The sequence below is a fragment of the Vipera berus genome, assembly GCF_964194415.1.
Source record: "Vipera berus genome assembly, chromosome: 8".
Lineage (NCBI taxonomy): Eukaryota > Metazoa > Chordata > Lepidosauria > Squamata > Viperidae > Vipera > Vipera berus.
In genome coordinates, this window is record NC_138211.1 from 15,155,170 (window position 1) to 15,216,117 (window position 60,948).

At 38.9% G+C, this 60,948-nt stretch overlaps 1 protein-coding gene across 1 annotated transcript; it reads left to right on the plus strand.

The window, feature by feature from the left end:
- Positions 1-27,948: 27,948 nt before the first annotated feature.
- Positions 27,949-60,618, plus strand: ADRA1A (adrenoceptor alpha 1A). The gene is made up of 2 exons (XM_081333469.1): positions 27,949-29,138; positions 58,027-60,618. The coding sequence occupies exons 1-2, from the start codon at positions 28,250-28,252 to the stop codon at positions 58,542-58,544; spliced, it is 1,407 nt and encodes a 468-aa protein (XP_081189595.1). The 5' UTR covers positions 27,949-28,249; the 3' UTR covers positions 58,545-60,618.
- The last annotated feature ends 330 nt before the right edge of the window (positions 60,619-60,948 follow it).

Sequence of the window (60,948 nt, forward strand, 5' to 3'; positions counted from 1 at the left end):
TCCCGTGATGTTTGTAGCAATCCTGATAACAGTTTCCATCCTAGGTTTTCTTTAAGAAGGAATTTGTAGGCGAGTTAACAGTTCTGTCAACAACCTTCACTAGAAATAAATCAGCCGCTTTGCTTTTAGATAAAATGAATGATTTCCTGACTCTTTCTAAACACCCTTTTGGTCTTTTCCAAAGTAAAACAATCTAGAGTTACAGAAGAAGCTAAAAATTGATGAACAGCCTTTCTCTCTTCATGAAATGCACCATTTTTCATCAAGCATAAATAGTATGTTACTTTTACCAAGGTATCAAGGAATATTTCAAATTAAACTACTTAATATGTACAGAGGTTACTGCTCTGTGTGCCTCAAAATTTAATCAGTGTTTGGTGTACCTAAAGCCAATTTTCCTAGTTTGAAAAAAGATTCTGATCTTTCAATATTAATTTTTTTGGGGGAAACAGCTTTCAACATGTACAAAAGTAAGTGGAATTCACAAAGTGATCCTTGCTATTAAAACTTCATGAGTTTTTTTTCTTGTTTTATACTTCTCCCACTTGTCTTCATTGGGAAAAATTGCGGGTGGGGGGTGGGTGAGATGCACACATTATATAGCCAATCAAAACCTGTCTTGTGTTTGGCCAAAATAACATAAAAAGATCTCCCATTTCAATTATAGTCCTAATTTTTTTAGTAACTCCAGTTTTGCAGGCAAAAGCTACACTCAAGGAGGAAGGTAGAAAATGCTGGGTAATGATACACACTGAAATCTTTCCATTATATGGAAATTAAAATACAGGATCGAAAGCAAGGGGGGCATTGAACTTGGGATATTTGGCCCTCCCACTCCATACTATCTAGCAAACTGGGATGGCAAGCTAATTCATCAAAATGCAATTTTTCACTGGGAGTTTTTCCCCAAACAAAATCTGTGCAGAACTTTCCAGATGGATTTCATAGAGGTAAATATTTTTTTTAAACCTTCACCTAGGAAAAAGGGAAGCGGTGGCTCAGTGGGTTAGGACACTGAGCTTGTCGATCAGAAGGTCGGCAGTTTGGCGGGTCGAATCCCGAGTGCCGCGTAACAGAGTGAGCGCCTGTTACTCATCCCAGCTTCTGCCAACCTAGCAGTTTGAAAGCACGTAAAAATGCTAGTAGAAAAATAGGGACCACTACGGTGGGAAGGTAACAGCGTTCCGTGCACCTTTGGCGTCTAGTTATGCCAGCCACATGACCACGGAGATGACCTGGACAAGCGCTGGCTCTTCAGCTTTGAAACGGAGAGTCGGAAACGACTAGCACGCATGTGTGGGGGAACCTTTACCTTTACCTTTTTAGGAAAAACAATAACAACCTGGACTCCAATTTACTAGAGCTAAGGAGAAATTTCCTGACAGTTAAAACAATTAATCAGTGGAATGACTTGCCTCCAGAAGTTGTGGGTGCTCCAACACTGGAGGTTTTTTAGACATCCATTTGACTGAAATGTTATAGGGTTTCCTGCTTAAGCAGGGGGTTGGACTAGAAGACCTCCAAGGTCCCTTTCAACTCTTTTATTCCATTATTCTGTTATTATCAGAAGGTCATTATAGTAATCCTTGCAACCAACCACCAAAAGGTTCTTGTTTTTGTGGCTCTGAAATTGCATTTTCATAAGCAAGGCTGAACTTGAAAGTTTGATAAAGTAAAGCAGCTTATAATAATTCTTGCTGGGATTACAATGGTAGTGATTGGTTTAATTTCTCTGAAACAATGGTATACGTGAGCGCTGTATCTGGAAAAAGACAACTGTTTTGGGTCCTCTATACCAGACATGTCAAACACAAGGCCCGGGGGCCAGATCCGGCCCGCGAAGTGGTTTCATGCGGCCCGCGAAGCCATCCTGGAAACAGTGAGGGAACGGCCCCCACTGCCTTGGCCCTGGCCCAAAGACCCTCCTCCTGCCAGAGACCCTCAGATCTGTCCCACTCCTGCCCAGGCCCCCATAGGCACCCTTGATGCGAACAATGTAGAGCTGGCCATGCCCACCCAGTAGGCCATACGCACTTTAGCCATGCCCACCCAGTAGGCCACGCCCACCCTAGCATACCCACTCGGCCCCTTGAGGGCAACGGCAATGCTGATGTGGCCCTCAATGAAATTGAGTTTGACACCCCTGCTCTATACCAATTCCAATCTCTTTCTTCTTCAATCTGTGTTTGATTTTTCCTTTCTCAATGATGTTCATACTTGCAGTCTTGTCTGGAAACAACAGAAGGGAAAGCACTGGTCCCTGGGAGATGTAGTTTGATACGGAAGAAACAGTGAAAGGGATTTGGCCTGAACCTAGAATAATTTAATGACTGATATATCTATTTCTGTCGCCATTACATTAGAAAGACAGACTTGTTTGTACTGAACATAGGGTTCAGTTGCATGACATAGCAAACATTTGGCTAATTATCTTGAGTGTTTAATTCTAGAGGCTCCAAGGAGACTGAAGGCTTTCAGTTTTCCTTCCAACTTCCACAAATCTATGTTTTCATGAAGAATGTGTTATACTTTTAACATCCTGGTTCAGTGAGTGATCACAGCTGATCTTTCAGTCACAGAATATCATAGCAACAGAACTGGTCTCAGAGGATACTCTTTTGAGTCCTTGAATCCTTTGAGTTCTTTCAAATCTTGGAAGGTCCAAAGCAACACCTTCTACCTGCAAGTTCTTACAGACCCCTACAAGCGGCTGAATTATGCGGGATAAAATGCAATGTCAACCAAGTTAGGGATGTTATTCCAGATAAAAAGAAGGTACAAACAAAATTAGCCAGCCGTAAGAACATCACTAGATTAGGTCAGAATGTCATCTAAGCCAACATTCAGCATCACCCAGTGGCCAATCAGATGTATTTGAGTCTCTCTTAAACGTGAGAGTGATATATACCTTCCATCATCACTTCCTAGCAGCAAGTACGTACAGTACATGTACTATCCATATTGAGAACACAGTGTGCAGTCACTGAAAATCCAAGTCTTTATGAGTTTTTTAGCCCCTCTTTTAATCATCTAGATTGGTGATCATTAGCAATTTCAACAGTAGCAAATTCCATTGTATTAATTATGTAAAATGAATACTCCTATTTTTCATTTTTTTTCCCTATCTGTTGTTTCTCTGAATGAGCCTGACTTCTAACATTGAGAAAAATATTAGACTAAACTTATCTCTGTATATATTTTGTACTCCATGCAGAATTCTTTATTTTTTTTATCATGTCTCTCTTATCTCACCCTGCTAAAAGCTGTTAAAGGTCCACAAGTGTGTCAGTTTTCTTTCTTCAGGAAGTACTCTAAACCCATCACATCCCGCATCTTGTTTAGCACGTAAAAGGCTGTGCACTGGAGAAATGTATACACTGATTAGCAACAGCTCTTGAGGATTTCAGTAATCCTTGAAGACCATCTGGTGATGATGAACATTGAAATCAAGCCTTTTGTCTTGAAAAGAATAACAGAGTTGGAAGGGACCTTGAAGGTCTTCTAGGTCAATCCTCTGCTCAGGCAAGAAACCCTATACCATTTCAGACAAATGGCTGTCCATCCAATCACTTCTTAAAAACCTCCAGTATTGGAGCACCCACAACTTCTGGAGGCAAGTCATTCTACTGATTAATTGTTCTGTCAGGAAATTCCTCCTTAGTTTAGGTTGCTTCTCTCCATGATTAGTTTCCATCCATTGCTTCTTGTTCTGCTTTTAGGTGCTTTGGAAAATAGGTTGACTCCCTCTTCTTTGTGGCAGCCCGTAGATGTTGGAACATTGCTATGATGTCATCCCTGGTCCTTCTCTTCATTAAACTAGACATACCCAATTCCTGCAACTGTTCTTCATAGGCTTTAACCTCCAGATCCAAATCATCTTTGTTGCTCTTTCTAGAATCTCAACCTCTTTTTTATATCACAGCAACCAAAACTGGATGCAGGAGGTATGGTCTTACCAAGGCATTATAAAGTGGTACTAACACTTCACGTGATCTTGATTCTATCCATCTGTTAATGCAGCCTAGGACTGCAAATGTATATGACTCCAAAGTCCATATATTCCTGGTGAAATTCATTTCACAATTTCCTGTCCTATTCCAATTTATTATCAGGGGATTTTAAAAGTTATTACTATACTAAAAATCTGTCTCAAGAATGCATGGGGATGCATGCAGTTTTATAGCTAATAACTGTGATTCCAAGGATTTTCTGGGAAACTTCCACAATACTGTACAATCAAGTCTGAAAAAAATAAAGAGTTCTTAGAAGAAGAAAACAAAATTCTGGAGGTTTTTTAGGATACATAGTTGAAGAAAGTTAAGATTGATTGCCCAACATTATCTCCCTCCATTCCTTAAATGCCACTTGTAAAACCTTATCATCCCACTGAGCACTAAAATCACATTTACCCATATGCATTTTTTCTTTTTATGCTCCAAGGTTATATAATTTTTATTTTTTTTAAAAAAAGAAAGCTTAACTTTTTTTTACTTTATTTGATGTATTGTCTGAGGTAGCACAATCCTTATTCTAATGCATAACTGATGATTGTTTAAATTTGACCAACCTCATGCAGAAGACATTTGATCATCTCAGGGCTTGCTCAAAAGAAATACAGATGACAGAAGAATACAGGAAGTTATATCAAAGTTGCTTTTTTCACAAGGCAACTGGACTTTCATGTTTTTCTTTGAAGATGTTTCACTTCTCATCCAAGAAGCTTCTTCAACTCTGATTAGATGGTGGGGATTGGAAAGATTTATATTCCTTGCAAACGGCTGGTCATTTGCATTCTTTTAGAGAGTTGTTGAAGCCACCTGAGGGTTTATCTGTGTCATCAGGGTCACCTGAGTGGTGCAAATGGGTGTGGAGCCTTCTTGGAACTGCTGAAAGGACTGTGTAGACTGGAGATAGATGATGTCGTATCCCTCCCCCTCTGTTGAGAAAGGACTGTTCAATTTTGACATAGATGGCCTCTTTGACTTCTCTTTCAAACCAGCTCTGTCCAAAATGTGGACTTTGCTGTCTTTGAAAGAGTGGCCTTTGTCTTTTAAATGCACATGTGTTTATGAAGTGGTTGTTTGGCTTTCCCAATATACAGATCTGCACATGGCTCACTGCATTTAGGTGAATGCTACACCTAAGCAATTTCCTCAAATGACCTTTTTCCCCCCAGAAGTAAATGACGAAAACTAGCAAAAAAAACCCATATTGCAGATCTCGTTGGATGCTGCAAAAGGACATAAACAGGAATCAGTTGACAAGTACCAAAAGTGCAATTACATGAAATGGGATGCAGACAGTGTAGCTCTGAAAATGGGTCATGTATAATTCTGGAGAGGTCCATCATACTGTAGCTTCCTGCCCAGGGTTCCAACCACTCAAGCTATTGTACAAACATGTCCTACTATTTGCTGATCCTTATTTCCTTTCTTGTTGTAAACTGTTACATAAAACCATTCTTTAGCCTTCTAAGTAGAGAGTTAAGAATGATTAATGCATGTGTGCCAGTGGGGAATGGGGAAACTGTGAACATTCACCTCTTTTCCTTTCAACAATTTCTTCTCCCATGTATCTTTATTCACAAGTAAGACTCATTAGATACAATGGGATTTTCTCTGAGGTAATGTGGCAAATTTAATGCAGTGTTGTCATTGTTTTTTTTTTAAAAAAAATGGCTGCTCTGGTAAAGGAAGCAGGTGGCAGAGGTTAGGGGTTGTTGTTTTTTTCCTTTCTCATCTGGATTAAGGTCATTTTCCTTGTCTAATCCAAAAGTGCAGTTGCCTATGTGATTGGAGAACGTATTTCTACTTCGTATGCCTCTTGGGGGAAATTCTCTGAAATGCCTCATACTGTAACACTGAAGCTCTTAATAAGTCAAAATATGTTGCTATTGTGAATTTAATGAGCATTCCTTCTCCGTGCTGGCGTTTTTTAGAGGAGAACGTGAATGCTACTCAACCTGTTTCTGTTATTTTGTTTTTCATGAAACAATAATGTGCAATTATTAAAGGAGAGAAGGGGTGCCCCAGGATGATCAGAAAAAGAAATCAACTAAACATATAAACAGAGGGGGGGAATAAAAAGAGACAGAGCAACAAGTCACTACAAAGCTCAAATCTTCATGAGGATGTTGCCATACTTGGCTGTAACAACTGGGAAAAATTCATGTGCCATAGCCAAAATCCGTGGTCGTGAGATAAACAGAAGTGGTGTTTCTCTAAATTAAAGTACTGGTATGTGTTTGCATGTTGGAGAAAAACAAGGAAGACTATAAGCCACACCTTTTGCCTAATGACACTTAGGGGGTAAAAAAGCCTTAAAAAATCTTGATCAATTTCAGAAAAAAAGATTTGCTTTTAATGAAAAGGATGAAAAGGAACTCTGAAATTATCTTGGGTGGAGTATGGTAGACTTCATTTATTCAGTTATGAGATAACCAAAGATTTGCAATACTTTTTCAATAGAATAAAAGAGAAGAGAAGGGGAGGAGAGGAGAGGGGAGGGGAGGGGAGGGGAGGGAAGGGAATTATATTCCATCCTTATTTCTATTAAGTAATTGGCTACTTATTCATCAGTCTTTTCTTCTTTCAACAAAAAATCTATATAAAGTTTCCACTCTTTTTAAAACATGTTTTTTCCCCCCAATTTCAAGAAAATCCTAACATGGGTATCATGACTGAACTTCTCTTACAGGATTTTTTAGATTGTAAAAAAATGACAAAATGATGGTCAGATGCACAGCAGAGAAGTCCACCCCCTTTTTACCAATAAAGTAACCCCAAAAACATCACCAAGAAATTGAAAAGAAAATCTCAAGCCGCCTAAAACAAAAGGAAAAGAAAGTTTCCATTTGTGAAATTAGCAAGAAAACATGTGCATCCATTTTCCTATCTATCTACCCAAATATGTGCAAACAAATTTGCAACATTTCCTAATATGTCCATTTTATATTCAGTATTCAAGCTAAACACTCCCCTTCCAAGTGCGAAATCTATAACGGCATTTTTTTAAAAAAAAATCAAATTGCCACAGAATTTTTTCTATAGTAAAATATTATTCCAAGACTTGCCAGTGACATCACTTTATAAACACCTATGTCTGCAAACCAGGAAATCTCAGTGTTTTAAGCTAGACCCAGAGAAATGAATAAAAAGGGAATATCAGTCATCACTTTTGCCAGACAACTACGCAAACATGTAGTTATAATGAGTCACACTAAAAAAGGACTTTGCCTTTTAAATCTGAAATTTCCAATGCTTAAAAAAGGTGATGGTGATGGGGAGGAGAATCCATTGAACTCCAATTAATCCATCTTAATAAGTGTGTTTGAGATTGAGCTGAGGATTTGATTCATGTCCATTTGAGAGCATCAAGGGCGCATCTTGCATATAGTAGAAAATATAGAAAATATAGAAGAAGGAGTTCACAATTTGAAATTTGGGGTCACGATTAAAGCTGAAATAATTCTTTCTCTAACTCTTAGTTAGGTGATAGAATTCACAATCAGCAGAGGTGGTTATAGTTACCACTATATCCACTGGGAAAAAAGGATTTTGAAAATTGTGGAGAACCAGCCAATCAGTGATTATTTGTTTTTATGGTGGTATATTATCTTGAAACAATGGGCAGTAAATTAGGAAGAAGGGAATGGGAAACCGCTTCTGAAAAAGCCTTGCCAAGGAAACTGCAGGGATTTGTCTCACCAGAAGTCAAAAGCTGACTTGAAGGCACACAAAATTAAAAATTTTGTATTATAAACACCATCTGCTAGGGAGCTATAGTGAAAAGCAGCATGTCCATGTCTATGGCCTTCTTGATTGACCATCTGATTGACCATGGTGTGAAACAAAATGGTGGACTTGGCAGGCCATTAATTAAATCTAGGTCTCTTTTGTTCTTATATTTATAATTATCAGTATCATGATGATATACACTTCTGTTTTAATACACATGCTTTTAAAAAAAACAGCAGTAAGTAGGTGTTATATTGCTTTCAATCCAAATTGAATTGGCTTGTTTTTTTCTCCAAGGTGGAGGAGGAGGAGGAGGAGGAGGAAAATCAAAGGATTAGGTAAGAATTTATTTATTTATTTAAACTGCACTAATTTGTATGGATCCCTGAGAAATAACCAACCTAGCTTAGATTTATAATCTAAGATGGTTAAATTTCTCTTCATCATGGTTTCCCCCCCCCCTTTAATTTTCTTCTCATGCTGGATATTTTTTAGTTAAATGTCTGAACTTTCAAATCTGTGTTATTTCTATTGAATAATAAGCCACTTCCAGGTGAAGGAATAAATAACAGATAATTGTATTGACAAGATTGATATAAAGGGCAATCCCTTTGTTGAAAGAAAGAAAAAAAAGAGTGAACCGTAATTCCACAGAGTAATTGAGCATCAGCTATGCCAGAATGCACCTTCATTGATTGGCTGGCTGATTTAAATTTTTACAGTGAAGAAATAAAAAAAATAGTTTTGCTGTTTCTGTCCCGTTGTCATTAAATCAAAAGGATATTTTGCAAAAGCACTTTTTGTGGAAAAAAGCCAATGATTCATCCAGCCTCTTTCTATTGAACGAAACGTCCCATTTAAGCGTATACACCAGGCCTCTGCTTGGCTAAAATGCCATAATATCCCTTAACCATCCATATTTTCCACAAAGCTATTATTGGATTAGAATGATGGATAGAAAAGATGATATTAAGCCAATTCAGTTATGCACTTACAGATGGGATCTTCAATTTTTTTTCCAGTTTGGAACTGGATGAGTTTTTTTTTCTACAGTGCATGGAGGAGGACTGCAGTAATTTATATGGATCCCTGAGAAACAACCAAATCATCTGACTATTGGATATTGATGGTTATTTATCATTGATCATATTAGTTATTGATAATGTTTCAGGAAGTCTTACTACAATGCCCAGGTGAGTTAATAAATGAACCAAAAATTCTAACATTTCAGCTGTAGAGAAAATAAACTAAGTATGGTCAACCAATGATCAGAGCTTATCCTCTTATTAGGCACAATCATGTAGATGTTTTGAATGGCAGATTGAGAGGACAAGACATCGGCGGATATCTATGCCTAAGGTCCTTTAAGACACTAGAACCTTCCTGTCAACTATAATAATTCAACTATCACAATTAAGCCCAAAGTTTCTATTGCTTCATCCTGTTCCTCTAATTTTCAGAAAGGATCCAACACAGATAGAGACTAAGACTTGGTCTAATGGCCAAAGCAATCTTGGAAGCAGTTATAAAGGGAGAAAGGGAAGAGAAAGGAACCATTGTCATCATCTGGAAATATTGTAAAATACCAGGACTTGACTTAACAATTAAAATACAAGATGGTGTAATTAACTCGCACATTTGTTCGTTTCATTTTGAAGCAATATGAACGACAACAATAGAATGTCAAAAAGTTGGAAAAATAGAATTAATTGATCTCATAACTTTTGGTTTGCAAAAAGAAAACCCACCAAAAACACAGGTTTACATAAAAACCCATGGGCAATTCTTAGACTTTGAGATAAAGTCGAAGTGATCCTAAATCAGGATTAGCTGAGCATTCTTGTGTACAATAAGGAAAAATTTGCAAGTTTAATCCCTATACCAGGTATAGGTAACCTTGGCTCTTTTATGACTTGTGGACTTCAATACCCAGAATTCCTGAACCAGCCAATGCTGACTGAGAAATTCTGGGAGTCGAAGTCCACAAGTCATAAAAGAGCCAAGGTTGCCTACCCCTGCCCTATACCATTATGGACCCAATCCATTTCTGGTCCCTATTAAATGCTGCCTTTAAAAAGTCCTAAATCAATGAATCAATGTAACTTGAGGACTATCCATACCAGCTGTCCAGGTCTGAATGCAGTCCATGGGCCATGGGCTGATGCCTGCCTTAGGGCTAAATCTATAAATATATTTCCCCTGCATTCCTGCTGAATTACTAGTCATCAAATGAACAGGTCACAAAAATAAGGGCATTCTTAATTACAGCATGACATCTATTGAATGCCCTCCTTAAGGAGGCTTGATTGACACAAGGTTATCTCTTTTCTGCCAAGGCAGGAGATTACCCTCTTCTCAAGCATTTCAAGGACTGGGCCACAGATCTTATAGAATTTGCCACTTTAGGAAGATTTAAGCAACATATATAGTCAGTAAGTAATAGAAAAATGATGTCTCAGGACCAAATCTAATAAATTGTCTAGGCTCATAAAACTTTTCTTGTTCCTCTTTTAAAATGTTATATGGAATAATATTGCTGACGCAGAGATTGGGAAAGAAGTTAAAAGGAACTTGGTCCTTACTAGTTCAAATGCAGCAAGAACATTTCTTTACATGAAAAATGAGCTGAGGAATTCTGGGAGTGGAAGTCCACAAGTCTTAAAGTTGTCAAGGTTGGAGACCCCTGGTTTAGAAGGAACAATTTAGAGAACAAAATGGGTAGTCCAAAATGACTACTCAGACCCAGCTGAGAGTTGAACAATTTTTAAAAAAATGACAAGATGATACCTTTATGCTATTCATCAACACTGGATGGCAGAGTTATGAAGTTTCAAGTAAAAAAAGAATAAACGTTGCTGCTATGGCAACATTAAAAGATAAGAATTAACCTCAAACTGAAAGCACTGATTTTTGCAAAAAAAAAACAACAACAAAAAAACCAAACCTAAATCATCTATGGCTTTCATGAAAAAAAAGATCTCTTGAACACCCTTAGTGTAATTATGCAACTAAATACATTATTCAGGATCAAGATGGCACTGAGGCACCTGCCAACTGAACTTAGAATAGGACAAAAATGGTTCGTTCTAGCTGGGGGGGGGGTTTAAATCATTCTTTTAATGCTGCTGAAAGGAAGTAGCAAATTGTTACTAGGCTTGCATCCAGCAAATTCAACATTCAACATCTCTGCTTAAAGGTATAGAGAGGGGAAAGAAAGAACAGCATGGACCGTATTTCTATTTGAATTGGCAAGGTCAAGAATACTTGAGAGTGGAGATTCGTAGAACAGTTGGGAGATTTGCTACATGGGCCTACTCTGCCCTGCCCTGCCCTGCCCTGCTCTCTATATTCCTGTTTTCCCTTCTTCTGATCAGTCCGTTAAAGATAACCATGAAAACCAATTGATCTCAATCTAAATAGTGTGTTAATGTTCTAGCCCTCTAGTTCAGACATGTCAAACTCGCAACGTCATTTGACATCGCGCAGCATATCAGGACGGTTTTGCCATTGCTGGCAATGGGATGGGCGCAGCTTCTGTGTGACGCCTCTGGCCCATGGGCTGGCAGTTTGACACCCCTGCTGTAGTTTATCTAGCAATCTTGATAAATTATGGTTTTCTGTTTTTCACATCTCCCGAACTTTGCTTATAGAATGCGTCATTCATAGAATATTAAGGAATATAGAGGGAAAAATGGCACTAAGAGATGACACTGAACCGATCAAATGCAAGACCCAGAGAACTAGATGAGGCATGGTGATATGGCTCACATACACCAGAGAGAGAGAAAAAAATCTTGTTCATATAAAACCAACTTCTTTTTCAAAAGAGGTTGTGGACATTTTCTTTCCCTTTAACACTTTAAAAGATGGCCTTCCCAGTTAATAAAAATTATGTGAGAAGTTCTGAGGACACATGGATGGCTTACAAATGAAAAACCATGTTATGTGGACCTCTAAACCATCCTTAGTAGCTCACAACTTAGCTAACTTAAAAGCGGTGGAGATACTTGCTTCATAGTTGTTCCAAAGGGGCTTTTTCAAAAGGCTACTGGACTTCGTTTTTTCCTTGAAGACATTTTGCTTTTCATCCAAGAAGCTTCTTCAGTTCTGACTGAATGGTGGAGGATGGGAGGATTTATATTGCTTGCAGTCATCTGGTCATTAGCACTCTTTCTGAGAGTCATTGAGGCCACTTGGAGGTTTGACTGTGCCCTCAGACTGCCCTGAATAGTGCAAATAGGTGTGTGACCTTCTTGGAACTGCTTAAAGGACTATGTGGTAATCAGGGAGATAGATGGTGTCATATATCCCTCCTGTGGCCTCAACGATTCCCCCAAGCAGCCTCAATGACTCTCAGAAAGAGTGCTAATGACCAGATGACTCCAAAGAATATAAATCCATCCATTTTCCATCATTCAGTCAGAACTGAAAAAGCTTCCTGGATGAGAAGCTAAATGTCTTCAAGAAAAAACAAAATCCAGTTGTCTTTTGAAAAAGCAGCTTTAGGACAACCATGGCCTGGATGACTAAGAATCTCCACTGACATTTGCTTCATAGCTTTCAGACTCTGAAAACATAAGCTAGAAATGTAATGATTGTTTTGTTATCAAACAGCATTGCTGATTTCAGATGTTAAATAGGACTCTGAACTGTGTAGATCATGAAAACATTAAACAATCAAAATAACACAGGATAAATATATATGGTTGCAGAATAAAACTGTTTTGAATATCTAAGCTCACTGTCCAAAACCACTTTTTTCAATGCAAATTTATTATCTTAATTATAATAATCATGTCAGGAAATAGGCCAAATCTATCTTTCACGATCAGCATGGAACTAATTTTTTTAAAAAAAACATTCACCCAGGGCCCATTATTATATTTATTGTCTTAACTAGACCATTTGTTTCTGGTATGCTCGTAAAATATCTCCCTGATTCATCTCTATTTAGGGAAGGTGCTGGGGGTACATTTAAAATCTTGGTTCATGATGTACTATGGTTAATTAATTCTCCTTGCAGACTTTATGAGCTAAATATCAATGTCCTGGAAAAGGCAAACACTATTTAAGACAGACTTTTGTCATAATCACGCATACATTATTCAGTAGTGAGCAATATTACCTATAAACAGTGGACGTGTAAAAGGAGCATTTTTATTTAGATGTAAATCTCACTTTGTTCAAGAGAATTATCAGCACAACTAACATATGTCTTCAAATATTCTCTTTTGTATTCAAGGTAGCATCTAACTTGGAATAGGAACCACCATCATGCTATCCAAATCAGAGCTGTTTTCATTGGACAATCCTAAATTTCTACAGATTTGACAAACATGTATTTTTTTAAAAAAGAAAAAAAACTCATATTCATTCATTCATTCAACATTCTCATACAGTTATGAGGATTCACAGATGTCTCCCATATTCCTGTCCCTTCAAAATACAGTCCCTCAATTTCTTAATTTCTATGCCTTAATTTCCTTGTCTAGGTAGAAGACAGTAACTGGCTGAAGTTCACTGGTTCTGAAAAGTCAAGCAGAGCAGAATCTGGTTAATAGATGACAAACCACGAGATAATCCAAGGGACGTAAGACAAAGTTAAAATAAGTATCCTGGAAAAATTTAAAAGCAAACCACTTACATATTCTTGCCAAGAAAACTACATGAAGGTCTCCCTGAAGGCATTTGGAGTCAAGCAGACTTCACTTACTATTAATTACCTTAATCAATATACAGTTAGGTTTGTCAATTAAGTGTTGACAATGTCATTTATCTCTGTGGAAGGACTAAGTAATTTCCCGAGGGAACTTGGCAGATCCTTTCAGCCAGATATATTCATACATACCTTAAAAAAAACCACCTTCATCATCTGTTTCAGGACAAATTTGCAAACCATCAACCTTGGCCAACTGTGGCCATTTTTTCACCAAGAGGCAAGAGGAAAGAGCAATAATACAGCTCAGCACAAGTGGTCTTTCACAATTCTTCATCAAATGCATGGGCAGAAGAAATTTCTCACTGGGCAGTAGAAATTGTCCAAACTTTGACCAAGTGTAAGAATCTTCACACTGACAGAGGCATTATAGCAAAAAAAAAGTTCCTTGGAAAGAGTTTGGAAAGAGCTTTCTTTGAAGTCTTCTCTCTTTAGATTTAATGAAAAAGGGGGAAGCCTAGATAGGTTGCAGATGCCCATGGAAAGGATTTGTATGGGCATTCACACAGCTCATAAAATAAGTTACAAATCTTGCATGAGATTTTCTCCCAAATTATCTTCTCCTTTGAAAGAATTTCTAAACCCAATTTAACTTGCCCCTTTTACAAACAGCTCTGAGAAAATTCAGTTTTGAAGGGAGACATTTTTAAAATGAAATTCAAACAAAAGAATTGAATTATTCAATTATTCAATTCATAAGCAAAATGCAGTAATAGGTTAAACTTCTGAGCATTAGAAAGGTTAACACATCCCCTTTTGGTATTATACAGGTTGCTAATGGTAACTTTTTAACAGCAGTGGAAATTGTCATAATGGAGCTCTGACAGGTGTCAATCTCAATGCACTCCAGAGGCTGTGAAATAGCAGTTCTGTGAGCAATTGCAAATTATTTTCTCAAGAGCTTCCTATCAGCTCAGATAGAAAATGTTAGTAAGGCCATAAATCTCCAATATCTCCCCTCAATCTATAACCTGGTACATCAGTACTTGTTGCATTTATTTCGAAAGAAAGAAAAACATTGGCTGGACTTTTGATCCTTCTGGGAAATTATTGTGCAAAACATTTGCTGAAACTAAGATAAAAACCTTTTCTCAACTTCTCTTTATTTCTCTGGATTCTTTTATGGCATTTTCAGCATTCAGGAAAGAATCTGCTCCTGTCTTTCAACCATCTTTCATGGAAAATGGAGAACACAAAAACCTTGCATTTGTTTATTTCATTGAAATCAGTCCTGAGAAATTGACAGCAATGGATACATTCAGCTAAGTATAGTGGAAGGAATGTTTTAAGATTCTCCCCTCTCCCTTATCTGACCTTCCTTGAATTGGCCCAAGAATTCAGGCCAAACTTCTCAGAATTCTGCTATCCCCAAGGACTGTTTCTCTGCTGGAAAACAACTTCAGGGAAAAGTTAAGTACACTCTTTTTGGGTTTTTTTTACAGGAGACATACATGTTCATAGTCTTCCAGGTGAAGGAGCCTGGCAACTCCTTGAAAAGTTCCTCACTTATGACCAGCCTGTCCACCTCTGGTTGCCTAGGATACAGTCCAGAAGAAATATAAGGAGATAGTAAATTAGATGTGGACTAAGTTAAGTGAAATTTGTTACCACTAAGTTAAATGAAATTAATTACCACTAAAATTACTGAGATTTAAATATTGGCAGAGTGATTTCCGTGGAATAAGCTTAATTCACTTAGCTTGGATTCAATCCAACATCCGGCCCTCCTTTTTCTTGTCACGAAGTTCAATTCTTGAAAAAATTAAAAGTAAGCTACTGTACATTATAAACGGTCCAGGCTGCGAAGACTACATTCATTACATAATAACTCATTAATATTGCCTTTGCTTTCCCCCCCACCCCGACTCCCACTACTGTCTTACTGATGAATTTAATTTTTAACATAATATATTGCAGTTTTTAAATTTCCTACAATTATTTCTAAAAGTGAATTCAGAGAAAGAAAGAAATTTAGTACGTTAGAAGGCTGATCGGTGGAACATTCAACAAAAGGGAACAAAATCTCTTTCCCCCCCCACTCTCTCTTTCTTTTCCACATCTGTCTGATCACACTTAAATTGTGAGGTGGTTTTGCAGATGGAAAGCTATGTATAGAGAGGTTGTTAACCACAATTCCTTCCAACCTTCCTTTAGCCATTCCTCATACAGTTTGCCATATATCATCACTATAAATTTACCTTCATCTTATATGTGGTTGAACATGGATGGTCAAAAAGGAGAGCTTCAAGGTCACAAAGTATGAGCTGGTCAAGCGAGGTTTCCACAATTCAAACTTAGAATGTTTTTAGAAGGCAAGGATGTCATAGTTTTGTAAAACAAAACATCATAAATGCAACCTCATCTATGTACCTCTTTCCCTGAGGCATATAGGAAATGGCACCGATACAGTTGGAAAATGGAAAATGAGTCATTTTCTGAGTCACATATTCGTGCAGTGCATCCAATTCAAATAACTATGCAGATTTATCTACCACCTTCTCCAGAGACAGTTTGGCCAGTTTGCAAAGCAGACAACAAAAACAAAGCAAGTCCCACAGAAAATGTCAGTACACAAAGACTCCCCATTTCCATAAAGTCATTGGAACAATATGATCTTCACTTTGAAAGGGTGCAAGAATGTGCCATCACTAAAAGGGAATGCCATCAGACCTCCTCTGGTGTTGATATCGACAAGGAGGGATCAAACATACCAATCACAGTAATGTGGCTGAAGCTTTACCCTTTGTGCATGCACACAATCTTGATAGATGGGGCTTCAAGTCATGTTGCTGCAACTATTGTCTTAATAATTTTTTTTTTGACATTACTGTGAGAATGGGCATCAGATAACATCTTGGATCTGCGTGGGAATTGAGCCACATGGGGCTTTGTAAGCCAAAATCAGCATTTTGAATGGAGCCAGATCAGATAGGTTCCTGGGGCAGCAATGAGAGCACCAGGATTAGCTGCCACACAAAAATATAAGCCCTTGGATCTATAGTGGAACCATATGGATTCATAATGATGACAAAGTCAGCAACCTTCCAGCTATATCAAGTGGCATATAAGTACTTTTAGCACAGGAAGGGAGCAAATGGATTATGAGATTAGGATTCTGAACTGACTATCAACAGTCTTTTGTTTGAGACCTATTGCTGCCATGAGGCAGGGCGAGTTCCTGTCACAAGCTCTAGCTCCTGCTAACCTAGCAGTTGGAAAGCAGGCAACCGTGAGTACATTAATGGGTACCACTTCAGTGGGCAACTTCACAGGGACATGAAAGAAGCCCCCAGCTGGATGTCCACCGGGCAACAGTGATGTCACCAGCAAATCCTTTCATCATGGAAGCACTTTGGTGCTTCCGACACAGAAAAAGAAAAGCAGAAGAAGATCCATCTAGAGGTTCTTTCTTAGAAACCCACATCGGTGTCTGCTGGGTTGATCTGGAATCAAAGAAATTGCAATTCATTCCCAAATTCAGCCAGATTACCCTGCCAAAAATGTGCACTAAAGATTTTTTTCAGGTTTTTTTTTCAGGAACAAACAAATTGGTTGGTTGGGTGCATGCAATCCATTTCATGCACTTGCTGAATTTTCTGAGTTTGCACAAAGCACTAAATTACAATTATTCAAGTCAGGGACCAAGATTCAATCCACCTCCATGACAAAGATTACAAAGCATGGGGGATTTTTTTTCTAAAAAAAAGGCAAAAAAATACAGAATAAAGGAGGACTACGATGGCAGAAAGAAAAGAATGCAGAGAAAATAGAAGAAGCTTAGAAAAGCTAGAATAACATTAAAGGTAAAGGTAAAGGTTCCCCCGCACATGCGTGCTAGTCGTTTCCGACTCTAGGGGCCGGTGCTCATCTCCGTTTCAAAGCCGAAGAGCCAGCGCTTGTCCGAGGACGTCTCCGTGGTCATGTGGCCGGCATGACTAGACGCCAAAGGCGCACGGAACGCTGTTACCTTCCCACCGGAGTGGTCCCTATTTTTCTACTTGCATTTTTACGTGCTTTCGAACTGCTAGGTTGGCAGAAGCTGGGACGAGTAACAGGCGCTCACTCTGTTACGCGGCACTCGGGATTCGACCCGCCAAACTGCCGACCTTCAGATCGACAAGCTCAGCGTCCTAACCCACTGAGCCACCGCGTCCCTTAGAATAACATTACTTAACTATTAAATAAATACAATCCAAAATTACTGAATGCTGAGATACCAAGATATTGCAGTTCTGCTTTAATGTTGGCTAAACCGTTAAGATGGTTGCGGAACAACCCTTAAAAATGAATGGATATTTTTTCCATGTGAACCTATGCATGAAAGTCTTTTCAATTTTTGTTACTATTTCAAGTATGAGAAGTTGTACTACACAGTGAATTATATGCACCTTAGACAAATTTGACACGGTCTATTTGTCTATTCTTAGACCATGAACATAAATGGCAGCGTCAACATTCCTCAACAGTCAGAGGTGATCAAGTGAGATGACCAGGAGAAGGGGAAACAATCTAATTAGCCATTAAATCATCAACTGATCTAATTAAACATGCTTTACTATTAAATTATGAGTAGTATCCCTGCTTCCCCCCCCTTTTTTTTTAAGAAAACCCAGGTCACCCAGAAGAAACTGACACTCAACTCTGGTGATGGTTGGATTCTTTCCTATTCTTCCGTTCTGAGTTTATATGACCTTACCCTGCTTCATTCAATAACAGAGGAGGAGGAGGAGGAAGGAGGAGGAGGAGGGGGAAGAGGAAGGGGAAGGGGAAGGGGAAGGGAAGAAAGGAGGATTAACAGTTTATTATTATTATTATTTTATTATTTTAATTCCATTTATATCCCGCCCTTCTCCGAAGACTCAGGGCGGCTTACAAGCTTAGCAGTAGCCTTCATTCTATGTATATGCCTGCTTATTAGGGCTTTCACACACACCCCAAGCGGCATTATTACAAAGTCAGCTTAATTGCCCCCAACAATCTGGGTCCTCATTTTACCTACCTCGGAAGGATGGAAGGCTGAGTCAACCTTGAGCCTGGTGGGATGCGAACCTGCACTAATTGCAGGCAGCTGGTGTTACTTAAAAGGAGGCATTAGCCCACTGCTCCACCAAGGTTCCACCACTGCTCCACCAAGATAGTTTAGCTATCTATGTTTTAGCTTCTCTTTTATTAATGACCCATGTCCCCTGAAATTTGTGAAGGCATTTTTGACAGCGCAGGGCGTTCCATTTCATCAGTTACCATATAATCAACTTATTAAACTGTTTCACTTCAGCCTTTATGACTTAGGCCTTTCTTTTGCTAAATTCAGGGGTCTTCCAAGGGGTCTGATGTAATTATCAAAGTGAGGGAAGTCAGTGCAAAATAACTGCTTCACACCAACCCATGGTGCTTTTTTCAGGAGGCAACTGGACTGTCTTGTGTTTCTTTTGAAGACGTTTCACTTCTCATTCTGGAAGGTATTCCTAACATTTATAAACACCAACAGACCATTTAAATATCACTCTAGCTGACCTCTTTTTTTATTTATTTAAAGCCAAGTTTGCTGTATATTGGGAGGAAGGGGAAGAGAAAGAGTAAAGTGCTGGAAGGGAGACAAGATATCAAAAGGCAATTGATTGCAAAAAGTCTCCAAAACTTGTCTGTTTATAAGAGTTTTTATTAAATTTTATAGCGTGAGGAAGAGAATATGTTTTTAATAGACAAAACAAAATATCTTAAAGACAAATCTCTGAGTCCTTCGGGAATAGGGCGGTATAGAAATTTAATTAAATAAATAAATAAATACCCCTCTCCTTCATGATGGTATTGTATTATGCTGTAAAAAAAAACCTGCATTCTAAAATTGTTGTTTCTACTTCATATTCTGCTTTTTCTGCTTCTTCTTTTTCTCCTTTTTCTCCTTTTCCCTGCTCCTGCTATTATACTTATTACCCTTGTCATTTAATTTTTTGAGAATGGAAAGGAAGGAAGAAAAAAAACAAAACCTCGAAATGAATCAACAGAATTTACTCGCATCCTAAAAATTAAATTACTTAGATAACAATTTTCAGTATTTCATTAGTTGCTTTGACATAACTGAATATCTTACTTTTTAAAAACAAATAAAATGCTGGTTGTTAAAAATTCAGGTGGCATGTAAATATCAGTGACAATGATCAGGAACAGAATAACTCATAAAGCAGAATAACAGATCATTGAAAGCTAGAATGTTTAAGAGAAAGAGAAATATTTTCTTAGACTGGCTTTTTCCATAAAGGTGAATTCTATGTGTGTTATTCTCAAAAGCATTATTAAATCCAGGGCTTTCTTTCTCATAGAACGCTCAGAACGGAGTTCCGGCACCTTTTTTGGATGGAACCTTGTAGGGTAGGCAAGGTGGGTTGTATGACATGTGTGAGTTCCGGCACCTTTTTCTTTTACAAAAAAAGCACTGATTAAATCCCTTTTGTATATCTTAGCACAGGGATCCCCCTGTTCTTTGGCCTCAGGGCCACACTAAACTTAACCCAACAGATTAAGAGCTACACTCCAAAAGTGAGCGTGTGGTGTTTATGATCTCAATGTTGTGGTGAATTCAGGCTTTTTAAGACATGAAATGTTGATTTAAGTTTCTATCCCTCAACCTCCTTCAAAGTCTCATATTTTGGCTATACAGATAGTCCTAGAATTCAGGGGTAGGCAACCTTGGCTCTTTCATGACTCGTGGACTTCAACTCCCAGAATTCCTGAGCCAGCCATGCTGATGGGAAAGGGGAAAAGGTTTCCAAGCTGAGCCATGCTGGCTCAGGAATTCTGGGAGCTAAAGTCCATGAGTCATAAAAGAACCAAGGTTGCCTACCCCTGTCCTAGACTTACAAATTTGTTTAGTGACCATTCAAAGTTATAACAGCACTGGAAAAAGTGACTTATGACCAGGATGTTGCAGCATCCCCATGATCATGTGATTTACATTTGGATGCTTGACAACTGATTCATATTTATGACGGTAGCAATGTCCCGGGGGTCATGTGACCATTTTTTTTTACCTTCTGACAAGCAATGGGGAAGCCAGATTCATTTAACAACTGTGTTACTAATTTAACTGCTGCAGTGGTTCACTTAACAAATGTGGCAAAAAAGGTCGTAAAATGGGACAAAAATCACTTAATAAATTTCTCGCTTGGCAACATAAATTTTGGGCTCAATTGTGGCCATAAATCAAGGACCACCTATATTATGCCTAGAGATTAGGAGGACTTCAGTTAGGGGCCAATGGTACTTTTTCCTGTTTTCCCCCCATCTTATCTATGGTTTCAGCTGTACAATGAAAAATAAGCTCCCTTGAACGCAGAAGGAATTCCTTTTGAGTGCAAATGAATGCAGCTTAATGGTAAATTTTATAAGCATCAGAAATAAATGGGATTAACTTAGATCTATATATTTTTCTTTTTAAAAAAAAACAAAACCTCCTTTAAGTCTATAATGATTGCTTTAGCTTTAATCCTCCTGAAGCATTCTGCCCCTCTTATAATCGCAGTCGTTAAAATGGGAGAAATACTTGTATTGAATGATCAGACTGTTTTTTCTTTTCTTATTTATTTTTGAAGCCACAACAGGAAATATTGCGTGGGCATAATTGACAGAATCAGATGGAAGATATGGGGAGCACTCCCACTTTTGGGGAACACCAGCTGCTATCATGCTGCTTTTAAAGGAAAAAAAGAAAATGATTCCGAACAAGATTTCTTTAAATGTCAAAATGTTTAAAAACTGTCATTTTATATAAATAAATATTTATATTATGTATTCTTTCCTGGACTTCTTTGATACACGTACTGAATGTATTTTGCCGACCGTGATCAGTTATGGAATTTTAGACTTAAATGGGTCCTGGGAAATATAGTATCTACCTTATGGAACTATCTCCTCCTACTCATACAGGTGGCCGAGGGACCTATTTTTTTTTCCTACCAGGCACGGGGGTCCAAATGTTAATGGACCTTTGCTCTGTGTATGAATAATAAGATGTTTATATAGGCTTCACCTTGGGGTTTGGGAAAACAGTTGACAGTTCATTTAATTGATTGAATAACTAGTGTGTGTGTGTGTGTGTGTGCGCGCATGCATGTGTGTATGTAGTTATTCAGTACATAAGCATATACACATACACATATGAGGGGTCCTTGGTGCTCTCTGAGCTGGCTTGTTTTCTTGTAGACATTTCATTACCCAAACTAGGTAACATCATCAGTGCTAGTCATTGAGCTACAAATATTCTCCTTCATTGGTACATATACATAAATATACACACATACACAGAGAGAGAGAGAGAGATACTTCTTATTGCCAATCTCCCTTTGAGAGGAACGCTGGGTGATGTACAATTTGATCTATAAAATTAAGCATTAAAAACAGAATAAGATTATATACATATACATGGTTAGCCGTTCTTCATACAGGCAGGGGGGGATGGTCTCATGGGGCCAAACAGCCCCATGTCTGTATGGGCCTGTGTCCCCCACGCAAGGCTATACAGCCAGGTTTTGAGCCCTTTGAGGAAGGCCAAGATATTGGGGGATTTCCTCAGCTCTGTTCCTCGATTCAGGGTGTTGAGCATGCCTTCCTTGCCTGAACAATGTAATGGGGGAAAGCACCATTTGCCATCCAGAGTTATATAGGTGGCCATATAAAGGTAGTAAATCATAAACCACCACATAGAGGAGGAAAGAGTTTTTTCCTTGAGGTTTTTATTCCAACACACCGAGAAAAAGAGAATTTTGCAGAACAAGTGATTTGGGGAGGAAACTTTACACTTTCTCTATTCAATCTATTCTGCAGGTTTCCAATTTTGCAGAATAAGAGCACTTAGATACCACACTTTGCAATGTAACCCTATCCATGTTAGATTTTTTTTTTCTAGCGCCGATTTCAAATGTTTTGTGATCTTCCATGCCAACGGCTTTATCTTTTTAAATAATCGCACAACAGCTAATCCAAAAAATGTAACAATCACTTTAAAGGAAGCCATAAAAGTCTGCCTTTTTGCAAAAGAGAGGCCTAGCCAAAATAACTAAAGATATGGCTACAGAGAGTCAGAGAGAGGGGTGCATATTTGTAAGACAGTGCACTTTGATGAAGGTTAGATAAAGCTCTGCCTAATAATGTTATTAATGTTGTCCTACACATCCAAAAGGAGCCGAAATAACCATGGTGCTTTGCTCTGCTTCTCTCTGGAGAAGGTGCTGCTCCCTCATCAAATGCATTGGCATGCACCATGGAGGGGACAGGGTGCCAACTCCTGCAACCCCATTCTTTGACAAGCTATTCCAGAAAAGATGCCTCTACCTTGTCGGGTATGCCCTCCTGTAAACCGATGGAGACCTCATTCTGGACCCAAGGCTTGGGCAGAAGATAGGAGATGGAAGGAAGTTCCAAGCAACCTTGGTTCTTTGCCAAAACAAAGCTTGTGGTGTCCTTGGTGCTCTCTGAGCTTGGTTGCTTTGCTTGCAAACATTTCAGTACTGGAGTAGTTAAGATTACCAGTGCTCTGATGAGTTTACGTGGTCAGATCACAAATCATCTGCAAGAAAACAAGCATTCTCAGAGACCACCGAGGAATTCCTAGTTCAACCCCGAGCTACATGTATTTTCTTCTATAACAAAGCATGTTGTTGCCTCTTTCAACAAAAACAATTGGTTTGCCTCTTGGTATGAAATGTCGCTGTCAAGCTCAATGGCAATTGACTTTCTACAAATACACACCTACCCATGCGCTCAATGTACATTCTTTTCTTCACAATCTTGTTACTCCGTTCTCACCCACACACACACCTTTAACAAACTGCATTTAGGTGTAATTCAGAATGTGCAAACATCCAGCATAAATAGGATAGATAGGTGGTGTGTAAATGCAAAGTAGCTTCTCACCACTTGCGGTAGTAATCCTTTGCCACTTGGTTCCCTTTTTCCCCCTTCTTTAAAGCAGACTGAGTATTTGCTCGCAGCTGACAAGCAGACTCACACAGAGGGAGGGAGGGAGAGAGAGAGACAGGGAAAGAAAAGAAAGAGGAGTCAACAGAAAAAAATGTTGACAACTGTCAGAAGTGCCCTTTCTTGTGCTGAAATACGGTAACCAGCAAGAGATTACGGTAAATCACCACAGGGACCGTAGTGCTGCCTGCATCGGCTCCCTACAGCACAGTAAAGTTACTGCTTCTCCCTGACAGTCGAGCAGGGGAGCATTATTCACCCAGGAAGAGGGTGGTATCATAAAACCAGCACTCAGCCACCCTTAGCCATTGGGACAGGGAATTCATGTAATTGTGAGTCATCAAAATATACTAGGAGGGGGGAGAGGAAAGGAGGATGTTGATTTATTTTTGATTTATTTCATTGTTATGTGCAAGCAAAGTGTCCCACTGTGCTATTCGGATAACTGCCTTTGATTCATCCCCTTTAAACCAGCCTGCAACAGGAGGGTTTCAGGAGCTTGAAGGAGGTAAGTGGAGAAAGACCTTGGATATCTATGCAAAATACGTCCTTAGCTGAAGATGATATAGCCTGCCTCTTTTCCTTCCTTCCTTCCTTCCTTCCTTCCTTCCTTCCTTCCTTCCTTCCTTCCTTCCTTCCTTCTTTCCTTCTTTCATTCCTTCCTTATTTCTTTCCTTCCTTCCTTATTTATTTCCTTCCTTTTTTCTTTTCCTTCCTTCTTTTCCTTCCTTCCTTCCTTCCTTCCTTCCTTCTCCTTCTTTCCTTCAAATAATGTTGACAAGATTGACAATGTTTCTTTCTCTGTTTGGGGTTTGCCTCCATCCTACATTCTGTGGAATTCTCGTATTTAATTGCCCGAGTCCACAACCATCAACAGAGAAGAAGTTATGAAGGAAAAATTGACTAGAAATGTGTTGCGATATATTTATTGGCATGTTTGCTTACTAATATTCGTTGGCTCCTACAATTTTATACTGGGTCACATTCCCCCCAAGCCATGTTTTTGGTGATGGTGGGGCCACATTTATTGATTCAATTACCAATTGGCTATGAAATGTTCTCCCACATAATGGTGTGTCTGGCTTTTCACCTATTTTCTCCATTGCAATCGAAGCATCGTCAGCTTTTTTAAAGAAGGAATACCTTTGGTTGGTTGTTGTTTTTTTAAAGGAAAGAAAAAGGGCTGGATGAAGTTTTCTCTTTTAAAAAAATACACATTTAAAATAGAATTATCTTTTATTAATTATTAGTTCAATTATCTTCTAGGGGGAATCCAGCAAAGTTTCTATTTGCAGGAAGTGTGTGTCCGATTAAAGACAAGGAGGATGCTTTTTTTTATATACTGCATGGAGTTTAGCTCATGAGATGGGTGGATTGTTGTCCTTAGTTGACCAAGCTTCTACCCCAAAATATGGATAACAGTTGTAATCAGTGGGTCCAGAAGGCCACAAAATGCAAGGCGCCCAACAGTTCTGTTCTCTATACTATTTGTATGCAAAACCCATTTGTATCCAAAGAGATAAGTGCAATGACCCTTCAGTCAGAAACAACTGGCAATAACACAATGTTCTGAGCTTTGCTGTTAATTTGACCCATGCTGTAGGAAAGAAACCCTGAAGCCCTAAAGAAACAAAATCTAAGTCTAAAATATCACTTGTAAAGCAGCACTCCTCTGACTTGTGTGTATGTGTATGTATATTCAGAATCTACTTATGAAAGACATGTTTAGAGTCATGCCTTACTTCATTTTTTTTTCTACCATTATTAATCTTATAGGAAAGAGTTCCTATTGTATGATGTTATTGTCTTTGCTATTCTTAATTAGGAACAGCCCTTTGGTGTAATCGTAGCTCAGGAACACAAAACATGTTTAAAGTCCTAGGTGCAGTCCTAGGTGCTGGAAGGACACTTTGCAATTATTCTGGCTGCCAATGCCATGCTAATAATCCATTGGTCTGGAATAGTCCTATGCCTTTTGTTTTGTTTTGTTAGAACAAGCTTATTCAGCCTCCTTTGCATTGCCAATCATTTTTGCTCTCTTCCTAATAAATTTGGGTTGACAACTTCTTGTCGATGGGCTATCAGTGGACCCTAAACTTTTTATAGCCTCTGGAATTTCCCCAGATTACTGCACTGAAATTTGGCAGCAAACAAACCAACTACCTTGGTATGATTTCCAACTGTGTTCTTTTTTTTCTGGGAAATAAAAAGAAATCCACAAGAGGCTTAACACACCTATTGAGAATTAACCCCTCAAAATCACAGCCCATAAACCCGAGTTTCAAAATGTTGGTCCTGGTGTCTCTGATGGCATCAGCTTCAAATTCTAGAAGCACCCAACCAGCCAAAGAATAATTTAATAATCTATAATGTAACACGTTTAATTTAATAATTCTACCATCAGCCATAACGTGGTTGCCCACCTCTAAAATAAAAGGTAGAGAAAAGATTTAGTGACTTCCAGAGCTGTTAATCTATAATTCCCAACACATCTAACTATTCTGACTAGCATTAATAGAAGTTGAAATCCAACAAAATTGGAATCCGAAAAGAAGATTATCCAAAGCCAAGATAAAGAAACTGAGACTAGGAAAAAATCTGAGAATCTGCGAAGAAAAAGGACATTTCATGGTTACAGAATGGGATGAGTGTTTGGGCTTAGTGTGCTGGGAAGGGGAGAGGGATTTTAAAATCTGTGGAAACTAAATGAGTAAATTATGCAGCTAACTCCTACGCTTGCTTATTTGGAGCACCGAAAACTCAGTCTGTGGAGATATTGTCCCTCCTCTGTAGAAAGAAATGCATGCACTTATTTCACCAAGGATACATTTCCTATTGTGGTCTAATGTATAAGCCTAGTTGGAACATCAGGAATGGCATGCTGTTGCTTGCTTGAAAACATGCATTTGTTCAAAACAAATTCTTTTTTTTTTTTATTTTAACCTACTGCATGCACCAGAGACAAATACTTTACGTCCAATCACACTTGGCTAATAAAGAATTCTATTCTATTATTCTATTCTATTCTATTCTATTCTATTCTATTCTATTCTATTCTATTCTATTCTATTCTATTCTATTCTATTCTATTCTATTCTATTCTGTTATTTTCTGTTCTGTTCTTTGAATGCCCAGCATTCTAATCTTGAAACATAAGAAGCTGTATTTGGCCAAATCCGACTTAAAGTCCAATAGGGTTTCTTATTCACTTTCTGAAGTTTAGATAAGGAATTGGTCTTTATAGCCGTTGCTGTTTGTTCCTTTTAATTAGAGATCCCCAAATCTGGCCCTGAGATCTCCTGTATGTGTATTACAATATACATCATCTATGCCAAAGGTATTTTTTACTGAGCCCAGAGCTAAATTCAGATATTTCAAACAGATCATTCCCTGATACCAATCAAAGCTGTTTTGATCAGACCAAACAAAAACTAGGCTGTAAGGAAAATTCCATACATTGCAACTTCAGCCATGCATCTTAAATTGCAAGCGGAGCTTTCTGAGTTACCCTCTCAGTTAACGTAAGGCTCATTTGTAATGTAGAGGAGGAAATGGAAGAGAAATCACTGCAATATCGGTTTCCTTAGGTTGCAAATTACCATGAGGCCAGCATGGAAATGTCCATGATTTCTTCTTAGCATAAAGGTGCAGATTTTTTTTGCTTGCAACAGAGTTAACAGAAAGAAGGCCCACGTAAGACCTCCTTGCTCTAAAAAGACCCAATGTCGCCTTTTTTTCTAGGGGATGCTGCAGGGTAATCAATGGCCAATTTGTCAGAGAGCAACATTTTTATTGCCCAAGTTTCATGATTTGATGAAAAAAACATAAGAAGCAATCAGTCTGAGGAGCACCAGCTGATGAGCAAGCAGTGTTACAGTCAACAACAGTCTGTGTGCAATGATTAAAAACTCAGTAAAGTTTGATTCCTAATTTTGGAAAAATATTGCTGTTGGAATATTGGCCAACAAGAAGCCTGGTGTTTGAAATGTTTTTTCTCCTTTTGACTTCTTTAGGAAACAGCTCATCCGACAAGCAGAAGAGCACAGACCGCCATCTCCTCCGAGTTTCTAGCAAGTCCATAACCATTGTTTGTTAAAAGGATTATATGCTGGGTCAGGGTGTCACAATGTTGCAATTATTACAGCTTCTTTGGCAACTTGAGAGCATAAAGCTAGTCATGGACGAAAAGACTAGACGTTGAGAAGTGTCAAGCAGAGTGACAGACAGCAATTTACTTTCACCTGGGAAGATTTTTCGAAGTCAAACATGAAGAAGACATAAGAAAAAGCAAAGAATACTCTGCTATTATTTGTGCTGTGTCTTTCCATGAAGAACTTTTAGAGAGTCTGGAAGCTGATGGCCTTTCTGCATCTGCAACTTTCCTTGCTTAGTAACAAAAGGCATCTTGTGGCTCAGTGGGTATTATTTTAAAAACTAAACAAAAACTAAGAAAGAGGTCTTTAGCTCACTTTTTAATATGGTTTCATCCCCAAACATCCAGCAAGGTATGTTAAACTTCAAAGAGACCATTCTAAAGAGAACCATTATAATTGCTCTGGAATTATTTATGAAACAAGAAAAGCCTATGTTTTTCCTGGGAGCAAATGAAAAAGAAGAAATGTGGATTTTCAAATATGTTCGTTAGTCTAGGATTTTGCTCTCTCCTCTGCATTTATAAAACCGGACTAGTATTTCCAATTACTTTGTATCTACAATGTGGAAATAAAGCTTCTCACGACACTACCAAATATTTGCTCTTGGCTCTTTCAAAGAAAGGGCAGAGAGAATCACAAACACCCTGGATGAACATTAACCAGTTTTGATAATGGGACTGACCTCTGAGAACATCTCTGCCCCTGACTGCTTCAATTGCACCCAGACTGTGGAGCAAGTAAATATTTTTAAGGCCATATTATTAGGTGTCATCTTTGGAGGGCTGATAGTTTTTGGGGTCCTGGGCAACATTGTGGTCATCCTTTCCGTAGCCTGTCATAAACATCTGCAAAGCGTAACCCATTACTACATTATCAACTTGGCCGTGGCTGATCTCCTCTTGACTTCTACTGTTCTCCCCTTTTCTGCTATTCTTGACATCCTGGGCTACTGGGTTTTTGGGAGGATCTTCTGCAACATCTGGGCAGCTGTTGACGTTCTGTGCTGCACAGCTTCTATCATGAGCCTTTGTGTCATCTCTATAGACCGATATATTGGGGTGAGCTACCCACTAAGATACCCAGCAATAGTGACTGAAAAAAGAGGTCTCTTGGCTCTGCTGTGTGTGTGGGCATTATCGCTTGTGATATCCATAGGTCCCCTTTTTGGCTGGAGACAACCAGCTCCAGAAGATGAAACAAATTGCCAAATCAACACTGACCCAAGTTATGTATTGTTTTCTGCTCTTGGGTCCTTCTATCTCCCCCTAGTCATCATACTGGTGATGTATTGCCGGGTGTATGTGGTAGCCAAAAGGGAAAGCAAAGGATTGTCATGTGGCCTGAAGACTGAGAAGTCCAACTCAGAAGAAGTGACTCTCCGTATCCACCGCAAGAACAACACTGAAGCTGCAGGAGCTACCCCTTCCGCCAAGCAGAAATCCAATTTTTCCGTAAGGCTTCTAAAGTTCTCTCGGGAGAAGAAAGCAGCGAAAAGCTTGGGAATAGTTGTGGGATGCTTCATCCTGTGTTGGCTTCCTTTCTTTTTAATCATGCCAATTGGTAAGTAAAATATAAATACACTGGCCAATGAAAATGTGGGGTTATGTGATATGGATCCCTCGCTGAATATTTGAGATTCTAGATGAGTTCTTCATCAAATGTAACTGAGGAATGTCTCTCTGGGTTGAGTCATATATATATATATATATATATATATATATATATATATATATATATATATATATATATATATATATATATATATATATATATATATATATATATATATATATATATATATATATATATATATATATATATATATATATATATATATATATATATATATATATATATATATATATATATATATATATATATATATATATATATATATATATATATATATATATATATATATATATATATATATATATATATATATATATATATATATATATATATATATATATATATATATATATATATATATATATATATATATATATATATATATATATATATATATATATATATATATATATATATATAGTGATAGAGTAATTTATGAGGTAAGAGTGGTGTTATTTTTGTACCCCTGTGTCCTTTTTCTCTATTGTTGAGGATGTACACATACAGATTTAAGCAGCTAGGTACTGGCTAAAAAAAGATGGGGTTTTGGCACTGGTCATGGGGATCTAGATAAGGCAGAGGATAGTTCTGCTTCACTGGCATTATTTTTGATAAGAAAACCAGATATCACATCCTGTTTGAGTCATAATAAGAACAGGAGATGATTAAACAGATGTGACTCACTGGGCATCATTCTGTGAAATCTTAATATTTGTGGGATCTACTTTTTAAAACCTGGATATTGAGCTCAGCCATTCAGAACCTGTATGGATATGTGGTCTTAATTAATAACAGAATGCCTCTGAGAACATAATCAGGCTAGGAATTCATGATCACCACCAGAGCCAAGCTCACAATTCCATTCATCCAAAACTCCTCCCCTTACTTCTCCTCAAACATTATTTTCAGCAACTTAGTTTATAGGCAATGAGCAACAAATCAGCTGTTTTGATGGTTAAGTAAGTGGCAAGTGTTTTTGACACCTAGTCTTCTGCACATCACCCAAACATTTATCTGTCTACACAATTATCTCCCTATCATAAAGTCCAGGTTACATTTGAGTACACATACACAGAATAATCTTCAAAAGATCTACTCTCAAGATAGAACTTGTCTTACTATCATTTTGTAAGAAATTATCTTTTCTGTGATTTTCAAAAAGTTGAACTTTCCATCAAATGTATGAAGCCTATTTATAAAGGTTTATCTAAACTACTTTAACACCTGTTGCTGGAGAAAATTTTGAAAAAGGTCATGGACAACCCAATCCAACACAGCACTAGCTAAGGGGAGATATCTTCAATTCTTCTCTTATGCATGTTGGGTTGTAAAAAAAAACAGGGATTAAAAAATGAGGAAGCTACCAATGAAAGATCTTAATGTGTATGTTTTAGAAATGAAGGTGAGAAATTGCACGATCAAAATGCATCTGAAAAGAGTTCAAATCCTACTTTAAATCGATGTTATTCCCAGTTTAGAAGGAATGTTGATATTAGTCTTAAATGCTGGATATGATAAGGTTGTGGTGTCCTGTTTGGTCTCCTTCAAACAGCCCAAGTGCCTTTTGTCTTCCATAATTTGGACCAGGGGTTTTCAAACTTGGCAACTTTAAGACTTGTGGACTTCAACTCCCAGAATTCCTCAGCCACAAGAATTAAAGTTGCCAAGTTTGAAAACCCCTGATTTAGGCATTTGAATGACAATCATACTGCTTGGGTACAACTTAGAGTCCACTAACAAATATATGTTTTCAGATTTAAATGCTAAGCAGTTGAAGAAAAAAGCTGAATATAGGAAAGGTTTCTTCTGGAAACACATAATATTGGATTCAATAAATAGGAGCATAATCCAAAAAAATTGGTGGTTTTATGCCAGTTAGTCTTCAACTGCCTGATTATGGCCAAAATGTGATGTGTGTGTGTACAACAGACAATAATAAGAATATTAACAACAATAAACAATAGCAATTATCCATGTAAAAGTAACAGAGGTGGAAATCTCCTTGGCTCACAGATCTGTTGATTTAGGGCTTGTAGCCACTTGTCCAGTTAGGATTTCTGACTGAGTGGAATCTTTGAGTGGATTCATAGATCCCAAAGAAATTTATATGTCAATACCCAGAATGTTTTCTTTTTTTAAAAAAGGACACCTTTCCTTTGTAATGTTTGCTAGATCATTTTTTAAAAAAAAAATTGATATGAAAGTCAGGTTTAATAATAGCCAAGTCACTTTGGGGAAGAAATTTCACTATGAAACCAACAGACTGCGATCATGTCATTTGGTAGCTGTTAGTTGCAGATGGTTTACTCTGCGATTATCAGAAGTTCCTCCTTAATGGAGTTCCTCTTGGAATTACGAAACTATGCATTTCCAGATATACAGTGTGTGCATTTCGTAAGTCATATGAAGTCATGTTTCTCAAGAATAAGGTAAAAGGTAAAGGTTCCCCCGCACATGCGTGCTAGTCGTTTCCAACTCTAGGGGCCGGTGCTCATCTCCGTTTCAAAGCCGAAGAGCCAGCGCTTGTCCGAGGACGTCTCCGTGGTCATGTGGCCGGCATGACTAGACGCCAAAGGCGCATGGAACGCTGTTACCTTCCCACCGTAGTGGTCCCTATTTTTCTACTTGCATTTTTTTACGTGCTTTCGAACTGCTAGGTTGGCAGAAGCTGGGATGAGTAACAGGCACTCACTCTGTTACGCGGCACTCGGGATTCGACCCGCCAAACTGCCAACCATCTGATCGACAAACTCAGCATCCTAACCCACTGAGCCACCACGTCCCTTTTCTCAAGAATGCAGCAGCCTATTATGGATGGAATCTGTTACTGAATTTAGCAAATCACACACCCCCAACTGTGAGTCAAAATAAGTGTGTTGAACAAGTCATACCAAATATTTCTGTTTTGTATAATTATCACTCAGGTTGTCTGTGGAGATTCTCAGTCATCCAGGTCATGCTTTTTTCTTCAAAAGGCAACTGGACTATTTTTTTTCTTTGAGGGAGAAGAAGAAAATGAAAAGAAGAAAAGTTGTCTTCTTCCTCAAAGAAAAAACAGCCCATTTGTCTGGGAGCGGGGGACGGAAGCACCTTTGAGATATCACTTGTGTTTTAATTTTTCTTAAGCAAAACTGAGATTTTTTCCCCCTGTTTTTGTACGCAGTTTTTCCTACCTCAATTATAATCCAAACCTATAAAATATAGATTTCTACAAAGCAAAAAAAAGGCCAAGAACTGCTTACAATTCTTCTTCCTATTTTGGAAATACTTTGAATGAAACATCCTTTACAAATTTTTGTAACTTAGCATTTATTGCTTATGATGCAGAGTATTGTGCAGCTCAGAACATTGGTTAATTCACTAGCCAGTTTAAGCATCTTATATGATTTCATCCACTACTGGGTTTAACTGTATTTACTTTTAAAATTAAATAAAAAAATAAATATAGGAGATATGAGCAGTCACTATGTCTTAAAGCATTTTCCCTATTCAGTTACATTTTTTTAAAAAAAAAAGACAGTTTCTTGACCAATTTTGGAAGGGCTAGGGAATCTGTTTCCAATATTTGTCCTGGGAAAAATGCACAATTTGGGGACAATGCTCAGATTTTTCATGGCATATCCTAGTAGCCTGGATCCTATTTGTTTCCCCCCTTTTTTAACTGCCCTTTGTCTCAGCAGATCAAAATATCTTATTACTCAATCTCAAATATATTGTATATAATATACCAGTAGAGCCACATCATTATGACTGGAACTTTTTTAACCCAGAAAGTGACCACACGTAGACAGAGGAAGTACATTTGTTCCTTCCTGGTTTTTTCATAGATGTTAATTCAAAATTCTACTTTCTATTTAAGAAGGTTGGCCAAAGCTAAATACATAGATGACTTGGTTCCATTGCTCCTACTGTATTTGTTCTGGCTTCCACAAATGAAGTTATTCCGTTATTATATTCATTTTTTAATCTCTGGCGTCATTGGGATGTGAATTGCCTTCTGAGTTATGAATGGAATGAAGCATAAGAGGAGGGGCAGAACAGGGGTATAGAAATGCAATCAATGGAAAATCAACTTTGTCCAATGGTTAGGATGAAGGATTCTCAATCAAACTGATCTCCCAGATTGTTATAATGCTAAAACTGGAGTGACCAGGTGATGGGAATTGCCCTAACCATAACTTTAGAAGAAGGTGGGCTATAAATAATGATTACGTGCCAACATGTCATTGTCAACTTAGCAATTACATAGATATTGTAAATATTGACATTTCAAGCTGTCTCCAACCAAGTCTTTTAGGTTTTCCAATGGTGCATCCAATGCCATTGTAACTGTCTCTACTTTGCTGCTGATCATCCTCTTCTTCTCTTTCCTTACACATTTTCCAGCACTATAGCCTGATTTATAAAATAATAAGAAGGCATTAAGCTGATTGTTAAAGCTCTGATGAGTTTAGGAGTAGAACATTCAAATGAAGATACCAACATTCACACATATTCCCGCAGAGAGACTTTCTTCTCATTGCTTACCATGTCAATATAATTTCCCTTCTACACTGCCTTTTGTTCAACAGCTCAGTAAATAATGGATGAAATTCAGACTTCTGAAATAACTGTTGCATTCCACTTGAATTCATGAGTTTCACTACCTTTAATGAGAGAAAGTGATCCATTTTATCACTCCAAGCACTAAACCATCTTTGGGGTGGCATGTCCTCCATCTGTGGGTGCTTCAGACCATTCTCTCAGCTTTAAAAATGGAAACATTGAGTCTTCGGAGAAGGGCGGGATATAAATGTAATAAAAATAAATAAATAAAAAAATTATGTTCAATAGCTTTCCTCCTACCTTTCCCCTAGGAGATGAAAATAATATGAACAGGATAATGTCCTTTTATTCCTCTTCATATAGCAGTATTTTGGGAAAGACTGAGCCAAGGAAAAGTAAATGGCTCAGAGTTCCTTGAGGTTAGACTTGACCCTGATTGTCCTGCATCCTGGCCTAACAGCTTAACCATCATGGGACAGTGGCACAATCTTCTATAAGGATTCTCTCATGAAGGTTTTGGATCAATCCCATATGAGCCGTGGTGGCACGGTAGTTAGAATGCAGTACTGCAAGCTACTTCTGCTAACTGCCAGCAGTTTGGCAGTTCGATTCTCACTGGCCCAAGATTAACTCAGTTTTCCATCCTTCCAAGGTCTGCAAAATGAGGACCCAGATTGTTGGGGCCAATAGGCTGACTCTGTAAACTGCTTAGAGAGGGCTGTAAAGTTACTGTGAAGTGTTATATAAGCCTAAGTGCTATTGCTATTGCTATCAAGTACATTGATTAAGAAGTCACTGCAAAGATTCAAATTTAAATCTGATTCGATCATCCCTTCCAATTCCATCATCAAGGGCATTTTAGCATGCTAAATTGAATCAGGCGCCTTGAATCAATTCTGACTGGCTGCTGAGCACCAGCCTCCATGGTTTTATCCCATCTTCAAATCTTTTTGATTCAAGGGCACAAATTGTAAACTTGAAGCGGTTTGACTCTTTGAATCAATCAAAATTCAAAATGAATTGGGTCTACAGATAAAATTGCAAATTCATATAAGATTTTGACTAGTTGTACTCCCCTAATAATTACATTTTTCCATTGGACTCAACAGGAAGGTGAGAGATTCCAAAGTATAAATATCTTATGCTTTTAAAGGCCCAGAAACCTTCATTTTGCCAGCATCACCCAGTGCTTCTAAAACTTGCATTGTCTCACATTTTCTATCTAGACCAGGGCTTAAGAAATTGAGTTCTCTTCCCTTTAGCCTACTTAGGATTTTTCTGCCAGCTCTTAAGAGTTTCCCAAGATTTCATGGGAGGGAGTCATGACAGGGAAATCTTGGTATGTAGCTTCATCGTGCTTCTCAAGATGCTGTCTCTGGAATCCTCTACTTCTGCAGACATGCTTGACAGCATCTGGATTTTAATCATTCTTCCATCCATTTTCATGAAGCTTTATGGCAAGGTTCATTTGCAAAAATAAATTGAAAGGAAATAAAAATAGAGGGACTGCTCCACAAGAGTGAAGATGTCTTGCTTTGGGAGCAGACATCATCCATCTTTCTTATAGCAAAACCCAAAACAGTTTGTGGGGGAAAGGGGAGGAATGGGATGCCATAAATCTCAAAGAGAGTCATAGTCATCTAATGCTTTGGGTTTTGTTATGTTTCTGAGAGCCATTGCAACCCATATGTGCTGTCTGGGTCTTTTTAACCTCCAGATCAAAAACAAGGACCATTTGCTATTCTGTTCAAGGCAGAAATTCACATATTCCAGATGGTGTATCATGTGTAAATGCTCTTGAGAGATGTGGTGATCATTGAATTGCACTTTTTCTTTTTGCTTATTCTTGTCAACTTTGAATACATCGTAAACATGAATGCCATCAGCATCTTGACTATTGTTGGGTATGATCAACCATCAAGAACCAGGACAGGATGGAACAAGAATTAACATTACTATGAGGTGATAAGGGCACAATTTTACAGCATAACACAACAACCTTCCAGCTTGGTTAATATTTCCTGAGGTTGAAACTTTAACAAATTAAAGTAAAATGCAATATTACACAAATGCATTATTTATGATATGCCATTATTTCTCTTTCAGATCCTCTCATAATATAGGTACATAAGAGAGAGAGAGAGAAAGAGAGAGATAAGAGAGTTAAGAGAGTTTCTCTTAACAGGAAAACTAGCCATTTGGGAGAAAATGAATTAAAAATCTGCTAATCTGGACACCCTCCAGATGTTTTAATTTTTGATATCTCCAGATTCTAGACCTTTGAAGGAACCTCAAGTTGAAGAAAGCTGTTTCAGTTTATCATAATAATCAGTTTACCGTGGCAATTACAAGTGAGCAGAGTGGGATGTCAAAAGCTAGCAATTATAACTGCATGTTCAAACTCCTGCCCATCGTCTTTATGTATACCACATCATGGGGCTCTGATTGAACAACTGGAACCCCAATCTTTGACCCTCTGTGGACTTAACTGGTACTTAATACATTTTTCTCTCCCATGGATGCCGTAATTTAATGGAAAACTAAATAGAGTCACTGGTCTATAACCCTAACCCTCTTGATCGATGCTTATATATACACATAAGCATATGAATGTAACTCTTCTACAAAACCCATCTTCCAGTTTCTTGAAGTTTTGTTCTCTAGTGAAACTTGTTTCTATTCCTCCAGATCTGGATGTTTAAGGAAAAGGTGTGGGTTTCCCCTGTCCAGTTGTATCCAACTCTATAGGGCAGTGCTCATCTCCATTTCTTAGCCGAAGGAGCCAGTGTTGTCCGAAGACATTTCTGTGGTCATGTGGCCAACGTGACTATATGCTGAGGTGCACAGAATGCTGTTATCTTCCCACCTAAGTGGTATTTATCTATTCAAACGAGCATTCTTTCAAACTGTTAGGTGGGCAGAAGCTGGGGCAAGTAACGGGAGCTCACCCCATTGCACGACACTTGGGTCTTGTTTGCTTTTACTTTTTTTTTTTTTTGCAAATTGCCTTGTCCCTGATCTGAATAAAGTTCACAAATGAGTCCCATCAGAACTGAAGTGAAATTGCTGGAAGTCAGGAAGGCTGATAGAAAAATATTTGAATGGGCCTACGGATTTGTTAAGCTATACAGAAAAGTGTTTTTACCTATTGATAGAAGAAGAACATGGAAACTATTTGACTTTCCATTACAGAATTTCAAGTCCTATAAGTAGCCACCGATGTTCCCACCACATTGATCTCTGGTAATTGTGTGACAGCAAGAGAACATCTTATGATGCAGATCTTGTTCTTTAGAGGAAGACTTAAAAGACTCCAGACTAATGGGAATGCTATCTGATCGGAATGTTCTATCTATGATGCCTGATTCGCACATGAAAGTTCCCATCTCTTGCTACAACTACCACATAAACAATGCTATTTTAAGAAGCCAAGAATCTATTGCAGCAGTTGTTTTCATCAAAAGATATAAGACAACTGCTAAGGAGCTACCCAGCTTTGTGAATACGACTGTACAATTGTTCATTTTAAATCATGAACATCTTGCTGCTTCGACTAATTACATCATTTATCTAAACTCTATTAAGGCAGGCAATTTTTAGTAAGCAGTGAGCTAAGAGAGGGTTTAGGAGAAGAAATTAGCAAAGCAGCCATTGAATGCGGCTTAAGGGAGGGGAAATGGCAAGATACATTCTGAACAGCTTGTGTCAGAACTGAAGGAATACAGAATAACGGAGACATAAAATTTCTGTACTATGGCAAAGTATTAATAATTGTGTAATTTGCTTTTAGGGATGTGGTGGCTCAGTGGGTTAGGACACTGAGCTTGTCAATCAGAAGGTCAGCAACTTGGCGGGTCGAATCCCGAGTGCCGCATAGCAGAGTGAGTGCCTGTTACTCGTCCCAGCTTCTGCCAACCTAGCAGTTCAAAAGCACGTAAAAATGCAAGTAGAAAAATAGGGACCACTACAGTGGGAAGGTAACAGTGTTCCGTGCGCCTTTGGCGTCTAGTCATGCCAGCCACATGACCACGGAGACGTCCTCAGACAAGCTCTGGCTCTTCGGCTTTGAAACGGAGATGAGCACCGGCCCCTAGAGTTGGAAATGACTAGCACGCATGTGCGAGGGAACCTTTACCTTTTACCTTTACCTAATTTGCCTTTGTTTCTGTAAAAGGACTGCAGTATAATTCTGGCTGCAATATGTTGGAGCAGTGGGCTAATGCCTCCTTAAGTAACACCAGCTGCCTGCAATTAGTGCAGGTTCGCATCCCACCAGGCTCAAGGTTGACTCAGCCTTCCATCCTTCCGAGGTAGGTAAAATGAGGACCCAGATTGTTGGGGGCAATTAAGCTGACTTTGTAATAATGCCGCTTGGGGTGAGTGTGAAAGCCCTAATAAGCAGGCATATACATAGAATGAAGGCTACTGCTAAGCTTGTAAGCCGCCCTGAGTCTTCGGAGAAGGGCGGGATATAAATGGAATTAAAATAAAATAAAAAATAAAATATACCTTGCAGCCAGAATACTTCCATTCATTGGTCTTGCCAATCACCACAGATGATCATGTTACCTTTTTTTACCCCAACAGACCTTCATTGTTCTCTCTTAGCACTGTGATTTGCTTATCCTATTATGGATGAGGAGGAGGAGGAGGAGGAGGAGGAGGAGGAGGAGGAGGAGGAGGAGGAGTCTGACAGAAGCAGCCTTCCAGTGCTGCTGCCATTTCCTTTCAATCAATCTATCTATCAGAATAGAGCTGGAAGGGACCATGGGGATCTTCTAATCCAATTAGACAAGTGACTGTCCAGTCTCTTCTTAAAAACCTCCAGCGATGAAGCACCCACTACTTCTGAAGGCAAGGTCTTCCACTGTGTTCACTGTTAGGAAGCTTCTCCTTAATTCCAGGTTGCCTGTCTCCTTAATTAGATTCCATCCATTGTTTCTCATCTTGCCTTATGGTGCTTTGGAAAATAAGTTGACCCCCTCTTCTTTGTAGCAGCCCCTCAAATATTGGAACACTGCTATCATGTCATCCCTAGTCATTCTTTTCTCTAGACTTCCTCAAGTTGTTAAATCTCATCCTACTCAGAAAAAAAAGAGTTGTAAATGCTAATATAAGCTCATGTCAAGTCCATATCAAACAACCTTACCTATCTTCACTGGCCCAATATATTTTCTCTCCCTCCTCCCAAACATTTCCCAGCACAGAGACAATCAACTTGTACAGCCTGATTATGCAGCACATAATTCAACTTTGCAAGTTGATGTGGTATTGGCTACCAGCTTTGCTGACTTCAAAATAGGCTTGGATGTATGTTTCCATCTCCTTCCCTTGGGAGATGTTAAACATGTGAGGAAAAAAGTGATGTCAACCTAATTCAACTAGTCAGATGGATTTCAGCTAAGGATATAATATCAATTTTAGATGAATCTGGACTCTCTACCCAAACTTGATTTAGCACCTTTCCCTACTGGTGTCTAATCATGGTACAGGCATGTCCTGGCTATGTGTATTTTTTTACCATTGCATGACATTGCCTTTACCATGTCCAAAACTCATGTCTGATGTGGCTCGTCTTCATTTGTACCAATGTTAAAACAGCATTTCCTCATTATTCTAGCACCATCTAAGGATAGTCTTGGAGTGTACAAAATTCTCTAGGCTTCTTAACCATTACCTTGGAGGGAAATCAGAGGACTTCAGTAGTTTGAAGCAGAAGTATTAGAGAAAGGGTAAGGGTCATTCCCAAGGACAACAAATTTCAAGCAAATACAGATTTGGTATTTGGGGAAAGTCTTTTAAAGAGCTCTAGGAGATTCCAAATTCTCCAGAAATCCTCCTTTTGATCTCATATATCCCTGCCTAGGATCCAATTTGGGTTAGTCACTGGGACCAGAGGTTTAGTATTCCAAACTTTGGGTCTTTTCCTGGAGCCCACCCTCAGGGGACTTCTCTCTAGCAGAAGGTTAGAGAGAAGTTTCCTGAGGATGGGCTCCAGCACAAGTCTGAAAGCTTGGAAACTCTGGTTCTGGTGACTGACCTAGATTGGATCCTGCAACATTATCCTGGGATACGTATGATTGCCTTCATTCATATATCCTTTTTAACTCCATGATAGAGCAGTTGGTATTAACTAGTCTTCATTTTGCTTGCATGATGCTCTGTGGAACCAGGCAAAGGACAAAGCCACAGGGCAAACCAATTGTGCATCAAGTTAAATCAGCATATGCAGTTCAGACACGGTTCTTTTAATCTGGCATTCAGTGACAACTACTTACAGTAACCCATAGAAAGCCTTGGCACAATGTCATTATTTTCCTTTCAGATATGTGGCCTGATTCTCAGATTTCAAATAGGCATGGGAATAAATTGTGTTAGAGCTAAAAATGGCTGTTTGTTTGGAGATAGGATGACTTGCAATGGTGTGTGTCCATATTGGGCTCTGGGACATTTGTGTGATCTGTTACACAGTTACTTGTTAGGTTGGCACTGTGTTCAAAAATAATCTTTTTTAAAAAAGAGACTAATTAACAAACTTTCAGCAAAGTTTTCAACTGGGCCTTACAGACTCAAGCAATTTCAGAATAATCTCTAGGATCATTGTTTGAAAATAACAGGATGGTTTTTACAAGAATTGCACTCTTTTTGGTAGATGAGACTTTTGTGGAGAGGTTTTTTTTTGTCCTATGCAATTTTCTTTGTTTAAAAAAAGCTGGGGGATTTGTTGTTTCATTTTTGAAGAGCTGATACTTAACAGATCATTACAACAGCAGTCAGATAAATGGTGGGGATGGAAGTGAGGAGGGCTTTTAAAGAACAGAGTCGGGCAGTCATACCACCAAATTTCATAAGAATTGAATTGAGAATAATAAGAATTGAATTAAAATTGCTGTCTTGAATTAAGGTACCAACAAGCTCATCAACATAATCAAAGTGTGTTTCCTTTGCTTATAACCATTTGTTTGAAGTTACAATGATATTGAAAAAGGAGACTTATTAATGGTCCTGGAAGCTGTGGCCATAATAGCACCCTTGCAGTCAGGTAACGATGATCTGAGCACTTGGTAACCAACTCACACTTATGATGGTTGCCATGTCTCCGGTCACATGATGTCCATTTGCAAACTTTCCTTCCAGTTTCCCATTGCACACCCTGCCTTACCTGCTTGCTGCTCTGCTTGTGACTCACTTAATGGCCTCTCTTAACAACGTCAACTGGGAGTGCCAGGATCACTGTCATTAAGCAATGCAGTCACGTGGCATCTTACTTTATAACTGCCTTGCTTAGCAACAGAAATCCTGGCCCCAATTACCTTCATTAAACAAGGACTACCTGTACTCTATTTCAGAGCAAATTAGGATTGATAGTTAACTGGAGAAATCCTGGTTTCATGAAGCACTTGTGATAGTATAGTAGGAGTGGCAAAAGGCCTGTGTGTCAGAGGGGAAAAAAAGATTTCTTTATATCTAAGCTTTTCTTACTAAGAAATTAGCTTTGAAAATGGCAATGTGCTCAAAGCAAACCATTAACTGGAATAACAGTGTTTTATTATATGAAAGAAATGTGTCTGCTGAAGGATTTGGGAGCAAACCTGTGTTTTCCAGATAAAATGGATCAGAAAACATGTCATGATAAATATCTCTTTGACCCTGTAGCTCAAGGCAGCCAGTTTTTCTGCATCCAAGGATGTACTTGATTATTAATATAATTGCTCCTAAGGGAGCAATAAAAACTCCTTTAAGTATTATGACAAAGATATCAACAAGCTGAGCAAAGGCTGGACGTTTTCAGCCCTGTCGGGAATAAAGGATAGAAATTGATGTGCTGTTAATCAGAGAGGCATCCACTTCTATCTTTGCTTAGAAGTAGCAAATACGACACTCCTGAAAATATTGTGGCTGCTGAATCTCAAGATGTTCTACCACAGTGGGATTACAAAACTGTACAAATAACTTTGTAGTCTTCTTATTTCTTCCTTCCTATCAAAATCAGAGTAATAATAATAATAATAATAATAATAATAATAATAATAATAATAATAATAATAATAATAATAACCTTTATTGTCAAAGTACAACATGTGTACATTGAGATTAGCTGAGCCTCCCCCCCCCCGTGCTCTCTCCCCCCAACACACAGTGACAACAAACCCTCCATCCCACCACACCATGTGAACCAACTACACCACACACCGGCCTCCCAAGTCAATTCTGCATAAGATTATGTCCCATTTAAAAGCCTAACAGCCCACGGATAAAAGCTATTTTTCAGCCTGTTGGTACGGCTGGCTATATTCCTATATTGGGGGGGAAAGGAAGAAAAGGAGATCTATATCACTAGCAAAGGAGAAAAGGGTTAACACAATGACAAAACAGTCACTACCTTAGAGATAACTGCAATTTTTTTTTTCATTTTTATCTGATAGTCACTATTTTCAATGTAGGTTGCCACATGGTTAATATCGGTTGAGATATTCCCTCTTTCATGGAAATAGGGACAAAATTACTGTATTGGGGGAAAATGTTTGCAAAAAAAATATACACATTGCTGCTAGTGGTTTTGGAGAAACCTAATCCAAAATACTGATTCACAAAAATGAAGAGAGAGAAACAAAAGGGGAGGAGAGGGAAGGGAAGTTATTTTTCTCAAGGCAATAGATAATTCAAAATAGAATGGGAGTCGCATTCAAGAAAATCCAGATTACAAATGGGAGGTAGAATTCTTGTGCATATTCATTAATTCTACTGTTCCACTGCACCACCAAAAGTGTGCGCCTCAAAATTCAATATTCAGTGAAGAGCACAAAAGCTTATACTGGTCTGCAAGCATTTGAAACTTCCATTCACTACAGTGGGAGATGTGCCATCACTATTTTTAACAAACTTGGCATTATCTCAGGATTTCACTTAAAGTTTATCAGAAGTTGCAGCAAAAATGAATTACTAGGGAAATTTTCTCCCACACCTAACTCTGAATGATTTAATAAATCATTTTCTGAGTTGCTTCTTGTTTACCTCGGATGTAAGACAGTTGAAGAAGGAAAGCTAAGAGGAAAATATTTGTACTTTGTTGCTACGGGGAATTAATACTGATGTGTTGAAAGCTCTTTTTTTCTTTTCTTTTTTTTTCTTTTTTTAGTACTGGCCCCATCTACATAGCTCTGCATTTCTTCTATTGTTTTTCCATCAACATAATCCTTCTAGTTATCTTAAACTTTGATTCACACCAAACACAAACACTGCACAGGATTGATATATTGTTTTAGTCATTACGATTTTTGTTAGCTTAGGTCCCGTTAGTCATGTTTCAGTTAGAATAAAAATCAGCAGGGTTTTGATTGCTGCTGTTCTACTGCAGTCCTAAGTAAAGATAGTCTCTCTCAAGTTGAAACACTATGTAATTCTAGTAAAGTCTTATCATGGAGAAAGAGAGAGAACCAAAGAATTATACAGTTATGCAATAAACCTTGGGTACAATGAAAACGTAGCAATGAAAGTAATCCCATTGAATTGATTGAATTTAATGGATTCTCGGTGTAGAGAAATGATATATATTGATCTGCAACTAGTCTACATATATAAGACCAATGGATTCAGAATTACAGTATGTCAATGAGCACAATCCTTTTGCTTGCTGCTTTTTCCCCACAAATATGGTCAGTTCAACATAGCTATTTATTGGGGGGGGTTGTTTGTTTTGTTTTATTTGTAAAATTTATTGGCCACCCATCTTACCATCTGGGTGGGATACAATCTTAAAATTAAAATGACACTAGTAATTAGTAATTTAAACAAAGTATGTAGGATCATAGGCCTTAAATGAAAAATACTCAAGATTCAAACTATAGCAACATGCTCCATATTATCAACAAGAGATGAATACAAAATCCCACACTATAATGAGAGACAACTGCCTAACTAATCCTGCTTTTAAGTAGCTAGCCTAGGTTTTGAGGGCAACAATCCATTAAGAAACCCTAGTTTCATAATCTCATAAGCAAGGGAAAAATGTTTTTCCTTGGTGAATTCGGTTCATGATGAATCAATCATTTCTATCACACAGATAAAGAACTGAAAACAATAATAGGCAAATCTGTCTGGGCTTAGCCACAAATGCAAAATCTAGAGCCAAACAATTTGGTCAACCAAGTCTTTAATCTATAAACCTCAGGCATGATAAAAAGAAACCATATTACATACATAACTCTTTCATTGGTGGTGAACACTTTTTTTAAAAGAACATTTAAGAATCTGTGCAAACGTTTATCTGGGCTTTATAAATTGAAATTAGAATAAAGGGATATGCAATCAACAACAACCAACCAACCAAAGTAAAATTGACACTTTGCCAATATATGATAGCAACCTTAGGGGAAAAAACATTTGACAATATTTGATAACAAACCTGCAATAAAAAGTCTGAAATATATTCTGCATTATCACTGAAACCCAGTACAGTAACTTTATTTCCTATATTGAAAATGGCCTCCCTTAATCTGTTAAAAACAACAGCATTTGTAAAAGCGGCAAATATTCAAAGTTAGCTACACTGAGTACTGAAGATAAATTATCAGTCAAAGGCTTAGGGTCTGGCTGAGCTTTTAATAGACCCAACAGCTGCCCTCAGAATTCACTGGGATATTAAAATCTTTGAATACCATTATATCATCTATCTCTCTTCTTACGAGATTACAACGTGGCAAAAACAGAAATGGGGCTGTTTACTGCTGAATCCTGGCCAAGTCTTCATTCCCATAGGATTTCGTGTTTAAGTCAGTTTAGTGCATATATTTCAGTATAAAGAGAAGTGTTGACATATTTTTTTCCACTTAGAAAACAAAATAACATGGAAATTACTCCAGCTGTTTTATAACAAAAATGGTCACTTGTTGAAAGGTATAACAAAGTCCAGATAATACTGGACTTACCACCTAGCTAGCAACTTTCATCAACATGGGCCAAAGATAATATCAACCCTTCAATATAGGACTTGTTAGGAAACAGGTTATACAATATTATCAAAATTATTAAATTAGAACACAATTTTGAAAGCTTGGCAGTGTCTTCCTTACCCTCCCTCTTATATACCAGGGTATTAGGGCGAGACAATATGAGCTTCTTACTAATACTTTCTCTGTTTCCTGAATTTAAAGCATGCTTCTGTTTCATAACCATTTCTCCAAGGCCATGTTCCAGGACCCTATCTCTACAAGTAGGAATGTGAAAGAGATCACTTGAAATCTAGAGAGACTTAGCTTCCCCAGGCATTAGTTAATAAATTTGCTGGAATAGATTGGTTCATCTCAAAGTTAAGTATAAAGTAAAGTATGAAATGGGGAAAAAAGCCTTGGCCATAATAAAACAGGGTGTCACCAAGCATCATTATATAACTTTCTCCACAATAATGCATTTCACATAGGTTAAATTTAACTGCCCTGATATCATACGATCTTAGCCAAAGAGCATGCTTATTCAGAGATTGTGGAAACCAAATATGTCTGGTAGCCATAAGGTTAGGAAAGGTTATTATAACTTGTATTAATTTCACTTTGTGAAGTCAGGAAGCATTGACTTTTTAATGCCTAATTACTGCTTTGAAGTTGACACCTGATCACCAACTGATCCCTTGGGCCAGATCCAACTGTTTGAAGAGTATAATTTTTCAGAGGTCAGAATGCCTGCATATTGGCTCATTACAATAGGGATAAAGGGCCTCAGTTCCTGGAAGACCAAATATCTGGCAAGGTGTCATTGTATTAAAGAAGTCCAGGCCATCTGTTGGCCCACCAACAGGGAAAATGAACATGATATTGTGTTTCCTCAAAGCAGATTCTGCCAACATATAGAAATCCCATTAGGATATGCTCCAAATGATTTGTGTCATTTATTTTACATTGTGTTTTTAAAATTCACATTCATCTGCCTTTTCTGACCAAGGATTTTCTGCACTCTGAAGGACAGAACTAGTTCATCACTCAAGCCTTTCTGAGTTTACAAATGCTCAATGGCTAGATTACACAATCCACAGGAATCAAATTGTAAACTTTCTTAGGATTATTTCACTCCTAAGGTAGCAGAACGTGGGGGCATAGGCAATTAACATCCTAAAATGTTCCCCCTAGGAAAATCCAAAATATCTCTGTGCATAGTAAAACAGCACCTATTTCTGTCTAGGATGATCTGACGGTTTTCATTATTGTTTTTAAGTAATCCATCAAGACAAAATTTGTTGTTGAGTGAAACTATATTCTTGCTTTCCATGCAAGAGGAGCTGTTCATTTGTTTTTATCGAACCATCTGTAGTTTGGAGCCATCCCTCCATCTGTCTAATGAAAAGTTAAATTTTATTCTGTAGATTTCTGCTAGAAATAAGAACATTGATGTCTATGGAGATTCTCAGTCATCCAGATCTTGACTGACTCAAAGGTGCTTTTACAAAAGGCAACTGGTGTTTTTTTTCTTTGTTTTTCCTTGAAGATGTTTAGTTTCTTATCCAAGAAGCTTCATCAGTTCTGGGAGAATGGTCGGGGAAATGGAAGGCTTGGTTCTGACAGGAATCCTGTCAGAACTAAGCCTTCCAACTTCCCCTCCAAAACCGATGAAGCTTCTTGGATGATAGGTGAAATGTCTTCAAGGAAAATCAAAGAAAGCCCAGTTGCCTTTTGAAAAAGCACCTTTGAGACAAGAACATTGATCCAACTATTGAAAGGGGGATGTCAAGCCTTTTTGAACATATCAGGGGCATGACAAAAAAATTATCCCCTAGGAGAAAATGATTCACTGATTCACAAAATGGCTTGAAGTAGCCTAAGGACCACTCGGGACGACAGGCTAGTTAACAACAGGTTTATTAAGAGCAAGGCAACATTGAATAACTTGTCCGGCTTTTATAGCCGGCAGCTGGTAGCGAGGACCAATCAGCAGTGTTTGTTTTGGCGCCGTGTCAAGCAGGGACCAATCCGCGCCGTCTTCTGTTGACAGCTCCGGTTTCCGCATGGGCTAGTGTTTTGACAGCCGCGAGCTGTCAGTGGTTGCGCCTGCGCTGTGTGGTGGAAGCTTGACAGCTCAGGCTTCCTCATGGTCCGGAGTTTTGACAGCCGCGAGCTGTCAGTGGTGGCGCCTGCGCTGTGCGGGGAACTTTGACAGCTGTCAAAGTTCCCGCGTGGTTTTCTGTCAGGCGCTTTGTTCCGTTATACTTGTCAATGCAGTATTAGTGAACTGTTTACATATATACACATTGATTAATGAACTATTTACATATACAACACACCCCTACCCCTCCCCTGGTGCGTTTCTTCCGTCTTGGATGTTGGAACCTGCCCACTGATAGTCTTTTAGGTAGGTGGGTGGTCTTCTATTTCTGGTTGAGCGGCGAAGGGGTGGAGGGTGGTCTGGTTCTGGTCCTTCGTTTTGGTGTTCCTCTTCCTGGGTTGGGATCGGAAGCATTTCCGGTGGAGGATGTCTTTCGGCATTGGTAGGTTGCTCAGAATTATGTGGCGGTTGTCTGGGTTTGAGTTGGTCAATATGGCGGCGTATGTTGCCCTGTGCTTGCGTCGCTATAAGGTATGAGATGGGCCCTGTTTGTTTTATTACTGTCCCTTGTACCCATTTGTTTTTGTCTGTGTAGGATCGTGCCCATATCAATTGACCAGGGTTAAGTGTGCGGGCGGGATGGGGGTGCTGTTTCTCTTCTGGGTATGTGTCGGGGTGCAGCCTGTCGAGACGTGTTATTAGCCTCCTCCCCCATCTTAATTCAGCCGGTGATTTGCCGGTTGTAGCGCATGGAGTTGTGTGTTGTGCTAAGAGAAACTGGCTGAGACGCCTCTGCCAGTTCCCTTTAACGAATTTTTTTAAAGCTTCTTTTGTGGATCGTACCATAATTTCAGCCATCCCGTTCGACGATGGGTGGAACGGCGCCGACGTGACCAGCCTAATACAATTCTTCATAGCGAACATCTGAAATTCACGAGAGGTGAATTGAGGTCCGTTGTCTGAAACTATGGTGTCAGGTAGGCCGTGTGTAGCGAATATTTTTCGTAAGGCTTGAATAGTGGCTTTGGACGTTGTTTTTCTAAGGGGGGTGACTTCCAGCCATTTAGAATGGCTGTCTACTACAATTAAGAAACTTTGGCCCTGGATAGGTCCTGCAAAATCTATATGTATACGTGACCAAGGGTTCCTTGTAGTTTCCCATTTATGGATTGGTGCCTGGGGTGGTTCGTTTCTGGTCTCTTGACAGGTATAACACCCACCTATATACTTTTCTATTTGTTTATCTATGCCTGGCCACCACACATAACTTCTAGCCATCGCCTTCATTTTTACAATCCCAGGGTGTCCTTCATGTAAAATGTGTAATGTTTGGTCTATGTTTTTCTCTGGAATGATGACCCTATTTCCCCACAGCAGACAGCCTTTATGTGTTGAGATCTCATCTTTTCTGCTAAAATAAGGCTGGAATTGGGGTTGTGGGTTTTGAGCTGGCCACCCTGTTGTGGCCCATTTGAGGACTCTGGTAAGTATTTTATCTTTGGCTGAATTACTAGCTATAATGTTTGCAGTCAAGGGGCATTCTGGAAGTTGGGAGATTGCTAAAATTTGACTGGCTGGGGCTGGGTCTGAGTCCCTGGTTTGTATGGGTAGTCTGCTGAGGCAGTCAGCGTGTCCCAATTCTTTACCTGGTTTATGTATTAGTTTATAGGAATAGGCTGCTAAGAATGTGGACCATCGTAAAATTCTCGGAGAGAGAATTTGTGGAGTAGTTTTATTCCAAGTGAATATGCCTAGCAGGGGCTTGTGATCCGTAAATATAGTAAAAGGTCTTCCATACAGGTAATCATGAAATTTTTTGACCCCTGCTACTATCGCTAGGGCTTCCCTGTCAATTTGAGCATAGTTCCTTTCAGCTTTGGTCAGAGTGCGTGAATAGAAGGCTATGGGTCTTTGTGTACCGTCCTTGAATAGGTGACTTAAGACAGCCCCGATTCCGTAGGGAGATGCATCGCAAGCGATGCATATTGGGGTGTCCTCTCTGAAAAGGGTGATAGTTGAACTGTGACAGATAATCTTTTTTAACGATTGGAAGCTATTCTCATGTTCTTTGGTCCAGGACCACGTTGTACCCTTGTCTAGGAGCCTATGCAGAGGCTCCGCAATAGTGGCTTTATGGGGGATGAAGGCGTGGTAAAAGTTTAACAGTCCTAAAAAGGACTGAAGCTCTTGCTTATTCCTAGGGCTGGGTGCGGTTTGAATAGCCTGAAGTTTTTCTGAGGTGGGGTGAATGCCCTGGCTATCTATTTTGTACCCTAGGAATTCAGTGGAGGTGACTCCAATAGAGCACTTTTCCCGCTTAAGTTTGAGGCCGGCTTCTCTGAGCCGGCTCAGCACAGCTGACAGCCTGTCAGCTAAATTTGCTTCGTTATCTCCGGCGATGAGAACATCGTCGAAATAGGGGCAGACCCCGGGTATTCCTTTCAGGGTTTTCTCCATGATGCCCTGGAATATACCCGGGGCCGCCGATATGCCAAATTGGAGCCTCTTTACTTTAAAGGCACCGCGGTGGGTGACAATTGTCTGGGCCTCCGCGGTGTCATCCGTGACAGGCAGTTGCAAATACGCCTGCGTGAGATCGAGCTTGGCGAAAATGGCGCCAGAGCGGATGGAAGCGAATACGTCCCTTACCGCTGGCACCGGGTAAGCATGGGGGCTGAGGGCTAGGTTGACTGTCGCCTTATAATCTGCACACACTCTCACTTCACCATTAGGTTTGATTGGGGTGACAATAGGGGTTTCCCAGGTTCCCCCCTCCGTTGGCTCAAGCACCCCTAGTCCTACGAGGCGATCCAGTTCGTTTTCAATTTTTTCTTTAAGGGCAAAGGGTACCCTCCTGGCTCTTATTTTAATTGGTTGGATTGCTGGATTTAGCTGCAAGGAAATGGGGGGACCCGTATATTTTCCTAAAGTGCCATCGAAGACGTCGGCGTACTTATCGCAAACGGCTTCTAGGCTGGGTGCTTGAATGGTGTTAACCCCCGTTAAGGCGATGCCTAGTGGACTGAACCAGTTTAGCCCTATCAAGTTGGTACGGTTCCCTGGCGTAACTAAAACCTCTAAGGGACCCTTGAACCCCTTGTACTGCACAACGACCTTGGCTCTCCCTTCCAGCGGAATGGGGGTTTTCTGGAAATCAGCTAGGTGTACCTGGGTTTGTTTCAGGGGGATTTGATCCTGGCCTTGCTGACAGATCTCCTGATAGGTGGTTAGTGAAATTAAGGAGACTGCTGACCCTGAATCCACTTCCATGTGGCAGGGCACCCCCTGGATTTTGACCCAGATCTTAACCTTGGAGCTTAAGCTATTAACCCTGTCAATTGTCTCTACCAGGGGCCCTGGTGGGTTTTCTCTGCTGGCTTGGGCAGCCGGCCTACCTGGGGAGTTTGCCTCCACATCATTGATGTTGTCCCGGCCCTTGCTGCGGCACACCGGCTTGATGTGGCCAGTCTTTCCGCAATTGTGGCATTTCGCGTTTCTAAAACGGCAGCTTCCTCGGGCATGATTGCCCCCGCAGCTGGCACAGGCGGCTCGTTGCTCGTAGCGCGGTGGCGGCGGCGGAAGGTTCCTGGACCTACGGCGGTCCGACGTGTTGCCTCTCCTTGGTTGCCGGTGCTCCATTCTGCGCTGTAGGGCTTCTCCATCGGTGAAATCCACCGACTCTCCGCTGTCGCTGAAGGTTGCGCTTTCTTGATAGACGGTCGCGGGGCTCTCTGGGGTCGTGTTCGTCGGCTTCTTCTTGTGGCTGTGCTCGTATTCCATGATCTCTCTGGTCAGCTCTGCCAGGTTCATGTCGGGTTTGGACGTCAGTTTCTTCTGTAGCCTCTCGTCCCTCAGACCGATCACCACCTGGTCTCTGATGCGGTCTTCCAGGTCGGGGAAGCAGCAGTTCCGCGCGGCGTGTCTGACCCCGGCGATGAACTCGTTGGCGGGCTCGTCTGGCCGTTGTTTCTTTTGGGCGAATTGTACCCGCCAATACAGTTCTGAACGAGCCGGCATGTAGTACTTGTTCAGCTGGTCCACCAGGTCCGCGTAGGAGACTTCAGTGATGGGCACCGGGCTGAACAAACCGACGGCTGCATCATACACAGGCGGTCCGCTGATGTACAGCAGAGCGGCGGCCTTTGCCCGGTCGTCAGTGATTTTACTGACGAGGAGGAATCCTTCGACCTGGCCTAGGTGTGATTGCCATCTCTCGGGATGGCGGGTATCAAATTCCCTCACGCGGCCGAAGTTTGCCATGTCGTCCGGTCCTGGGTTGCTCCGATGGAAGTTAAAACTTCCGTGACAGCTCTTGCCGGGAATTCTCTTCCTCGGCCGTGACTTCAGCTCCGGAGCGATCCCACCTTCGTCGCCAGTGAAGTAGCCTAAGGACCACTCGGGACGACAGGCTAGTTAACAACAGGTTTATTAAGAGCAAGGCAACATTGAATAACTTGTCCGGCTTTTATAGCCGGCAGCTGGTAGCGAGGACCAATCAGCAGTGTTTGTTTTGGCGCCGTGTCAAGCAGGGACCAATCCGCGCCGTCTTCTGTTGACAGCTCCGGTTTCCGCATGGGCTAGTGTTTTGACAGCCGCGAGCTGTCAGTGGTTGCGCCTGCGCTGTGTGGTGGAAGCTTGACAGCTCAGGCTTCCTCATGGTCCGGAGTTTTGACAGCCGCGAGCTGTCAGTGGTGGCGCCTGCGCTGTGCGGGGAACTTTGACAGCTGTCAAAGTTCCCACGTGGTTTTCTGTCAGGCGCTTTGTTCCGTTATACTTGTCAATGCAGTATTAGTGAACTGTTTACATATATACACATTGATTAATGAACTATTTACATATACAACACATGGCTATTGTGGTAAGCACTGCTAGTCTTAAAAGACCCATTTTTAAGAAGACAACCTGTTGAGTTTCCTCCCAACCACTCGCTTTCTGTATCCCATTTTTCCAAAATTGCTCAACTGTCCAACTTTACCTTTCTTTCTTAGGGGGTAACACTAGTCAAATAGCAGATAACACCCCCCCCCCAATTGTTTTTATCTTATTTTCTAAGGATGTCCCATGTGACATCTAACCATATTTCATAAAGGGATGACAACACTGGATGTTTTTTGTTCATTTTGTGATATGCCTGTTTCTCCTTTTTTCATATAAAGTGTCAATTTTTAAACTGAAGCAGAACAACAGACTGTACTGAATGTCCTTGATAACTTTGTAGCAATTTTTTGAAAGTGGATTTGATTTGATGCATGGATTTAGAATGTTTCTCTGATGTTCAGGAGAAGTTCTTTTCTTATTGAGCAATATGATAATTAAAGTTTCTGGATATCAACATCAAAACCCAATCAAGAAGTGCTAGCTTACATGCATTACATTTTTAAAAAATCCTGGGTTCACCTGGGACATCGTCAATGCAGGTAATATTTTTTTAAAAAATGAGTTTTTGAAAACAGGACTACCTAGAGGCATTTAAGTTAAAGAACATTTAACCTTTACATTTCCACATATTCAATATTCTGGCTAAATGGCAAAATATTTGCAAAATCTATCTAGCAATCAGAGTGTACAGTGCTGAAAAAAATTACAAATAACTTAATATTGGCAGATAGCCATATCTTAAGGATTATTTTAATTCAGTGACTAATAATATCAAGTAATACCTGTTGAAGGATACACTAGGAGTTATGTGTATCTTAGTTCTGAGATTCAATCTGAAAATGAAGGCGATTCAAAATGTTGAATCAAATATTTTTACATTGAATTAGACAATTTGGATGAGAGTCTACGTGTGTAGAAATAATTGTTCCCAAAATTTTTGGAAATATAAATCTATTCAATTGGAATGTCCAAGTGAAATTGAATTAATGTTCTGAATTGATTTAAATCAGTTATCTTTGGTCTGATTATTCACACAGAACTTCTGAATAAGAGACCATAAACTAAGTTTATAGTTTAGAATAAGAGAAAACCATCTGGCATATTAATCAAAATGTATCAGGAAAGGCCAAGACAGAAACAGAAGAGTTGTAACAAAGTGTAACTGGTGTAGAAACAGTTTGTTAAAAAGGAAAATATTGATTGGATGGACCTTCTCAAATATAATCGTTATAACACTTAAGCAGCTGATCATCTGAAATGAGCATGTTCCATCTTTGCCTGATGGTGTTTGTAACCTCCAGGTTACAGTAATCACCATTTCTTGTTGATGATGGTGACAATGGCTTTTGGAACAAACCCTAATAATATCAAATCTCGCCTCTAAATGAGATGAGCAGCATAGAAATCTAATAAATAAAATGACACATATATGTGCTAACTTCATAATACAAATACCATAATCCTGCACGTGCATATTTGACACAGGTATGCAAGTCAGGGCATTGATGTGACAACATGAGCCCACATATGTCACTACTGACATATCTTAATATACTTAATACTATATATTAATATATTTAGACACAAGACATACTGTCTTATGTCTAAGTATATTTAGCCATGTAGTATGGCTGTATTACAATTATCCTCATCTTTTTCTACTATCTTCTCTTATTGGTATCATTATTGTGATTATTATTTCTTTGTTGTTTTGTACGCACACTGAGAGCTTAGTTGCCGGAGACAAATTCTTTACATGTCTAACCACACCTGACCAAATAAAGTATTCTGTTCTATTCAAAACATTCATGCCACTTTGGAAAATGCTGCAATAATCTTGTTTTACAAGATGCAAATTATCCAAAGTGCACTCTCTCTTTTCCAAAGATGTAATCAAAATGTTTGATACACCTGTCATCTTAGTCTTTACTTACATGAATGTAGAATGGCACTGTCATTAAGGGAGGGGATGACAGCTTGCTAATTTTGTGTTAAGAACAAGCTGAAACCATTTTTCTGATTGAGGTTACTTTACCTCTACATATCTTCCCTACCCACCCACCCTCCCACCACCACTAAAAAATCTGAAAGATGGCCATTTTGCTTTCCACATTATAAATACTTCTTTCAGTGTCGGAGTTAAAAGCTGCGCTTGAGCATTCAATGCAAACTTGGGCAGAAACGAAGATAATATAACAATATTTTAAAAGTTTTTTGGGAGGGGGATAAACTCAGCATGGAGAAGATCATACTTTGCTTAGGTGAAGACCCAAGTTTTGCTCTCAGCATTCAGGCTAAAAAGTTTCCAGATTGCATGGCTAGTAAATATTCCCCATATATCTTCGTGTTGACCTGAATGAATTCATGCAAAGTGCTATTTTTCTATTGCATTTCTAGTTTCTAATACTACATATTTGGTTTCTTTCTCTCTGATATACCCACACATACTTGTGAGATATGCCATTGAGTACTCCATGTCATGTAAACCTATAATTGTAGATGAAAAGGCTGAGCCCGCCTGAGGGGGTCAAACACATCATAAATGATGAGTCCCTGAGTACCCACAAGAGATCTAAGTCTGGCCCACTTTGAATGCTTTTATTCCCACCCATTTTTCTTGACTGTTAGTAGGTCAGATTTTTGTAGAGAGCTTAAGATTGCAATAAATCTTTATACTCATTTGAACTGCCTGAATCACCTGATTACCCTGGCACTTGACAATAATATGCTTTGGAATTAGTCATCCTCATGCATTAACCATGCTATGTGACAATTGCTGGATTAATGCAATATATATTGGTTACTGAATTAACACATTTTTCTACCTTTACAAACATTAAATCATGAATTAACTGAGCAGTTTGGGCTCACACACCATTACTAAGCCACAAAAAAAAACCTTACCAAGGTTAAAATTAAGCCTAAAGGCAGCCACTGTGCCTTTGATTGGTTTAAGCATATCATCATAACCATGAACGGTCATGGTGAACCATCCCAGTCATGATTTTGCTATTTTATAATAGTATTTTTCTGTTCTAGTCTTGTTTTAATAGAGTTGTTAAAGAGATTGCCTGAAGACTTTTGCGTAAAGATGGGTAAGAAACCTTGGACAGATACAGCACAAAATAAATAACTTGTGGGATTTGAAAAAAATAAAATAAAAACTTATTCTCATGCAAAATATAACATCCACTTGATGACTCCAAGACAGCAGGGGATGATTTCTCCAAACTACCTTCATTGATTTCCCATCTGTTTCTGGATCCTATTAAGAATGATAATTTTACTCTTTAAATCCCTAATTCAGCCACCTGAGCTGTTCCAGATGTTGCTGAATAGCAACTCCCTAAATCCCACTGTCTCTTACCAAGTTCTTGAAATATTACCTCTTGGCCTGTTTAATAAAGGAAAGCAATCCAGCATTTTAAGACCTAGATGAAATTAATTCACCACATTTCTGTTTATTTTGGCAAGCTACCAGCAACCAATTTCGATCAGTTTCATAGAAAGAAACTGATTCAGAAGTCCAGTTTGTACAGCATAGAATGGAAAGATGAAAATAGGTCTGCAGATGTTCCTTAGAGTCTTTTAAAAAGGGGGCTGAAATTAGGAATAATTATTAAATTCCATCAGCAACTCTCTAAAGTGTCCTATACTGTATGTTGATTTAAACGTGAAGCAAAGAGGCTTTGGGGAATGTCATCGTACAATGCTGAAATTTACCATTAATGCGCAGACTGAATAGTCAATTAAACTGCACGGAAACAATAACCTCTTAAAAGCTGCCTTACCGAATGCCTCTTAACTTTGTATTTAGTTTAATTATTATAAGCGTTAACCACTTTTCTTGCAGAAACAACTGTAAATAGTTATTATCTCAGTTTCTGAATCCTGAAGATGCTCTTTACCTTTAACAACTTCAGACTATCTGGCCTCTCTAAAACCTGGCCTTTCTGTTTTCCCCATCTCACTTTCTATTCACTTTAAACTAATAAAAAGGCTAATAATTCAGCTATTGACTTCAATATCAGACCTATGTATTGGAGATATGAAGAGACGTTAAACCTCAGTGTTAAGCAAAATAATTATAGCGCTAGATCTCTCTGGCCATTATTGCTGTGCTCTGCAAATATATTGCTCTGCTTGTATATTATGTTTGATAAATGTTATTCTAAGTCTACTACTTAGGACACATCTAGTCTGAATGATCCAAAAGGCCATTTTAACTTCTTTTCCTCCAGTCTATGAGATGTTTCCAAAATATTTGCTTCACCTGAATAGCTTCAGTAACAATATTCTGGTTGGTACCAATCATTTACTGCAGGACAAGTTAAGATGTGGGGATTAGCACCTATGTTTCTCTTCACACCGGTGTCTCAACATAAGCAATCTTAGCCAGGTTGATTGATAGTGCCACACTGCCTTATGTTTCCCTCCCACTAGCAACCCAATGGATCACTTGCAAAGCTTGATCCTCCATCACTGTCATCCCAATCTCACAGATCAGATGTTGGAAATGATTCATGCAATTGGGCAGGAGTTCAGAAGCACAAGCTGCCTATAAGCAGATAAGCAGGTCATGTACTGTTGATCTAAAATTACTTCCAGGCAATTCAGCTTCTTTTGAACTCATATTCATGTTCTCCTTCCAAGTTTCTTGGAAGTCCTTTTGATAGTTGTGCTCATACACTGCACAGGGAAGGTAGCACTGGGTTGATTTTAAAGGAAAAGTGATCCTCTGAAATAAAACTTGTCTCTGCAACACAATTCCATGCAGGTTTGCTCAGAATTGATTCCCATAAATCCAAGGGATTATTACTAATAAAGGGGAATATTTGTAGCTCAGGTTTGAAATGAGGGATCCTCAGTGCTCTCTGAGCTTGGTTGTTTTCTGGCAGATGTTTCATTACCTAAACTAGGTAATATCATCAGTGCTAGCATGCTGGCTCAGGAATTCTGGGAGTTGAAGTCCATGAGTCATAAAAGAGCCAAGGTTGCCTTTCCTGGATAGGGGGTTGGACTAAATGACCTCCAAGGTCTTTCTATTATTATTATTATTATTATTATTATTATTATTATTATTATTATTATTATTATTATTATTATTATTATTATTATTATTATTATTATTATTATTATTATTATTATTATTATTATTATTATTACTATTATTACTATTATTACTATTATTATTATTGATGTTGTTGTTGTTGTTGTTGTTGTTATTATTATCATCATCATCATCATCATCTTCTACATCTAGTTCCCTGCCCCTAGGTAATCTCATTAAATAAGTGTATGTGTATTTTGCTTCTACAGAATGTATAAGCCATTATTCAGATAATTGGTAATACAGCTAAATAGAATGGAATAAAATTCAGAGAGAATTAAGCCTTTCAGAGCATTGATTGCATCGATTTCAATATGTCAACCTCTCCTGGCAAAATAAATAGGGACTTAAAACATTTAGCTGGATTTTTTTTTTTACATTATGTTCTGAAATATTTTTTCAATTCCAATAGAAGAGAATATCTGTCGCTCAGGGATGAACAATGGAGCCCTTGTTGGCCTCTGAGCTTGATTGTTTTCTGGAAGGTGTTTCACTAATTATTATTATTATTATTATTATTATTATTATTATTATTATTATTATTATTATTATTTATTTATTTATTAAATTTATATGCCGCCCTTCTCCCTAAGGACTCAGGGCAGCTCACAACAATAAAAAAAATTAAAAAACATAGAATACAAAGATTAAAAAAGAATTAAACAAAATAAAGAAATAAAAGACAATTTAAGCCGATAAAAACCAAATTTAAAAACCATGATCAGTTCTGGCCCACTTGTTGGAACAGCCATGTCTTCAGGTCACGGCGGAAGGACCGAAGGTCAGGGGCCAACCGCAGCTCCAGAGGCAGCTCATTCCAGAGGGTCGGCGCGCCCACAGAGAAGGCTCTCCCCCTGGGGGTCGCCAGCCGGCATTGCCTAGCCGACGGAACCCTGAGGAGGCCGACTCTGTGGGAGCAAACTGGGCAATGGGAGGTTGACAATGGCAACAGGTGGTCTTACCCAACTAAGAAACATCATCACTGCACACTACCCACCTAGATAAGACACAGCGTATACTAATGATGTTACATTTCAGGTAGTGAAATGTTGGCAACCAAACAACCAAGCTCAGAAAGCATCAAGGACTCCACATACATTTTTTTTTTGCCCAGAATGATGACTCATAATGACTCACAATTAGAAATTTTGGAAAAAAAAGTATTCGCTTTGATTTCTTACCCCTTGATCCTCTAAAGTTGCTTATAAATCCATTAAAATTCTTTTTTTTTTGCTTTTGTTTCCATTTCAGGTTCTTTCTTTCCTGACAGCAAGCCCTCCAATACCATTTTTAAAATTGCCTTTTGGCTTGGCTATCTAAACAGCTGCATCAACCCCATCATTTACCCTTGTTCGAGTCAAGAGTTTAAAAAAGCATTCCAAAATATCCTAAGAGCCCAGTGTCTCCACAGGAAGTATTCCTCCAACAAATACTCCTTGAGCTTCACTCTCAATCACCCAAGCAACCACGTTGCTGAAGCTCCTAAAGATATCGTACGTATACCTGTTGGCTCTGGAGAACACTTCTATAAAATTTCCAAATCAGATGGCGTGTGTGAATGGAAACTTTTTTCAGCCGTGCAAAGCATGTCGACCAAGAGCAGTGCTCTGAAAGAGAGGTCCAGCTGTTCTAGGGCCAAAGTGAAAAGCAAAGGTTTCCTGAGAGAGTGCTGCTGTGCAAACACATCAGGAGAAAACCCAAAGGACCAGCAAATACCCACCATTAAAATACATACTGTCTCCATCAGTGAAAACGGAGAAGATGTTTGAGGACAATCTGCCATTTTGGTGGGAGTTCTCTAGTTTTACAGCATGTTTTCATGGTCTTCTGTGCTGGTGGTTTGATCACAAAAGGTCTGCATTTTCAGTGGGTCACAACAGGAAGGTCAATAAAGTTCAAATCAGGTCAAACTCTGTAGAGATGGAAACCATGGGAAGACTTCCATCCAAGGTGATTGCTGTCCCATTGGATTCTATGGGAAGTAGAACTGGAGTCCCTTGGGACTGGACTCCTTCAAGTTATTCAGTTTTGATTGCTTACTCTTTTAAAGGTTTTGTTGTATCTTGGTATTTTAATTCAAATTATCTAGCCCTTCTTTTTGTAATGATCAGTGGCGTAAAAACATTCTTGCAATATATCCCACAATAGAGAACCATTAATATATGTTCCAGCTTTCATTGCAAGTGCTTTTTTTTTAGTTGTCAGCTTTTTTTATTGCGGAGTAACTCTGCATTGTGAAGATAAATTTGACAAGGCTGCAGTGTAAGCTAATAGAGAAATTTGAGAGGGAGGGATATGACATGAAGGTTTTTAACTTGACCCTCACCTTTTAATAAATGGAATGATTGTGGTCTTGTGAAATTGTGAGTAACATAAAGACTCAATTGATGCAATGGGAGCTTGTATCTAAGCCATGACTTACTTTACTTTTTAAAGTTTGAATATAACTGTATTTCCCCAAGAGGCCTAGCTATACTGCTGAGTTTTATTGACTTAATGCAAATTTAATTTATGCCTTCTCATCAAGAATGCTGAGAATTATAATGCATTTTGAGTGTTCCAAATTGTGTTTCTCTACCTTAGACTCAGTAGAGTAAGTCTGGGAAAGAGGATTGCTATTAAATTTGTTAATATTTGTGGTATATTAGGGCACAGAGCTTTCTTTCAATTGACTTTAGCTAAATTAAATTGCTTTCCTTGAGGTTACCAAACCATAAATCAATCCTTTACAAATTGGATGAAATCACTGATCTGTCAGTTACTTATTTCCTATCAGATATTTTCCTCATGAGTATACTATTAAAAAAGGAATGCAGTACTTTCTTGTTAATCCAGATTATTTGAATTTGGTTTATAGTCCTAATTAAAGACCTGAACCAACCAGGAAATCATGGCAATGCAAAGTTCTGAATGTTTTCAATTTATGAATAGATCCCAGTACAATAAAACCTGATTGTCTTCTACTAGTTTCAGCACTGGAAAATTATCCTCATTTATAAAGAGTTGTATAGAATATTCCTCAACACTCAGATTAATGAGAAATCCTCAATTTATGTGAAACTCTTGACAGGCTCATGTATTTATATTTCACACGTTGTCTCCTAGAAAATCAAGTGATGAGCGAACAGGTAAAGGGGCCTTTAGAAACTAAAACGAAGTGGATTGGATCTAGGCAAATGTAGTAACAGACTACATTCAGAAGCCATGCAAGGGTGTCTTGGCTTCAACTTAAAGTGTTGCTTAAACCCAGCCATGGTTTAGCAAAACGTATGAGCCTAGTCACATAAGTTCATAAAAAGAGGATTTATTTTAACCATTACTAACTTGGGAGCCACAGGTTTTGTTGGGAAGAAAGCAAAAATAACATGGCAATTCTCACCAGCACTCTAAAAGAATAATATATAGATCAGAATAACAAAGGACCTTGGAGGTCTTCTAGTCCAACCCCCTTCATCTATACCTTTCCAGACAAATGGCTGTCCAGTCTTTTCTTAAAAGCCTCCAGTGATGGAGCACCCACAACTTCTAGAGGCAAGCAGTTCCACTGGTTAATTGTTCTCACTGTCAAGAAGTTTCTCCTTAGTTCTAGGTTGGTTCTCTCCTTGATTACGATATTTCTGGATTCTTAGAACTTTAGGACATTATCATAAGTGACACAGGATTGGGAAATGCAATGTAAATTATTCTGAATCCAGCCAACTATTTTTAATGAAATCATTCACATATACATTCAATTGCCAGGATTATTCAAGAAAGAATAAAGTATAGATAAATTGTCCCATGTGTGTTATCTGGGTACATGCAAGACCAAGACTTTTGTGTCCATTTAAAGGCCTATTACTTGGGACTGCTAAATCATTATTATTTATTTCTGGTGACATCAATTTATTATTGATTAATGTTAATCCAAGATCCAAGGAAGTCAAAGAATGTTCACATTTCTCAGCAATTTTCTGGTTTGTTTTTTTAAATTCCATTTATATCCCGCCCTTCTCCGAAGACTCAGGGCAGCTTACAAGCTTAGCAGTAGCCTTCATTCTATGTACAGTATATGCCTGCTTATTGGGGCTTTCACACACACACCCCAAGCGGCATTAATACAAATTCAGCTTAATTGCCCCCAACAATCTGGGTCCTCATTTTACCTACCTCGGAAGGATGGAAGGCTGAGTC

Excerpts from the sequence above, each read along its gene's own strand:
- ADRA1A (XM_081333469.1), top strand. The coding sequence starts at position 28,250 with ATGGGACTGACCTCTGAGAACATCTCTGCCCCTGACTGCTTCAATTGC. Across the intron at positions 29,139-58,026 it reads CTTTTTAATCATGCCAATTG|GTTCTTTCTTTCCTGACAGC; the intron begins GTAAGTAAAATA and ends TTTCCATTTCAG.